The following is a 72,089-nucleotide window of genomic DNA, read 5'->3' as shown; positions in this document are numbered from 1 at the left end:
CAGTTTCAGATCAAGATTTCTGCTAGCCTACAGAGACCTTCTGTGTGTATTAGAACCATATTCCTCTCTGTGTGATCAAGGCTTGGTAAGCAGAGTAAAGAAGGATTTCCTTGAACTTCAGGTGTCCCTGTCCAGTATACAAGCTGAGAAACCATACACAGCAGCTCTGTGGTGCCAAATGCAACTACTATGTCCCCTTCCAATCTAAGACTTATTTTACTATACATAGATAAATATTCTTTGGTATGAATTGAGAGAAGCATTCAGGAAAGTGCGTCCCACCCTAAGGTTCCAGGACAGGGGGAAATATAGGCTCCATCTGAGGGTAGATATTTGGCTTCCCGGGGCGGCGGGGGCAGTGGTGGGTGTGGGGCTCGGGGGTAGGGGGTTGGGATGGGACACAGTCTTTTGGTGGTGGGAATGGTGTTTATGTACACTCCTATTAAATTGTAGTCATATAAATCACTAACTAATATGAGAAGGGAAAAATTGATTGTATGTCTCAAACTTTTTAAAGCACAGACTGAGTTTTTTTAATACATAGGCTGAGTCTTTGATATGCTGACTCTCTCAAAAGCCTAGACCAGGGAGAACAGATGCAACTAGTGGCACAGCTATATACAAATAATATCAAAGGACATAAATTATGGTGATGTTGGATATTATACAGCAAATCCTAACAAAGAGACTTTTCAAAGTTAACCCAATTACCAAATAATGTGATGATAACAATAACTATGTATTGTCTTCTTGAACCCTAAGACATCAGGAACCTCACATTTCCACTATAGAGCCTATATTTCCCCCTGTCCTGGAACCGTAGGGTGGGACTCACTTTCCTGCATGCTTCTCTCAATTCATACCAAAGAATATTGCATCCACTGATCCCAATCTAATCAATGTAACGAGAACCACCTCAGCATGCTTCACTTCAGACTGTGTCAAGAGACTTCAGGTGTGGAATGGCAACCCCTCAGCTTCATTACTTGGGTGAGACCTTTCATTTTATGGTATTCTCTAATTCCATTCCAGTCAGTCCACTTCTTAACAAAGTCTCAAAACCTAGATACAGACTAGGTCCTCCGAGATAGAGCAAATGTTCACACATATCCATAAACTAGGGAAAAATATATACCTGAAAGCAAAAGTACACAGTAGTCTGCAGTGAGTACCCCCCAACACTTCACCTGCACTATTCCAGCCTATAGGTCCATGATTGTTCAACAATTTGTTTGGCTTTGTATGTTAGCTCTCTTTTCAGGCACCAGGTTCCAGATGCCAGCATGATGCCAACCAGACTTCCCTGAACAGATGACCTCACCAATGTTTCCTGGAGCTCAGCTTCCCCAGAGCCCCACCCTACTAGGGAAAGAAAGAGGCAGGCTGGGAGTATGGATCTACCTGTCAATGCTCATGTTCAACAGGGAAGCAATTACAGAAGCCAGACCTTCCACCTTTTGCATCCCACAATGAACTTGGGACCATACTTCCAGAGGGAGAAACAATAGGAAAGCTATCAGGGGAGGGGAGGGGATATGGAGATCTGGTGGTGGGAACTGTGTGGAGCTGTACCCCTCTTATCCTATGGTTTTGTTAATGTCTCTTTTTTTAAAATAAATTTAAAAAAGAATAACAAAAAAAGAAAGAAAGGAAAAGCAAGATGGGTAGGGAGCATGGACACAGAATAGGAGGGGAAAATATATCTGACTGTCAAACATCATGAGGAAGGGGAAGGAGATGTGGGCATGTATGAGAGGTCCCCACCCTTCATAATGAGGAGTCAAAATACACTGTCTAGTGTAAGAAAATTGTGAGGATGTGGTTGATCTTTTCAAGGCTTGATCTGAGGGGCACATCCATCCTGTTAGTCTCTCTCTCTCTACTGAGAGGTCAAGTGAGGAGGGACAGGACCCCCCACCAAGATTTGCCTTGTCTTATTAGACTCCCTGGCTCACAAAGCACCCTGCATTCCTGATAATATGATCTGCTCCCTTATTATCTACATAATCATTGTTTTGCCTGAAAGATCCCCTCCATTTCCCCACCCATTCCATTCCTTTGATCTATCTTCTTTCTACCCTCAAGACCCTCCCTGCCTGCAGGGTATTATTAGTATTACCAGTTAAAACTCTCGCAAAGGTTGCTAACAAAGTTCCTACCTTTGCCAGCCCCTTTGCCTTTCTCCACCCCTTTCCTAACCATGTATGGTATTGTCAAGCCATTTCCATTTCCGTCTTACTACTTCCAGGTCCAACTTTTAAAAAGCCTTGGCTCTCTGATCAATCAATAATTGAATCAACTTGCCACCACCAGCTGGTCATCTCTTTTGCATTGCTGAGTGAGTAGCAGCCCAGGTTGGCTCTGGTCACATTCTCTCCAACCCAGAGAGTACACCCCTGAAAAGAGGCACCCCCACACTAGCCCAGCAGTCTAGGAGTGAGTGAAATAGCTCACCTAGTGGAGTGCCTGCCTTGCCATACAGAGATGCACATTGAAGTCCCCAGTACCCCAAAAGGAAGTGCTACTGTGTTGGGGAAGCTCCAGTATTGTGGTGTCTCCACCACCCTCTCCCTGTCTCTCTCTCACTGAGTCAGCTCAAAGCAGTGAAATTGCACATGAGTGAGTCCCCAGCAATTTAGGGAGAGAAAGTGAGAGGCAAACTAAACCTGACACAAGAACAAACAGAAGTGTGTGTGTGTGTGGGGGGGGGGGGTGAGCAGTAGAGCATGAGTTTAAGCACATGTGTCATGAAATACATGGACTGGGTACCAGTGTGAGCCCCTGGATCCCCACCTGCAGGGGGGTTGCTTCACAGGTAGTAAAGCAGGTCTGCAAGTGTCTGTTTTTCTCTCCCCATCTCTGTCTTCCCCTACTCTCTCAATATATCTCTGTCCTATCCAACATAAAAACAACAACAAAATAAAGAAGATGGCCTCCAGGAGCAGTGGATTTATAGTGCAGGCACTGAGCCCCAGCTATAATCCTGGAGGCAAAAAAAAAAAAAAAAAGAAAGAAAGAAAGAAAGAAAGAAATGAAGGAAGGAAGGAAGAAAGAAAGAAATAGAAGTGTGAGTGTCATATTGATTATCAATACTTCCAAGTGTCCATCACATCCCAAATTTGTTTCTAAGTTGCTGAATTTACCATAGTTTTGTAAAGTAGATGCTGTTATCATCATTCCAGCACTATAGGTGATTTAATCAATTTTTATGGACTGAAGCACAAAGATGTTAGTAACTGGTTCTGAATCACACACTGCTAATTGGTGGTACTAGATATGAAACCAGGAGGCCTAATTCCCAGAGGCCTGCTCTTAACCATCTATCAAAACTCTCAACACCTCGAACAAGAATACTGGATGCTGTGCATCAAGGTGGAGGAAGAGACCTTTTCTTTCTTTACTCTTCACTAGTAATATATTTGCAACTAGTAATATATTTGCCTTAAAGACATGTACAAGGGGGTCAGAGCCAAGCTGGCAGCTTGGAGAAAACACCTGGTGTGAGCTCTGCAAAGAAGCAGCTTTCAACCTGGGAATCTCAGGTGAGGGTAGGATTTTTTGGCCAGTGGTGGAGGAAGAGAGCAGAGGGTGGTTAGGGTGGCACTAAAGAACAGTCCTATAATCCACTCTTGGGCTGGCAAACAGAGGCCGAAAAGGACAAAGGAAATAGGGATTCAGCCAGGGGTTTTGGTTTGGCTATTTCTTTCTGCACTCCCCTCACCTCAAGACCAACCCCCACACCAACCGCTCCCAGCCGGCTTCCTGTAGAGCTAATTTCTTGTTGTTGTTATTTATTTATTTATTTATTCCCTTTGTTGCCCTTGTTGTTTTATTGTTGTAGTTATTATTGTTGTTGCTATTGATGTTGTCGTTGTTGGATAGGACAGAGAGAAATGGAAAGAGGGGGGAAGACAGAGATGGGGAGAGAAAGATAGACACCTGCAGACCTGCTTCACTGCCTGTGAGGGACTCCCATGCAAGTGGGGAGCTGGGGGCTCAACCAGGATCCTTATGCCAGTCCTTGAGTTTTAGCATCACCTGCGCTTAACTGCTACACTACCGCCTGATTCCGGAGAAAATTTCTTTATCAAGATTCCTGGCTCAGCAGGGGTGCCATCCAAAGGATGACAAAAGCAAAACCTTTCATTTATTTATTTTTTCTCTTTTTGAAGGAGGCTGGAGCTCTATCTGAGTGAAAGAATATCTGGCCAAATCAGGGCCTTGTCTTTGCCTGGATTAGATTACCTGCCTTTCTTCATCAACCTCTTGAGTTTGTTTGATAGTTGCTTCATATAATTGTTTGTTTTTGCTTGGTTTAAGAAGGGTACTAGGCTGTGTGCAGCCAATCTAGAATGGTCTAATATGCAGACTGACTGTTAAGGTTTTTAATTTTATTTTACATTATTATTATTACTATTATTATTATTATTATTTACACTTGTCTATATTCCTTTCTCTCCAAGTTGACCAAAATTAACTGTTGTTAATTTTTTACTTTGATAGGTGACTGGGAGAAACTTGCTTTATTCTCTCTCTCTCTTCTCCACTTTCCTTTTTCTTTCCTCCTAGCTGATTAAAATTTTTTCTTTCCTTTTACTACTTTTTTTTTCTTTTTCTTTATGGCACTCATTTTTGAATGATATTGTGGAATAATTCTGAATCAGAGTGGAATCTTTCTCTCTGTGTATGTCTCTCTTTTCTCCTTTCCTTTCACCTCCCACTATCTCTACAATTTATAGTTGACAGTTGATTTATGTAATTGTCTATTCTTTCTTTTTATATTTTCTTTTCTTTTGTTTTGTTTGTTTTTGTTCTTGGAGTGGAGGTTTTGCTTGGCGAACTGGTTTCGGTTGAACTGCATCAATATTTGATTCACTTGCTTTTGTTGTACTTTCTGAGGTTTGTGAATTCATTTGGGAAAATACTTTAGTGTGGCTTGTACTCACACAACACAGTAACTGAAGAAAGTCAAGACAGAAAAATACAAACCACATCAATAGAAAAAAATGGTTAAACTGAGAGCAAATAAAACTGCTACCACAATAAATTAGGACAGGATTCCAGAAGAAACTCCAAATAAGTCAGAAGCAACTATAAATACAAAATTATCCAAAAAATAATTGACCTATTAATCACAGACAAAAGGACAGATATTGAGGAAAAGATTATCAGAAATAGGGAAACAACAGATGATACTCTCAAGGAAAATAATAGCTAACTCGATGTAATTAGAGAACTAAAAGTCAAAATAGCTGAGCTAAGAGGCCAGCTAGCACAACAAGCCAGTACTGTAACTGAGCAAGGTAAAAAAAAAAAAAGCTGAACTGAAGAAGGAAGCTGGGGGAAGGGAAAACATATTAACAGAAGCAGAAAACAGAATTAGCCAGATGATGAGTGAGAGAAAAATAAGAAGGAGGTAAAAGAGCTAAAAAAGAGATTGAGATACAATGAAAACAACAATAGAGACATATAAGATGATCTCAAAAGAAATAACATTCACATAATTGGCCTATGAGATGAAGAAAGAGAGGAAGGGGAAATAAACATCCTAGAGGAAATAATAGAAGAAAACTTCCAGTCTTAAACAACAGGAAAGACAATAAGATTCAATATGCTCAGAGAGACGCAAGCAGAATCAACCCAGACCTGAAGACACCAAGAAACATGATACTTACAATGAAAAAAGTAAGGATACAGAAAGGATTCTAAAGGCGGCAAGAGAAAAACAAAAAGTCACATGCAGGGGAAAACATAAGACTATCAGCAGACTTCTCCACTCAAACTCTAAAAGCCAGAAAGAATGGCAAGATGTATATCAATCCCTCAGTGAGAAAGGCTTTCAACCAAGGATAATATATCCTGAAAGGCTTTCATTCAGACTAGATGGAGGGATTAAAATAACTTCTCAGAGAGGCAACAGTTAGAGGCAACCATCACTAGGCCTGCCCTGAAGCCAGACCTCCCACCTTCTGCAACCCACAAGGACCCTGGGTCCATGCTCCCAGAGGGATAGAGAATGGGAAAGCTATTGGGGAGGGGATGGGATATGGAGATTGGGTGGTGGGAATTGTGTGGAATTGTACCCCCACATCCTGTGATTTTGTTAATGTCTCCTTTCTTACATAAATAAATAAAAAAGACCTATAAACAAGAACATCACCAAAATACTTGCCATACATCAGAGCACATAAAAAATTGTTGAATAATGACACTGCACTACCTTAAATCCATAATATCAATAAATGTCAATGGCTTAAATTCACCCATTAAAAGGAAAAGAGTAGGAGGATGGATCAGAAAAAAACAACCCAATCATATGCTGCTTGCAAGAATCCCATCTGACCCAACAAGACAAAGACTTAAAGTGAAAGAATGGAAAACTATCATACAGGCTAATGGACCACAAAAAAGGCAGGAAGAGCCATTTTCATCTCTGACACAATAGAATTTAAATTAAATAAAGTAATAAAAGATAGGCAAGACCATTAAATAATGATCATATGAGCAATCAATCAAGAAGAGTTAACAGTTATTAATATCTATTCACTGAGGGCCCATCTTAATACATCAAAAATGTACTGAAAGAACCACAAAAACATCAATAGTAAAACAATAATAGTAGGAGACTTCAACACCCCACTTGCACACATACACACATCAACTAAGTAGAGAATCTACAAAGAAACAATAGAATTATTTGAATAAATGGATATACTAGACCTTCTGGACATTTTCAGAGTTCTTCACCCCAAGAAACTGGAATACACATTCTTTTCAAATCCACACAGCACATCCTCAAGGATAGACCATATGTTACACAAAGACAGTATCAACAAGCTCAAGAGCATTGAAATCATCCCAAGCATCTTCTAAGACCACAGTAGAATTAAACTAATACTTAGAAATTGACAAAAGATTAGTAATAGTTCCAAATTGTGGAAGCTCAATACTACACTACTTAATAATTACTGGATCAGAGAGGAATAAAGGAAGAATTCAAAATGTTTGAGAGTTCAATGAAAATACAGACACAAGCTATCAAAATATTTGGGACACAGCTAAGGCAGTACTGAGAGGAAAGTTCATAGCCATACAAGCACACATTAGGAAACAAGAAAAATCACAAATAAACAGTTTCACTGCACATTTAAAGACAAAGAAGAAGAAGAAGAAGAAGAAGAAGAAGAAGAAGAAGAAGAAGAAGAAGAAGAAGAAGAAGAAGAAGAAGAAGGAAGGAGAAGGAGAAGAAGGAGAAGAAGAAGTGGAAGAAGAAGAAGAACAAAGGAACCCTAAAGCAACCAGAAGGACAGAATCACTAAAGTTAGGGTAGAAATCAATAACACTGAAAATAATAAAACCATACAAAAGATCAATGAAAGTAAATGCTGGTTCTTTGAAAGAGTGAACAAAATTGACAGACCTTTAGCCAGACTACAAAATAAAAAATGGAGAAGACTCAAATAAATTGGATTATAAATGAAAGAGGAGTTATCACAACAGACATCACAGCAATTCAACATATCATGCGGGGCTTCTATGAACAACTATGTGACACCAAGCTAGAGAACCTGGAAAAATGGACGATTTCCTCGATACCTATGAACTTCCAAAATTAAATAAAGAAGAACTAGATAATATGAACAGGTCCTTCACAGCCCACTAAATTGAAACAGTTATCCAAAACCTCCCAAAGAGTAAAAGTCCTGGACCAGAATTCACAAATGAATTCCACAAAACCTTCAAGATAGAGTAAATACCTCTACTTTTAAAAGTCTCCCAGAAGATGAAAGACGCAGGAATACTTCCTTCCAACTTCCATGAAGCCAACATTATTCTGATACCAAAAGCAGACAGGGACACAACAAAAAAAAAAAAGAAGAAGAAAGAAAGAAAGAAAGAAAGAAAGAAAGAAAGAAAGAAAGAAAGAAAGGAAGAAAGAAAAAGGAAGAAAGAAAGAAAAAGAAAAGAAAGAAAGAAACTACAGATCAATATCTCTGATGAACATAGATGCTAAAATATTCAACAGAAATCTATCCAACCGGTTACAGCAGTATATTATAAAGATTGTTCATCATGACCAAGTGGGGCTTATCCCAGGGATGCAAGGTTGGTTTGATATACACAAATCAATCAACATGATTGACAAAATCCAAAATCCCTTTATGATAAAAATGCTACAAAAATGGGAATAGATTGAAAATTCCTCAAGATAGTGGAGTCTGTATATAGCAAACCTACAGCCAACATCATATTCAATGGTGAAAGATTGGAAGCATTTCCTCTCAGGACAGGTACTAGACATGGCTGCCCACTATCACCATTACTATTCAACATAGTGTTGGAAGTTCTTGCCATAGCAATCAGGTATGGGCAAGTAATTAAAGGGATACAGATTGGAAGAGAAGAAGTCTATTTGCAGATGGCATGATAGTATACATAAAAAAAACCTAAGGAATCCAGCAAGAAGCTTTCCGAAATCATCAGGCAAGACAGTAAGGTGTCCAGCTACAAAATTAACATTCAAAAGTCTGTGACATTACTCTATGCAAACACTATGTTAGAAGAAGTGGAAATCCAGAAATCAATCCATTTTACTATAGTAACGAAAACAATAAAATATCTAGGAATAAACCTAATCAAAGAAGTGAAAGACTTGTATACCTGAGTCCCTACTCAAGGAAATTGAAAAAGACACAAAAGAATGGAAAGATATTCCATGTTCATGGATTGGAAAAATTAACATCATCAAAATGAATACACTACCCAGAGCCATATACAGATTTAATGCTATCCCCATCAAGATCCCAAACACATTTTTAGAAGAATAGAAAAAATGTTACAAATGTTTGTCTGGAACCAGAAAAGACCTAGAATTGCTAAAACAATCTTAAAAAGAAAAAACAGAACTGGAGGCATTACACTCCCAGATCTCAAATTATATTATAAGGCCACTGTCAACAAAACTGCTTGGTACTGGAACATGAATAGACACACTGACCAGTGGAATAGAATTGAGAACCCAGAAGTAGGCCCCCACACCTATGGACATCTAATCTTTGACAAAGGTGCCCAGACTATAAAATGAGGAAAGCAGAGTCTCTTCAACAAATGGTGTTGGAAAAAATGAGTTTTAACATGCAGAAGACAGAAATTGAACCACTATATTTCACCAAATACAAAAGTTAATTCCACATGGATCAAGGACTTGAAAGTTAGACCAGACACTATCAGATACTTAGAGGAAAATATTGGCAGAACTCTTTTCTGCATAAATTTTAAAGACATCTTCAATGAAACAAATCCAATTACAAAGAAGACTAAGGCAAGCATAAACCTATGGGAATACATAAAATTAAAAAGCTTCTGCACAGCAAAAGAAACCACTATCCAAACCAAGAGACCCCTCATAGAATGGAAGAAGATCTTTGCATGCCATACATCAGACAAGAGGCTAATGACCAAAATATATAAAGAACTTGCCAAAGTCAACAACAAGAAAACAAATAGCCCCATCCAAAAATGGAGAGAGGACATGAACAGAATATTCACCACAGAAGAGATCCAAAAGGCTTAGAAACACATGAAAAAATGTTTTAAGTCTCTGATTGTCAGAGAAATGCAAATAAAGACAACAATGAGATACCACTTCACTCCTATGAGAATGACATACATCAGAAAAGGTAACAGCAGCAAATACTGGAGAGGTTGTGGGGTCAAAGGAACCCTCCTACACTGCTGGTGGGAATGTAAATTGGTACAACCTCTATGGAGAACAGTCTGGAGAACTCTCAGAAGGCTAGAAATGGACCTACCCTATGATCCTTGATTTCTCTCCTGGGGAATATATCCTAAGGAAACCAACACACCCATAAAAAAAGATCTGTGTACACATATGTTCTTAGCAGCACAATTTGTAATAGCCAAAACCTGGAAGCAACCCAGGTGTCCAACAACATATGAGTGGCTGAGCAAGTTGTGGTATATATACACAAGGGAATATTACTCGGCTATTAAAAATAGTGACTTCAAAATCTCCTGGAGGCAGGGGGAGTGAGACCAAGCCAATGTAACAGAATGACCATGTAAATAGACCACAATGTCAAGCAATGTAACAGAAGGGATCCCAGAAGCAGAACTGGAAGCATACCAACAAGAGCCTAAACTGGAGTTGGTGTATTGCACCAAAGTAAAAGACTCTGGGGGTAATGGGGGGGGGGAGTACAGGTTCAAAAAGGATGACAGAGGAGCTAGTGGGTGTTCTATTGTTATGTGGAAAACTGAGAAATGTTATGCATGTACAAACTATTGTATTTTTGCCAACTCTAAAATATTAATCCCCCAATAAAGAAATTTAATAAAAAAGAAAAGAAAGACACAGGTTATCAAAATATTTGGTACACAGCTAAATCAGTACTCAGAGGGAAACTCCTAGTCATACAAGCATATATTAGAGAACAAGAAAAAGCTCAAACAAAAAACCTTACCACATGCCTCAAGGACTGAAAAAAAAAAAGGGACAAAGGAACCCCAAGGCAACCAGAAGGACTGAAATCACTAAAATCATAGTTTTAGAGTGGAAATAAGAAAAATAGAAAATAAGAGAACCATATAAAAGATCGATGAATCCAAGTGTTTGTTCTTTGAAAAATTAAACAAAATTGACGAACCCTTAGCCAAACTTACTAAAAACTGAAGGGTGGGGGGAGAGTCCCAAATAAACAGAATTGTAAATTATAGAGAATATATCACACAGACACCACAGAAATGAACAACTATATGCCAGCAAGCTAGAGAATCTGGAAGAAATGAAAGAATTCCTAGAAATATATACCCTTCCAAAACTGAACCAGGGAGAACTAAAAACCTAAATGGACCAATCACAAACAGAGAAATTAAGAATTAAGTTATTAAGAATCTTACCAAGAACAAAAGTCCAGGACTAGATGGATTTACAAATTAATTATACAAAACTTTCAGCAAACAGTTAATACATATACTGTCAAAGCTCCTCAAAAAGATAGAAGAAAGAGGAATACTTCTTTCTACCTTCTATGAAGCCAACATCACCCTGATACCAAAAGCAGACAGAGAAACAGCAAAAAATGAAAACTATAGACCAATATCTCTGATGAACATAGATGCTAAAATATTGAACAAGGTCCTAGCCAACCAGATACAGTAGTATATCAAAAATATTGTTCATGATGCCAAGTTTGATTTATCCCAAGAATGTAAGGCTGGTTCAATATAGGTAAGTCAATTAATGTCATTCACCACACCTAAAACCAAAAACCACATGATTATGTCAATAGATGCAGAGAAAGCCTTTGACAAAATCCAACACCCATTCATGCTCAAAACACTACAAAAATGAGAATAGATCAGAAATTCCTCAAGATAGTGGAGTCCATATACAGAAAACCTATAGCCAACATCGTACTCAGTGGACAGAAGCTGAAAGTATTCCCCCTCAGATCAGGGATTAGAAAGGGCTGTCCATTATCACCAATATGCTTCAACATAGTATTAGAAATTCTCACCATAGCAGTCACACAAGAGAAAGGAATCAAAGGAATACAGATTCGAAGGGAAGAATTCAAACACTCAACATTTGCAGATGATATGATAGTATACATAGAAAAACCTAAAGAATCCAGCAGAAAGCTACAGGAAGTCATTAGGTAATATAGCAAGGTGTCAGGCTACAAAATCAATGTACAAAAATCAGTGACATTTCTTTATGCAAACACTAAGTCCCAAGAAGAGGATATCCAAAAATTAATCCAATTCACTGCTGTAGCAAAATAAATAAAATGTTTAGGAATAAACCTAAATAAAGAATTGGAAGACTTCTATTGCTGGTCCCTGTTTGGGCGCCAGATGCCAGGCTAGCTTCGCAGGTGGGTGAGATGACCAGGTACTCATGGCTGATCTGGACACAGTTCAGTCTTTATTGATGAACGAGAATGCAGTGTAATCAATCTAATCTCTTTTCATTAGAAAATCCTGTCCTTTATATCTCCTGAGGTGGAAGTGTCAGGAAGATGAAGTATGTAGGATAGGGAGTGGAGTGGAAAAAGTGCACGAACCAGTGGGGATTAAATGGTGGAAAACAGGGTGTGACTAGGAGAAGGGGCGGAGCAAAAAGACAGTGCAAACCAGTGGGATTAAACGGTGGAAAACAGGGTATGGCCAGGAGAGGGGGCAGAGCGAAAAGAGTGTGAAATAGTGGGATTAAACCAGTGCCCTACAGGCAGGGCGGGTCTCAGGTAAACCAGTGCCCTACAGGCAGGTCGGGTCTCAGGTAAAGATTTATTATGTAAATCTTTACATAATAAAGATTATGTAAATAGACCACAGAGTTAACCTAACATGATGATCAAAACAGAAGGGGTCTTAGAAGCAGAATTAGAAGCAGACCAACATTCTATATTGAAAACTATGAGTCACTATTCAAAGAAATAGAAAATGATGCAAAGAAATGGAAAGGTACTCCATGTTCATGGATTAGGAGAATTAATATAATCAAAATGAATATTTTACCCAGCACCACATGCAAGTTCAATACAATACCCATCAAGGTCCCACCAATTTTCTTTAAAAGAATAGAACAAAAATTACAATTGTGGTGACCCCAGCAGGAGTTTGGGACTATTAGCATACAAATGACATCACCCTGAGGAGGTGCTTCAGAGAAGGGAATGTAAAAAAGCAAGGGACTTTGAGCACTTGAGCCTCTTTGGCTGGCTGCTGCTGCTGCTTCTGGTCAGAAGCTTCTTCTGGTCAGGTGCACCATGGCTGCTTCTCCTGGGAACTGAACACATATGACTCTGCTAGCTGGTAAACTTTTAGACCCCTCTACAACCATGAGCAACCTTTTCCAGAGCTTATAATTGTTTATCTTATGGGACTAAACTTTGATAACCATATTTAGACTTTATAGACCTAGCGTATGCTTAACCCTTGATGATAATTGCTTATTTTGCCTTTTACCTGTTTCACCCTAATAAACCATGTATTGATTAAACTAGTTCCCAGCTCCCACTGTGAATTCTTCTATACATGCCACAAGCAGCCCCAACCCTCAAACCTCTTTTTAGGTTAATTTACAACACACAGTCATTTATCTGGAACCAGAGAACACCAAGAATCACCAAAACAATCTTGAGGAAAAGAAACAGAAATGGTGGTGTCACATTCCCAGATCTCAAACTATACTATAAGGCCATGATAATCAAAACAGCCTGGTACTGGAACCAAAATAGGTGTACATACCAGTGGAACAGAACTGAAAGCCCAGAACTAACCCCCCACACATATGAACATCTAATTTTTGATAAAGGGGCCCAAATTATTACATGGAGGAAAAGGCTCTCTTTAATAAATAGTGCTGAACTGATTTGAAACATGAAGAAGAATGAAACTGAAACAGTTTATCTCACCAGAAACAAAAGTCAACTCCAAATGGGTCAAGGACCTGAATGTTAGACCAGAAACTATAAAATACTTAGAGGAAAACATTGGTGGAACACTTTCCCACCTAAATCTCAAGGACATCTTTGATGATTCAAACCCAATTGCAATTAAGACTAAAGCAGAAACAAATCAATGGGACTACATTAAATTTTAAAGTCTCTGCACAGCAAAAGAAATCATTACCCAAACAAAGAGACCCCTCATAAAATGGGAGATGATCTGCACATCATACAAGAGGCTAATAACCAAAATATATAAAGAACTCACCAAACTTAGCAACAGAAAAGCAAATTACCCCATCCAAAAATGGGCAGAGGATTTGAACAGAATATTTACTACAGGAGAGATTCAAAAGGCTAACAAACATATGGAAAATTGTTCCAGGTCACTGAATGTCAGAGAAATGAAAATAAAGACAACATTGAGGGCTCTGGTGGTGGCACACCTGGTTGAGTGCACATTTTACAATGCACAAGGACCCAGGTTCAAGCCCCAATCCCCACATGCATGGGGAAAGCTTTGCAAGTGGTGAATCAGGACTGCAGGCATCTCTCTGTCTCTCTCACTCCCTATCTCCCCCTTCCTCTCGACTTCTGGCTGTCTCTATCCAATACATATATAAAGATAATAAAAATTTTTAAAAAGGACCACATTGAGATAACACCTAACCCCTGTGAGAATGTCACACATCAAAAATGACAGCAGCAACAAATGCTGGAGAGGTTGTGGTGACAAAGGAATGCTCCTGAACTGCTGAATGTAAATTGGGAATGTAAATTGGCCCAGCCTCTGTGGAGAGCAGTCTGGGGAACCCTCACTAGGCTAGAAATAGACGTCCTATATGAACCAGTAATTCCTCTCCTAGGGATATACCCCATGGACTCCAGAAAGATATGTGTATATCTATATTCAAAGTAGCACAATTCATAATAGCTAAAACCTGGAAGCAACTCAGGTGCCCAACAACACATGAATGGCTGAGAAAGCTGTGGTATATTTACACAATGGAATACTAAACAGCTATTAAAAACAATAAACCCACCTTCTCTGACTCATCTTGGGTGGAGCTAGAAGGAATATGTTTAAGTGAGCTAAGTCAGAAAGACAAAGAACAGTAAAGAAAAGTTGATAAATAGATAAATAAGAACAGAAAGGGAAACTCAAAGCAGAATCTGACTGAATTTGGAGTAGGGTACCAAAGTACGGACCCATTCGTGGAGGGTGAGGGTACATGTTCAGCTTCACTGGGTGACACAGACCTTTGGTCATGGTAATGGTGTCAATATACATTCTTATTAACTCACAGTCTCACAAATAACTAATTAAACTGAGAGGGGAAAAAATAGATTGAATGTCTCAAACTTCTTGATACATTGATGTTTCTCATAGCCTGAGTATATATCCCTTCAATCTAAGCTTTTAAGACTTCAAATTGGTAATCAGATTGAATTTTAACATTGGGCTCAAACTGTTAATACATTTATAATAATGACATGTTCTTTGAAATATTAAATCTCCCAAAAGCTTAGACCAGGGAGAACAGTAGCAACCAGTGGCATTACTTTATAAGACACAGCTATATATAAATATCTTAAAAGGACATGAATTATAGTTAGGTCTTGTTAGCAAATCCTAACAATAGGATTTTCAAAGTTAATCCAATTGTCAAATAATTTGGTTACAGCAGTAACTATTGCCTTCTTAAACCTTAGACAGTAGGAACCTTTCCCTTTTTCTATAAAGCCCATACATCTCCCAGTCCTGGAACCTCTAGGAGAGGGGTCACTTTTCTGCATTCTTCACTCAAGTCATACCAACTGATATTGCATATGCTGATCCCAACCAAATCAATGCAACCAGTACCACCTCAGCATGCTTCACTTCAGTTCGTGGCCACAGACTTCAGGTGCAGAATATCATCCCTTCAGCTTCATTACTCTGGTGAGATCTTTCCTAACTAATAGGACTCTTAATTCCATTTCAGGTCATACACGTCTTAATAAAACTTCAAAACCTAGATATAAATCAGTGCCCATGAGTTAGGACATATGTACATGTATCCATAAGTTAGGGGAAAATATATACCTTAAAGCAAAAGTGCACAATAATTTGCAGTGAGTCAATAAATGCAACAAGTAGAAAGACCTAAAAAGACAACTCAAAGTAACTAATGAAACAGTTTCTACTTAGACCTAGATACCATCCTCACTTGAATCATTCCAAAGCTAACCTTGTCAGACAAAGTAAGGACTACAAAAGCTGAATAAGGGCAAGAGACTGGCATACTTTAATGATAACTTTTTAGTCACTAATAGGATACTTCATCATCTGGGGCCCTGGTTAGTGAGTTCCGGGATTCCCACACAGAAATGGTGAGCCTAGGCCTCTAGCAGATCCCTTTCACCACTGTCATCAGGAAGAACATAATGGAGCCCTTCGTGGGCCCCTATATGATCTTGCTCCATTCCTCAAATGCTCCATTCCTCAAAGGAGGTTGGATAACATACTATCTACCTATCATCCAAGGATGATAGGTCTTGAAATTAATGCAGCCTGGAATGTTCCTAGCCATGACCACAGAATTTAAGCTCATACCTACAGGGATGCAGAGGTTACATAGGCTCCTGTGCTGAATATGGGCCCCAGATCAAATCAATAGGGTTTACAGTTAACAATATTTGTATATCTTCCCCATATTTGGGAGCAACTCACTTCTCTGATCAAGCTTTCTGGTCCTTTTTCCAACTATGACACCATCTCCCCAGACAATAACTTGGGTCCACTTGCATGTTAGCTGTCAGATTCGGGCAAAAACTAGTAGAGTCATGGGCCCCTTGGAATATACCTAAAATAGACCTACTAGCTTTTTCCAAAATAGAGACCCCAAATCTTCATCTAGAATATTCTTGCCTTTAGGTTCATGATTATTCAACAATTTATTCTGCTTTATATCTTAACTCTTCTTCAGCCACCAGGTTCCAGATGATACCATGATGCCAGCCGGACTTCCTTAGACAGACGACCCCACCATGTGTCCTGTAGCCCCACCTCCCCAGATTCCTGCCACACTAGGGAAAGCAAGAGACCAGCTGGGAGTATAGATAAACTGCCAATGCCCATGTTCAGTGGAGAAGTAATTACAGAAGTCAAACCTTCCACCTTCTGCACCCCACAATGATCTTGAGTCCATACTCCCAGAGCGATAAAGAATTGGGTAGCTATTAAGGGAGGGATTGTATATGGAGTTCTGCGGGTGGCCATTGCGTGGAAATGTACTCCTCTTATCCTATAGTCTTGTAAATATTTCCACTATATAAATACATTTTTTTAAAAAAAGCAACAAGCTGCTTGTATGGATCAACCTGTCAATGCCCATGTCCAGCAGAGAAGCAATTACAGAAGCCAGACCTCCCTCCTACCTTCTGCTCCTCATAAAGATCTTTGGTTCATACTTCCAGTGGGATAAAGAAGAGAGAAACGTCCAGTGGAGGGGAGGGGATATGAAACTCTGGTGGTTGGAATTGTAACCCTCTTATACCACAATTTTTTCAATCATTATTAAATAACTAATAAAAATTAAAAAAAAAACATGTGTAAGTAAACAAGAGCACTGATCCAAACAAGAGCATACTTTTACTAAAAGGTGTATATTTTCCCCTAATTTATGGATACATGTGCACATGTCCCCTATCTCATGGTCCCTGGTCTATATCTAGCTTCTATAACTTTGTTTGAGGTGTGCCACCCAAAATGGAGCTTATAAATCACCTTGGAGGCTTAGCAGTGGGGCTGTGTGGTGGGAGCCTTTCCACATTGGTCTCCTAATTAGAACACGGTGACTAATTGCCTCAGAACCTACAGACAATAAATGGGACTTGTTTAGAAACTCACAGGGCCCAGCAGTACTGCCTGGCTTGGCAGAGAAGCTAAACTGAGCCTGGAGCTTTGGATCCTTGGGGTATGAGAGTCTGTTTGCATAACCACTGTATTATCTCTTCCCCACCCTGCTCTATCTCTTGGTCAGGAGTGAGTGATTAAGCAAAGTAGCCTACTTATTTAAAAGCCCTCAGGCTCCCATAGCCTATAGGGAAGAAAAAGAACAAAAGAAGCTTTAACAGCCACTGTGCTCAGACTCAGGGAAGGGATTGAAATAATACTGAAACAACGGTTAGTTTTCACTACTGTGACCTCTTTAAGTACCTTACTTAGACACAAATAAATGCAGGCAAGAGTGATTAATAGTAGGGGAGTTCAACACCCCAATCTCTCAACTGGACAGATCATCTAGGCAGAAAGTAAATAAAGAAATGAGAGAACTAAATGAAGATATAGATAAACTAGAAATATTGTACACTTTCAGAGTCATTCACCCCAAGAAACTTGAATACACATTCTATTCAAATCCATATGGGTCATTCTCAAGGACAGACAAATTCAAGAGCATTGAAATCATCCTAAGCCTATTCTCAGACCACAGTGGAATTAAATTAACAGTTAACAACAAACAAAAAATTAGTAAAAGTCTCAAAATGGAAGTTCAACAGCATACTACTTAACTACTGGGTCAAAGAGGAAATTTAAGAAGAAATCAAAATGATTGTGAAATGATGATACAAGCTATCAAAATATTTGGGACACAATGAAGGCAGTACTGAGTGGGAAATTCATAGCCATATAAGCACACGTTAGGAAACAAGAAAAAGCTCAAATAAACAACCTGAATGAACACCTTAAAGACTTAGAAGAAGAAGAACAAAGGAACCCCAAAGCATCCTGAAGGACTGAAATAACTAAAGTTAGTTAAAACTAAATAAATAATATCAAAAATAAGAAAACCATACAAAATATCAACAAAGGTAAATGTTTGTTTTTTGACAGGGTAAACAAAATAGACAAACGCAGACTCCCAAAACAAAAAAGGGAAAAGAGTCTAATAAATAGGATTGTAAATGGAAGAGGAGATATCACAACAGACACCACAGAAATCCAAAGTATCATGCAATGCCTCTATGAACAACTATATGCCACTAAGCTAGAGAACCTGGAAGAAATGGACAAGTTCCTAGATACCCACAAACTTCCAAAATTAAACAAAAATAATCTAGAATATATGAACAGACCAGTCACAGACAAAAAAAATTGAATCAGTTATCAAAAATCTTCTCAAGAATAAAAGTCCTGGACCTGATGGTTTTACTAATGAATTCTACAAAATCTTCAGGAAACAGTTAATACCAATACTTTTAAAGCTCTTCCAAAAGACTGAAGAAACAGGAACACTCCCTTCCATATTCTATGAAACCAACATCACCCTGATAGCAAAAGAAGACAGGGATACAACAAAAACAGAAAACTACAAACAGATATTTCTGATGAACATTGATGCTAAAATATGAACAAAATTCTAGCCAACAGATGTGGCTTATTAAAAAGATTGTTCATCATGACCAAGTGGGATTAAATCCCAGGGATACAAGCTTATAATCTTATCAATCAATGTGATCCACCACATCAATAAAAACAAGACCAAAAACCACATGGTCATATCAATAGATGCAGAGAAAGCCTTTGACAAAATACAACATTCTTTTATGATAAAAACACTACAAAAATGAGAATAGATAGAAAATTCCTCAAGACTGTGGAGTCCATATATAGCAAACCTACAGACAACATCATACTCAATGGTGAAAGACTGGAAGCATTTCCCCTCAGATCAGGTGCTAGACAGGGCTGCACACTATCACCATTATTATTCAACAAGGTTGTAGAAGTTCTTGCCATAGTAATCAGGCAGGAGCAAGGAATTAAATGGGTCAAGATTGGAAGAGTAGAAGTCAAACTCTCCCTATTTGCAGATGTTATGATAATATACAAAGAAGAACCTAAAGAATCCAGCAAAAAGCTTTTAGAAATTATCAATATAGTAAAATGTCAGGCTACAAAATTAACATACAAAAGTCAGTGGCATTCCTTTATGCAAACACTAAGTTAGAGGAAGAAATCTGCAAATCAATCCATTTTACTATAGCAACAAAAAACAATAAAATATCTAGGAGTAAATCTAACAAAACAAGAAAGACTTATATACTGAAAATTATAAGTCACTATTCATGGAAATAGAAAAAGACACAAAGAAGTGGAAAGATATCTGATGTGCATGGGTTGGAAGAATTAACATCATCAAAATGAATATACTACCCAGAAACATAATACAAATTTAATGTAGTACGCAGCAAGATATCAACCAGTTTTTTCTGGAGAAATGAACAAAAGATACAAATGTTTTTCTGGAACCATAAAAGACCTATAATCGCCAAAACAATCTTGAGAAGAAAGAACCAAACTGGAGGCATCACACTTCCAGATCTCAAATTGTATTATTGGGCCACTGTAATAAAAACTGCTTGGAACTAGAACACGAATAGACACATAGTGGAATAGAATTGAGAGTCCAGAAGTAAGCCCCTCACCTATAGACATCTCATCTTTGACAAAGTTGCCCAGACTATTAAATGGGGGAAGGGAAGTCTCTTCAACAAATGGTGTTGGAAAAAATGAGTTGGAACATGTAGAAGAATGAAGCTGAATCAGTATACTTCACCAAACATAAAAGTAAATTCCAAGTGGGTCAATGAGTTGGATGTTAGACCAGGAACTATTAAATACTTAGAGAAAAGTATTGGCAGAACTCTTTTCCATCTAAATTTTAAAGGCATCCTCACAGATATGAATCCAATTACAAAGAAGACTAAAACAAAACACTGGGACTACATCAAATCAAAAAGCTTTTGTACAACAAAAGAAACCACCACCCAAAGAACTTCCACAGAGTAGGAGATCTTTACATGCAGACAAGAGGCTAAAAACAAATATATATAAAGAGCTCACCAAATTCAACAACAGGAAAACAAATGACCCCATCCAAAACTGAGGAGAAGATATGAACAGAATATTCACTATACAAGAGTCCAAAAGGCCAACAAACATGAAAAAATGCTCCAAGTCATTCATTGTCAGAGAAATGCAAATAAAAACAACAATTAGATACCACTTCATTCCTGTGAGAATGTCATACATCAGAAAAGATAGCAGCAACAAGTGCTGGAGAGGTTGAAGGGTCAAAGGAGCCTTTCTGCACTGCTGGTGGGAATGTAAATTGGTCCAACCCTTGTGGAGAGCAGTCTGAAGAACTCTCAGAAGGCTAGAAATGGACCTACCCTATGACCCTGCAATTCCTCTTCTGGGCATATATCCTAAAGGAACCAAACACACCAGTCCAAAAAGATTTGTGTATATCTATGTTCATAGCAGCACATTTTATAGAAGTCAAAACCTGGAAGCAACCCAGGTATCTAACAACATATGAGTGGCTGAGAAAGTTGTGGTATATATACACAATGGAATACTACTCAGCTATTAAAAATGGTGATTTCACCTTCTTCACCCCATGTTGTATGAAGCCTGAAGGAATCAATGTTAAGTAAGTCAGAAACAGAAGGATGAATATGGGATGATCTCACTCATAGGTAAATGTTGAAAAACAAGATCAGAAGGGAAGATACAAAACAGAACTTGGACTGGAGTTGGTGTATTACACCAAAGTAAAAGACTCTGGGGTGGAGAGTGGGGCTTTAGGTCTTGGAAGGAGAACCTAATGGGGGTTGAATTGTTATGAAGGAAACTTGGAAATGTTATGCATATACAAACTATTGTATTTTACTGTCAATTATAAACCATTAATTCCCTAATGAAGAAAATTTAAAAGTACTTAATCAAATATTCTCTACTTAAACCTAGATACTTTCCTCACCTACTTCCTATTTCACTTCCCTCATCACTCTAAGCCTAACCATGTCAGATAAAGACAAAAGATGATAAAGGTCAAGAGATAAGAACACTCTAATGATGGCCCTTTTGGTCACTACTAGGCCAACCCACCATCTGGGGCTCTAATCAAGGAATCCTAGGATTCCCACGTAGATATGATGGGTCTAGACCTCTAACAGACCCCTCTCTACACCATAACTTGTCATCTCCAACAGGAACAACATCATAAACTCTCTTGTGGGCCTCTACAGGACCTTGCCCTCAGTTTAGAATAGCAGTGACAGAAATTGTCCCGTTCTCCAAAGGGAGACTGAATCAACATACTCTGACACTCAAAGAAGACTGGTCTTGAAATGAATGAAGCTTAGAATGTTCCTAGCTATAACCATAGAATGCAAGTTCAGATCAACAGGAATGCAGAGTTTACACAGGCTCCTTTGCTAAATACAAATAGACATGGGCCCTGGGTCAGATCGATGGGGTTTACAGTTAATAATATTTATATAGTTTACCTATATTTGGGAGCTATTCTCTTCCCTGATCCAGTTTTCTACTCCTATTCCCAACTCTGACACTATCTTCCCAGACATACCTTTAGCCCACCTGCATGTTAGTTGTCTGGCCCAGGTAAAAATTACTAAAGTCATGGGCCCATCTGAATATAGCTAAAATAGACTTCCTAGCTTCTTCCAACATGAAGACCAAATCTCATCTGCTATACTCTTACTTTTAGGTTCCTGATTATTAAACAATTTGTTTTCTTAATTCTTTTTCAGCCACCAAGTTTCAGATGCTACCATGATGTCAACCTGACTTCCCTAGTCAGATGACCTCACCAGTGTGTCCTGGAACCCCACCTCCCCACTTCCCCACTAAGGAAAGACAGAAGCAGACTGGGAGTCTTGATCAACCTGTCAACAACCATGTCCAGTGGAGAAACAATAACAGAAGCCAGACCTCTCACCTTCTGCATCACATAAAGATTTTTAGTCCATACACCTAAAGGGAAAAAGAAGATGGAAGCTTCCTACGGAGAGGACAAGATACAGAATTCTGGAGGTGGGAATTATATGGACTTGTACCCCTGTTATCCCAGTCTTGTCGATCATTATTAAATCACTTTAAAAAAAGGGAAAAAAAGAACTGATCCTGGAGTCAGAGGGAGGTGGTTTCTGCCCTGACTGTTGCTGGCTGTGCCTTAGAATAAAGTACATATTCCTTCTGTCCTATTTCTTCATTTGGAGATGCAGTGTGGTATAAAGCTGATTAAAGTGGGGAGGTCTTTGTGAGCTCATGCATGTGAAGCTTTGCAAACAGAAGCCTGTGTTTAGTGAGTGTTCATAGCTTCTATCAGGCTTCTATTCAGCATGGCCCAGAAGAGGGGAAGCAACTTCACCTGAAGCAGGCTTGTCAGAGGAGGTGGTGTTTGAACTGTCTTTCAAGGAGAGCTCTAAACAAGAGGGGTGGGTAAGGCAGAGAGAGCACAGACACCTGGAATTGTGTGGTGTGATGGTGACAACATATTGTTTAGGAAGCCTGAAGAGTGATAGGGTGGAGCTGAGCTAGAGAAAAGCATCTGGAAAGAAGAGCTGGAGGAGAGAGGAAAGGCCACATTATGTTGGACCTTGCGACTGAATCAAATTTATTGTGAGAGCAGTAGGGAGCCATAGAAGGACCTGAAGGGGGAGTGACCTGGTTGACTTTCTGCTATAGGAACACAATTCAGCTGCCACATGGGGAGTTGGCAGGAGGAGATAGCCTGAAGCTAACTGCAATCATGAAAGTGATGAAGCCCAGAGAGGGAGATAGGACATCAGCAGTGCCCTCTGCCCTGGTCCCATCTGGTCATGGTGGCTGAGCTGACCTCCACCCCACAGCTCAAGGTCATTGCTCCGAAGGCCTGCAGAGCTGGCTGGAGAAGCCTCCAACCTACAGAACAGAAATATTTGCTCAGCTGCAAAGACAAATGCACAAGTCTTCCCTTCCACACAGAGGAGAAAGATACTGACCTGGGATAGGAATTCAGAATCCGCACCACCCCCACCCCACCCCACCCCCACTGCAGCTCTCCAGAATCTGTCCTTCCTCACTAATGCTTTTGAGTCATCCACAAAAAAAGTGTCCTTCCTCCCTGAGACTATTCCTCTGAGATCTGAAGGCAGTGACCTTGACCTTTCTTTTCCTCTCTATTCAAACATATCCAGTTCTTTCATCTTCCCTTGTGTGGCAGGGGCTGACTTTTATTTTTAGAAAAATGTCCAGAATCAGCAGTTCAGTTTTTTTTTTAAGCTCACTGACATGGGCAAACCCCTAAAGGAATGTAGAGCTAAAGGTTTTGATGTGAGGTTACCTGAGCTGGAGTCTCAGTTCTACTTCAATTCTGTAGTGTGACCTTAGGACAGTCACTTCATCTTAGAATCTCTGAGCCTCAGTAGATGCTCAGATGCAAAGGGTTGCTATAAACAGCAAATGAACATATGTTTATAAAGCACACAGGACAGTTGCCTGGTGCATAGTGAATAATAAATGGTAGCTAGGGCTACAGAAACAGCATAGTAGTTGTGCACAAGGACAATCATGTCTGAGGCACTAAAGGTCCCAGGTTGAATTCCTAACACCATCACAAACAAGAGCTGAGTAGTGTTTTGTTAATATATATATATTTTACCATGTCTCTGGGAATCTCAGTATTGCTTTAGTGTATTCTGAAGTCATGGCACCTTGTAGCTGGCCCCAGCCTATGTCCAGAGTTGACTATTTGATCATGCTCTTCAGTATCTCTTTGTCTCAGTGGATCTTTTTCTTCAAAGGTGTGATGGCTGTGACAATGCCCTGATAATGTGTTTCTTTGCTGCCAGATACTTTCTCATTATTATTCATTTGGGGATTATCTTGGAAGTAGCCTTCTCAGATCAACCGAGCTTGGTATGTGGGTGGAAGAATTAATTTATTTAATTCTTTATTTTTGTGGAAAGAGACAGAAATAGAAAGAGAGGACCACAGCACCTAAACTTTCTGCAATGTAGTGAAAGTTGGGCTCAAACCTGGCAAAACAGCACACTATCCAAGTGAGTTATGAGGATTTCACTAGTCCCAGGTGGAGGGATTTAAGCAACATTGAGTTGTCTGGACATTACTCCAAACTTATATAGAAGCAACATTCTCAGCACAGGAAGAAGGAGTGAGTAAGATCCTACAGATAAATTTTTAGGGCTGCTTCATGTGGGTGGGTGCTTCTCCTCCCCAGGTCTCTCCATTTCTCTAAACCCATTAACCTTCTCAAAGCCCTCTCTTTAAGTTCACCCCACTCACTGTGCTCTAAGCATAATACAACACCCAACCTCCATCCCCTACACTATAAACTACGGAAAATATCTGTGGGACTTCGGATGTGGGAGAGAAATTGTGGTCACTTGAAGGTAGGAGGTGGATTCAGATATTAATTTTGGTATCCTTAGTGGCAAGGGATCCATTCCCCAAAATCCCAAAGCACACCTCATCATTGTGAATGCTGATTGCTGTTCAGTGCAATGTTAGCTGTTTGGAAAAGTTACAAAGATAGTACAGAGAGTTCCTGTGTGTTGTTCATCCCATTTCCTCTAATGTGACCATGTTACATTAGCATGGAACATTTCCTCAACCAGAGGCATTAACATCAGTGCATTATTGTTAACTACAGGCTATTCAGGACCCACCAGTTTTCCCACTGATGCTTTGTGTTTATTGCATTTAGAGAGCACCGAATTTTCTTTTTTAAATTATTTTAATTATTGATTCAATATTGATTTACAAAATTACAAAATAACAAGGATACAACTCTGCACCATTCCTACCAACAGAGTGCTGAAACAGCAATTCCTGCATTGTAAGCTACAGCAGTTCTCTTAATGTTGTAGATGTGGATTACCTATTATTTCTATAACTATCTGACTATATCTGTATATATTTGCCCATTTTTTTCCTATGGTCCCATCTTCTCTTCCTTTCCAAGTCACACATACACCTACTACTACTCCCAAATGCCCTTCGCTTGTTCCTCCTCTTTCTAAGTCCTGATGGAGCTGGAATCATCTTCCCCCTATCATTTCTCGCCCACTGAAAGTATATATCAAAATTATTTTGGGGAGCAGAAGGTGGGATTTCTGACTTCTTTTTTAAATTTTACTAGTTATTTAATATTGATTCACAAAATTACATGTCAACATTCCATACTGTTTCTACCACCAGAGTTCTGAATCACCAGTCCCTCCATTGCAAGCCACAGCAGTTCTCCTAAGACTGTAGAGATGATAGTTAACCCATGTTAACTATCATCTCTACACCTATCTGTCTACATTCATACATAATTGCTCTTTTTCTTCCAGGCCCAGTCCTTTCTTCCCCTCCAAGCCATACATAACCCTATTACTACATCCAAATGTCCCTCCCTTTTTCCTCTTCTCTCTCCAGGTCCAGATAAACTTGGAATTCAGAGCCCGCTTATTCTCTTCCTTTTATCTCTTCTCCCCCATTGGGAATATGGATCAAGGTTGTTTTGGGGGTATAGAAAGTAGGAGTTCTGGCTTCTGAAATTGCTTCTCCATTGGACATGGGCATTGACAGTTGGATCCATAATCCCAGCCTGTTTCTATCTTTCCCTAGTTGAGTGGGGCTCTGGAGAGGTGAGGTTCCAGGACACATTGCTGAGGTCATCTGCCCAGAGAAGTCAGGATGGAAGCATCTTGGTGGCTTCACCTCCTTTCAATGAGGCAAGATATAAAAGTGGAGCAAAATAATTAATAAACAGGAGCCAAAAAGTAGGAACAGAGAAAATAAGAATAGGGTTTTTAGGGTGGAAAGAAGCTATGAAGTCCGTTTAGGTATGTTCTTAGTGGCCCACGACTATCATAGTTTTTGCCTGAGTTTGATAGTTACATGAAGCTAGATAAAAGTATTATCTGAGAAGATGGTGTCATGATCGAAAAAAGAGCTAGAAAGTTGGATTAGGGCAGGCTCTAATCTTGAAAAGAATCTATTAATAAAATTAACTATTTGCTGCACCCACCTGACCCAGGAGCCTGTGTAACCTCTGAGTTCTTGTCAGCAGCAGCTTGCAATTTATGGCCATAATTTGGAACATTCCAGGCTGCACTCACTTCAGGACCAGTCTTCCTCAAGTGGCAGGGCACGATGATCCAGGTTGCTTTATCTTTTTACTCACTTAGACCTGGTACTCAGGAGAAACATCCTTCTGGGCAGGATAAGGTGACTCTCAGCATAGAAAGGAAGCCAGTTTTGTAGCATTGGCCAAACCCTCTAAATAGAGGGTTTGAGTCTGTTTTATTTTAGGCTATTTTGAAACCCCCCAAAGGCACTCATACATAGGGACACATTTAAATGCATGAGGAAGCGCCTCCAGAGTGGAGACAAGTGGGAGACGCATCAGGGCATTGCCTGTTCTGGTCCCCCACCCCCCAAACAACCACCAATTCAGCCCATTCAATGTCCAAGTCAGAGCCTCTCTGGCCAGAAGGGCTCTGAAAGTTCATCTTTTGTCAACCTGCCCTCCAAACATATACTGAGTATCTCAGCATCTGTGTTGTGTCCATCATAAGATTCCTTGAACACATGGAATAAGAAGCATCACCTAGAGTACTCTACATAAAAAAAATGCATTGCTCAAGATTGTTAGGAGAAGAAGAAATCACAAAGCAACTATCTTGTTTGAAGAGTTGGTGTCACAGGTACACATGCATATGCAGGTAAGAGTATAAAACCGTACACTTCAAATCTGTGCAACTTAATGTACTTCTATAAAGCTTGCTTTATTTTTACAGTATCAGAACTAATGCATTTATTATTTCACCATTCCCAGAATGACTGTTTTCATTTTTTATTTCATATGCAAGAGAGACACACAAAGAAGGGAGACGCCAGAGCATCAGAGCTTCTCCATGGTGCCATGACTCTTCTATGGAGTTTCAGGTCTCAAACCTCAACCATGTGTATGACTAGATATGGTCGTATTGGTGAACTACCTTTTGACTCCATTATTAATGTTGCTGTTTGCCACCAGGGTTATCTCTAGGGTTCAGTGTCTGCATGACAACTCCACCATTCCTAATGGCCATTTTTTCCTTTTTGCCTATTTTTGATAGAGAGTAAAAGACAGAGAGAGGGAGAGACAGAGAGGAGAGGAAACTGCAGCACTGCTCTGTCACTTGTGAAGCTTCCACCTTCCACCTTCCACCAAAAGGTGGATACCAGAGGCTTGAACCTGCATCATATCATCTGGAATGATAATGTGTGTCTTTTACCAGGTGAGCTGGCACTTGGCTTCAAACTGTTTTAAAAGTCACATTAACTGTTTTAAAAGTAATAAATAAGTAAATAAATAAATAAATAAATAAATATGAGAAAAGTAACATAAATTTATGGCTACCTACACTTTACAAACTATAACCTGATATTTATAAAGTATTATTGAAATTTATAAGTATTATTTAATAAAGCATTATTATTTATAAAGTATAAAGTATTCTTGAAATTTGTAAAGTATTATTGCAAATAATTATAAATTATTATTGAAAGTATTATTATAAAGGGATACATTCACTTATGCTTTAGCAAGCATTTTCTGAGCATCAGTTGATTTGTCATATATTATTGATAGATTAATTAATTAATTATTGCTACCAGGGCTATCACTAGGTTTGGTGTCAGCACAATGAATCCACTACTCCCAGTGGCCAATTTTGGGGGGGATAGAGACAGAGAGAAAATGAGAGGGAAGGAGGAGATAGAGAGGGAGAGATAAAGAGACCTGCTTCAGGGGCTGGATGGTGCTGCACCTGGCTGAGTACACATATTACAGTGCGTAAGGACCTGGGTTCGAGCCCCCCCAGTCCCCACCTTCAGGGGGGAAAGCTTCACTAGTGGTGAAGCAGGGCTGTAGGTGTCTCTCTGTCTCTCTTCCTTTCTACCTCCCCCTACCTTCTTGATTTCTGGCTGTCTCTATCCAATAAAGATATATAATAAATAAAATTTTTTTTAAAAAAAAGAGACCTGCTTCACCATTCATGAAGCTTCCTACCTGCAGGTGGAGACCAGAGGCTTGGACCCCTTGCCACTGTGCATTGTAACATGTATGTGCTCTAATGAGTGTGTTGCCACCCAACCCTTACTATCATATATTCTTTTTTTTTCTACTATTATCATTGAGCCTTGGTACCTGCACTACAAACCCACTTCTCCAAAACCATTTTCCTTCCTTCCTTCCTTCCTTCCTTCCTTCCTTCCTCCCTCCCTCCCTCCCTCCCTCCCTCCCTCTCTCTTTCTTTTTTCTTTCTTTCTTTCTTTCTATTTTGATAAGACAGAGAGAAATTGAGGGGGGAATAGAAGAAGAGAGAAAGAGGCACCTGCCACACTGCATTACCACATGTGAAGTCCCATTCCTACCTAATGTGGGAGCCAGAGACTTGAACCTAGGTCCTTGCATATGGTAACGTGCATTTAACTAGTGTACCCCCCACTGGTACCCTATATATTCTAAATATAATATATTCTTGTAAGGTCTTAGAATACTTTATTCAATAAAATAGACCAAAAATGTTCTGGTCTCTTAGAGTTCACATTATTAATGGAGGAATTAAAGGTAAGGAAACAAATGTAGTAAATGATTTAAATCTTTAATCTGTCACAAAATGATAAGTGTCATGGAAGGGAAAGAACAAAGACTAAGTTATCTAGTGTAGAGCTACAGTTCTAGATCAAGACTCTGTTGTCTGTCCTGCCCAAAATCAGAGTCCAGAGGCTGCCAGAGGGAGAAGTCTTGCGGGGCCATCGCAGACAGGATCCAGGCTCTTGTAGACCTCCACAGGGCCTGACACAGCATTTGACATGCAATGGCCACTCCATGAATATGTCCTACATGAAACAACAAATCAAGGGAAGGACAAGTGAATACAGCACCAGGCCCTATTCAGACCCCTGAAAAGCCAATAGTCCTGAAATAAAAGAAATCGGGGTTTAAACAACAGCTTCACTCCCTGTCCTGGGAGAAGGCGAGGAGACTCCTTGCTTAAGGTCTCAGTTTTGTCCTCAGCAAAACATAGACAATAGTAATATTTATTTATTTCTATATTACTATTATTTTTTTAGACAGAAATGCAGAGAGAGAGAGAGTGGAGGCCAGGCTCGATACTGGGTCGTACACATGGCAAAGCAACACACTATCCAAAGGAGCTATTTCACAATATTATTATGACAATAATAATATCTATAGGGCTGGAGGCATAGCTCAGCAGTAATGCACTGGGCTTACATTCTAGAGTTCTTGGGTACCATCAATAACCAAACCATAGTACAGCTCTGGTCAAGCAAAAACAGTCCATACGATGAAGTGTTTATGAGAACAGATAACTCACTTAAGTGCTGTGTACAGTGCCAGCCACCACAGAGTACTCACTTGGAATTGAACTTGGCACTGTCAAGCGGCAGGGCTTTTTCTATATAGGTAAACACTATTTTTTTTTTAATTGCTGAAGCTTCACTGCTCTGGACTGACTTTTTCAGTTAGAAAGGGAGGCAGAGAACCAGAAGGAGAAAGGATGAGACCACAGTACCAAGGTTTCCTCCAGTACAAAGGGAGCTGGGCTTAAACTTGGGCCACACACATGAGAAAGTAGGTGAGCTATTTTGTTTGCACTGTTAACTCTAAATTTAAGTGCTACAATAACCTACAAAGTATATGCTATTATTATCAATCAGTCTAACAGATGAGGATATAGAAATCCAGAGAGCTTCACCAACTTGCTATAGAGAGCAGAACCTGGGATTTTTTTTTTTTTTAATCACTGGGGTTCGGTGCCTGCACTATGAATCCACTGCTCCTGGAAGCCATTCTCCATTTTGCTGCTCTTGTCATTGTTGTTGTTGTTATTGTTATTGCTATTTTTGTTATTGTTGCTGTTGTTGTTGTTGGATAGGATAGAAAGAAACTGAGAGAAGAGGGAAGACAGAGAGGGACAGAGAAAGATAGACACCTACAGACTTGCTTCACCATTTGTGAAGCAACCCCCTTGCAGGTGGGGAGCTGGGGGTTTGAACCATGATCTTTATGCTGGTCCTTTCACTTCATGTCATGTGTGCTTAACCCACTGCACTACCACCAGGCCCTCAGAAGCTGGGATTTGAACCACAGTTTGTGCTTATAACCCTGTACAGTTAGCCTTTTCTCTTCACCCTCCCCCTTCAGTCAGGATGAAGACTGGTGCTTTGCTCACTGAGCAAAAAGAAGCTATTACAGCTCTTGGGGGGGGGGACTTGAGGGCTTGGTATCTAATGCTGGAGACATATAAGGAACTTAGGAGGCTGAGGAGTGAGACTTGTGCAAAAAAGCTGACTTACGATGGTCCCTCCTCTGTGTTCCTCCCTCAGTTGGCTCTGATAATCTTGAAAGAAGTCAGAGAACAAGTGTCCAATAGCCAGGTTGCCCTGAATTTGAGCAAGAGTCAATCAGATATAATACTACTTTCCTGAGTGAACCTCAGGATCCACATATTGCCCTTCAAGGGGGATTCCTGCTGATAGTGACTTGCCAGGGCAGGGAGGAGACCAAGAGGTGCCCAGGGCAGCCTGTCTGGGTGGGGCTTCCACACATCAGCTATAATTGCTGGGCACCAGAACCCAGACTGGGCCCTTTTATGGAGACATTTATAGTCAGCCTGTCTGGGGGACCATTCAAGTGGTTTTCTCTCTTTGTGTCCCTTTAATAAACGAAAAGAAGAGACATCAAATTAAAGCTGATTCTGGAGTAACTTGGCTCTGCTGTAGGGCTCTGGGGAGGTCAGGGGAAGGTTATTCTACTCTCTGACCTTGAAGCCTGAATTTCTTACCACATGATTTCAAAATGTACAGACTCAGATGTTGGGACTAGTCAGGCCTTTGAGGTCAAACTTGTGCAGTGATTCCCATTGGCACATTTGTAGCCTTCCAGAGATGAAACACTTACTACCTTTCAGAGCAATCATATTGTTCATAAACTGCATCTTTTCCTGGGTTTAGTGAAGCAGAGAAAAACGTCATTAAATTCCCATCATTAACACTAGTTCCTGGAGCAAGGGTTCACCTCAGTTTCCTTCTCTGTCAAATATTGATTCATTGATCCATTCAATGAGTATGCTCTCTGAGGTTGAGTTTTCCCAGAAGTTGATTCAAGACAAGGATTTCAGTGTGGTTATTTGGGAGGTGAGCTTAGGCAGAACCATGGGGAGGGGAGACTGAGACAGGAAAAGTGTTGTGGATTGAATTGTGTTGCCTCACAAAAGATGCTCAAATCTTCAATCTAGATAGCTGTAAATGTGACCGTATCTGCAAATAGGGCTTTTGCAGAAGTGGTGAGGTTAGTCTGGTCTGCTATTCAGTGGCTGGAATCCTCACAGGGGGAGGGGATGCTGTCACATGAATAGATATGGAGGAAGAAAGGCTGTGTGAAGACATAGAGAATGCCACATGGCAGAGGCACAGGCTGGAGTAATGCTGCTAGCACTGAAGAAACATCAGGAACTGCCAGCGACTCAGAATCTAGAGGAGAAGCACAGAACAGATTCTCTTTCTGAGCCACTGGGAAGGAACCAACCCTGACACTATCTTGATTTCTGACTTCTTACCACCTTAGCTATGAAGACTATACTTCTCTTGTTTTAAGCTTTCCTACTTGTGATAGTTTGCTAGAGCAGACCAAGAAAACTAATAGAGCAAAGAAGGAAATAAAAAGGCAGTGTGGGTGTTCAGGAGATTGATTACCTGTGGGAAACCAAAATTGGGCCCCTCTGGACACTCAGGGAGAATGCCTCAGATTTTTCCAAGGAGGTAGAACATTCCATGTAGTCATCTTAGCCCATCTCTGTCTGTGGGTGCTCCTAGGACCACTGACCCATGACATACTGACCTGGTCAGTGTGTACAGGCAAGCACAGGGGGCCATACGAAGCCCAGTAAGAACTGTGGTGCTGGCAGTTAGCAGTGGCGGCTGAGGTACTAGTAAAGAGGTGCTTAGGGGTGCACAGACTGACCACCAGCAGTACCGGCCAGATCTCTATTGAATGCCACCTTTCCAAACACCTTTCCAATACACCATTCCAAACACAAGAACTGGTGCTCCCTTGTGGCTAGACCAGGGGAGGCCTTCATAGGACTGATACTCCAGGAGGGAGCAATGACAGCCTAGTGAACCAAAGGGAGCAGGAAGGGCAAAAAGAGACAAGCAGAGGACACATGGGTGGGTCACAGAGGGAGCTTGAGATGAACATCAATTATCAGAGCAAGCCTCTCTAAAGAGACCTGAATGTTGAGAAAATCCAAAATTCAGACTTCTGGAAGAACAACACTGCAAGAAGAACACCCAGTCTGGAGGCCTTGAGGAGACAGAGAGCTATTGTAAACTGAGCTAGAACATCCAGCCTCAAACCTATAGCTGAGCTGAGCAATATCCTGCGCTTTGAGAAAATCCCAGGTTCAATCCCCAGCACCACCATAAACCAGAACTGAACAGTACTCTGGTCTTTCTTTCTGTGTATTGCTCTCATTATAAAGTAAATAATAATTAACAATAATAATAATAAACAGGGGACCATATTTTCCCTTTTATTTATTTTTTAAATGGAATGATGGAATGAATTCAGGGCCTTGAGCATGTGTACTATATTTTTACTTTTTGAGAGAAAGGTAGAGAGGAGAGCAGGAGGAACAGACAGAGAGAAGAAACCCCACAGCACTGCTTAAGCACCCATGGAGCTCTTCTAGTGCTATACATCGTGTTCTTGTGTAGTTCATGGGTTCCCACCTGAGGACTAAGGCATCATAAAGCATGTAATCTGCCTGGTGAGCCATTCCCCTGTCCCATTTGCCCTTTTAAATTAAGGCTATGTGGACATCTTCCCTCGTCAGTATTCCCAAGCTAGAAAGCATTGCCCTCCCTGGCTGACTGATAGAAGAACTAGACTAGCAAGGTAACACATTCCACCCAAGTTCATGTGCTGGTGTGAGACAGAGCCCAGAAGAGGCAGAGAGCCAGGTGCCTCTGAAGCTGGAATCCTCACCTGTCTGCTGTACAGAAGTACTGTCATAAGTGTACTTTACATCTCAGCTGGACCTAAGAGAGGCCACCGAGAAGAATAGATAGTGTAGGGCAAGAGGGAGAAGGCAAGGTGATTCAGGGATGACCACCAGCAGCCTCATTCAGATCTGGGAAGAGAGGTACAAAAATATCAAGAGTGGGGTACTGGCTGCTAGACCTGTCTGGTTGGTCCTGCTGCCTCTATCAGGTTCTCCCAGGCACCCCTGGACTCCTGATGGCATCCCCACTCCCTTCCTCATTAGACTAAACTAGCCTGAAGCTCTGAGCCTTCCCCACCTGGCACAGACTGGCATGTAGGTGCTGTCCTATTCTGTCCATGGCTGTTCTTCACTTGGGTATAGTGGTCACTATTAACCTGTCTGCATCCTGTGTGAGCCCAGAGACATCTAGTCTGCCCCCTCTCTGGGAGTACCCCAAAGCACCCCTACAGGTAGGTATATAACATTTGTTTAAATGAGTCCAGAGATGGGCAGCTCATTATCTTCCTACAAGGCTGCTTTTGTCTAGGATAGTTGGTTAAATGGTGAAATAAGCTTGAATCTTAGAGGCAGATGCTGAGATTTGTGGGGAGTCTAGAAGAATTGATGAATGTGATGTTTGTTCTGATGGTGTGTGGTGACTTGTTGTGAATCCAGTGTCCCCATTCAGTTTCCTCTGTTCTAAGTGTGAGCAGGTCTCAAGCTATTAGGAAATTAAGGCATTGATTTTAAGGGTTGTGATCAGCATATTAGAAAAGAAAGAAAATATCAGCACACTACAACCATTGAAGACATTTCTTGAGATATTTGCTGTCAGTATGGCGGCAGCTTTTGGGTGTGGTGGGCACAGAGAGATTGGTGCAGGCCCAGGGGACTGGGGCCTCTAGCAGCTTGAAGGGTGGCCTGGGGTAGGGGGTGGTTCTCCCAGGCTCAGGGACCTCTTCCTGCCCCTTCTTGCCCCACCCACATCAAGCAAGGCCCCAGGGGTGGTGGGAACAGGGAGATCCTCTCTGCTTCCCCAAGCAAGCAGTGGGCTCTGAGAAGTCCCATAAATCGTCTGCCCAGAGTCAGGGGCATAGAAGTCCCTGATTTATGCCCCGCCAAGCCCGCCCCCTCCCGCCTCCCTCCAGGGATTTGTGGGGCCCAGGCCTGGCAGGCTGTAGGCTCCAGACAGCCCCTGCGGTTGCCGTGGCAACTGGCTCAGGCTGGGCCATTATGGAGCCCTCTCCACCCTCCCTTCTTCATGTTCCCATCACTGCTGGCTTTTAACAGCACCCTGAAGGCACTTCTCCCCAGCCTCCCCCTCCCCTATGTCCTGTGGGGCCCTTGGATATGTGTCACAATGAAATGCAGACATAGAACATGTTAAAACAAGACAGAGTGGGGCGCTGGGTAGCTACCTGGCCATACATTAGCTCATCAGGGTCTGAATCCTGCTCCTGCATCTCAAGGCTGGACATCACAGGACCCACCCTCTGCTGTGCTGATAAGAATCAGTGACAGTATAGTGGTTATGCAGAAGATTTTCATGCTTGAGGCTCCAAGGCTTCAGGTTCAATCCTCAGCTCCATCATAAGCCAGAGCTGAGCAGTGCTATGGTCTCACTCTCTCTGTATCTTTCTCACTGCATCTCTCATTATTATTTTTTAATATAAAAAAAAAGAATCAGAGTCCACAGGAAAATGATGAACTCTTGGTGACACTCAAACCTCTGTCTGTCTCCATTACCTCATTTAGAAGGTGGTCATAACAGCTCCAGGCACTGCACTCTCTGAGCTCCTCCAGAGGTGGGAGGGTAAATGATGGTAAAGAAGGAATCTTGGGTTGTTGTAAAGATTCCTTAATGACAGCCCCAAGGTAGGGGATAAAAGATGACTACAAATCCTTTGCTTCGCCTCCTGTTGAAGTGTGGGGGACCCTTCCTCTTGACTCTGAATGGGTCTAGTGCTGGCTTGTAAACCCTCCCACCCCCCACGGTGTGGCAGGAATGGTGCTTCCAGCTTCCCTTAGGATGGGCCAGAGTCTTCCTGTTTCGGTTTGTTAGTGGGAACCCCAACCACCCTGTAAGATGCTGTGCTGGGGAGACAGAGTACATGTGTTGATGAGGGGAGATGCCTGGCTGGCCGTCATACTTCCTGTTCCAAGTTCTAGGATCACCCCCTCCCCCACTTAGATCAGCTGCCCCCCAGCCTTACCCAAATCACAGGTTCCTGAACAAAGTAAATAGCTGCCATTGCTTTAAACCACTAGGTTTAGGGTTCATTTATTTTGCAGCACAAAATATTTAGACTGGAAATGTGAAGCTCAGCCCCATGCCTAGAACATAGTAAGTGCTCAGTGAAGAAACAACAGTAGTTGATGCCCAGGAGCTAAGTAGAATTGAGGCTCTGAAGGCAGACTGTCTGAATTCAAATTGCTAATCAGAAACTCCAGGCAATTCCTTTCTCTCTTCAGTCCTGTTTCTTCATATGTGAAAAAGCATTAGTGATGGTTGACCACATTGCAGGGTTCTTGTAAGAGTGAAACAGGCGGTGGGTATGAAGCACTAAGCTCAAGGAGTGCTGGTATGGGTTGGCACTTGCGTGACCTTTAAAGGGTCAGAGGTAGAAGCATCTAAGGAGTGGTGCATCTGGTAAAGTGCACCATTGCCATGCTCAAAGATCCAGGTTCAAGGCCCCAGACTCCCATCTGAAGAGGGGGAAAATTCATGAATGGTAGAACAGGAATCCAGGTGTCTCTCCTCCCCAGTCCCCTGTCTCCTACTCTCCATCAAGAATAAATAAGAGGGGAAAAAATGGCCACCAGGGATGGTGAAATCATCATGCAGGTGCTGATACTTGGAGATAACTCTGGTGGTAAAAATAAATAAGTTAACAATTAAATAAATAGGATCAGAGATGGAAGTAATAAAGCTATTGTGTGCAAATCCCTATCACACAGATGGGATCAACTTGCTGCTAGAACCTTTAGTTATGATCTTTATCTTCCAAAAGAATTCTGGGTAGCCCATATGAAAATCAAATAAATAATAATATGACAGAGGATGATGAGGAGAATTTTGGGGAAGAGCTCATCTACATCATGCTTCTAGAAACAACCCAAGATATTGATTCCTTTCCAAATGCAAAATTCTATGATCTTCCAGAGGACAGAATGTGGCAGATCCTCACAATTGGGTGGGGTGGCCATCTTGCCTGTTGGACACCACTAAGACCAGTTAGATCAGCTGGCCCACCATCTAGTAGGATCTAGAGAGGGACATCAGTCTACTCCAGGTTACAAAGAGGGGTAAGGACAGGGGCAGGGCAAAACCAAGGGCTCCAAATTCTAGGCATGGAGATTTCCAGGCTTTTTTAAGTCTTGAGAGCAGTATGTTTTGGAAAGGACTATGATTCCAAAGCTTTCAGGGATGAGTTTTGCCCTCCCTCTCCCTGCCTGCCTACCAGGAACTTCCCTGAATTAAAATTCTCAGGGTGGGAGTTTCAGCTATTATTCATTTCTTTCTAAATGGAATGTTATCATCTGACAAAGAATTTCTTCACAAGAAGTATCTCAACTATATGCTTATCTCCAGCCCCGGTGTAGGTAGAACAGGAGTGGTTTTCTATCCCCCTTTAGCAGATGGAGAAAAAGAGGCCCAGAATAGGCAGCTGAGTCTTTGCTTGCACCCCTCAGAAAGACACAAGGGACTCTCTTTACAAAAAACATATAGCAAAGTGGTATACTTTGCAATTCTCTAAGGCTGCAGGGAGCTTCCTTGCTCATAGTCAGTCTCCTCCATTGTTCCATCCCATGCTTAGGAATCTACTTTCTGAATGCTTTATTATTGTTGTTGGTGGTGGTGGTATTGGTGGTAGTGGTATGAACTGAATGAGCTTTATTTGAGATTTGTTTCATCATATGACCTTAGAGTAAAATGAGACTATTCACTTAAAAAGACTTAGTTTTAGATCTATTTTATCTATTTAGTGATATGGATAGATGATAGATAGATAGATAGATAGATAGATACACAGATAAGGTTTATACAACCTGTGGGTAGGACCAGGCACCCCAGGCACATGAGTCTTGTGGTCTACCAGCAGAGCTATGTCCCTGTACACTAAAAAAAAATATGTACAGGGGCTGGGCAGTGGTGCACCTGGTTAAGCACACATAGTACTATGCATAAAGATCAGCACAAGAACCCTGAAATGGGGAAATTTCACAAGTGCTGAAGCAGGTCTGCAGGTATCTCTCTCCCTCTCTATCTACCCCTCCCCTTTCAATTTCTTTCTGTCCTATCAAATAAAATGAAAAAGGGGGGGATGGCTGCTGGGAGTGGTGGCTTCATGGTGCCAGCATCGAGCCCCAGTGATAACCCTGAAGGGAAAAAAAAATTACTGAAAGAGGACTAACTAGCTGAATATCTCACTTGGACAATGCACTGCTTTGCTGTGTGTGTTACCCAGGTTCAGGTATGCCCCCACCACATTAAAGGAAATTTTGGTGGTTTGGTCCTCTTTGTTCACTAATCCTTTCTTAAATTAAAAATTTAAATAAAAAAAAATTATTAAAGACTGTCAAAATAATTCAGTGCCCTGCTTTTTCATGTGTATGACCCAAGTTGAAATCTGTTCCATATTACACTGGAGGAAGCTTCAGTCTCCCTGTCTCTCAATTTGGAATGTATTGCTTTTGAGTCAGGAAAATGTTAGCAGAAATGTCTTTGGTTGCTATGCTATTGATCTGACAGTGATGTGGTAGAGAGAGAAAACAAAAAACAAAAAAACAGGCTTTGAAATCCTTGAATCTGTCTCTGACATTCATGACCCATGTAACTTTGAGCAAGTCATTTTATCTTTCCAAAATTTAGTTCCTTCATCTGTAAGAAAGGGTCATAATTGGATCTGCCACATTCCCTAACAGTGAAATCTGATATTTTATTTGCCTATTGCTGCATGAAAGAAAGGAAAGGAAGGAAGAAAGGAAGGGAGGGAGGGAGGAAGGGAGGAAGGAAGGAAGGGAGGGAAGAAGGGAGGGAGAAAGAAAGAAAGAAAGAAAGAAAGAAAGAAAGAAAGAAAGAAAGAAAGAAAGAAAGAAAGGAAGGAAGGAAGGAAGGAAGGAAGGAAGAAGAGGGAGAAGACCACCCTATGCACAATGACTTGAAATGTACCAATCCTTTCTTTTGTTCCTGAATTTGCAATTTGGAACTGAGCTCTTGGTCGGACCAGCTGGTCTCTGCTGCAGTTCCAGCTGACAGTTCCAGCTGAGCCTGATTAGTGGGGCTGAAAGACCCCTTATCAAGATGGCACACTGGACTGGTGGTTGATTCCTCCCTGTGTGTCCCTCCCTACTGGGCAGCTTTGGCTTCCCCATACCGTAGTGCCTGGGTTCCAAGAGATAGAGGGGTGGGGGGGGGGTGTCTTTGGGTCTAGAGAGTGAGTATCACAGTGATACTTCCCTTGCATTCTATTGTACAATCTGCTACAAATTCAAAGATAGGGATGCAGGGCATGGCATTCACTAAAGTGGCAATGAAATTGTCACTGATGTTATTACTTAGTGATAAATGCTTTACCACTCCTGCTCCCACCAGAGTATCTTTTTCATTGCTGTGTCCCTGAAACATGGAATAGTGCCTGGAACATAGAAGTCTTTAATCAATATTGTTAACTATAGGGGTGAATGAATGAACGGATGTCCTTGCCCTGACACTCCAATCCTGGACTGAGGTTGCTCAGGCAGGGGCAAAGGACAGGAGTTATGGAGGGAACACTGGATGCTGCATCTGAGGCCTGGGTTTGGGCCCTGACTCTGGCCCCAGGGTGCTAGCTGACCTTGGGCCAGTCACAAATTTCTCTGTGGGTGTCAGCAAAAGCTAATAAAACCAGACCCTTGCTTTTCAACTTGTGTCATCAAAGCCCCTGCATAGGACTTGCTTTCAATTAAGATAAGAGCCCAGTGAAATGTTTGGACTTTCTGTTGGTTCTTTGATGTTCAGCCTTTTTTGCTGTTGTTTTTAATGTCCAGGGGCTTGGAGAATTGGACTTGGGTTCTCGGCCTTTGCTGGCAGCCTGCCTGCTGTCTGCTGTTTGCCTTGTTAAAAGCTCTTACGATCTAATAAAGTGAGATGGATGTGGCCTCCCTGGGGAGAAGACACTTTCCATTCCCCATGTTCACTGTGCTTCTCAGCCACATCCATGGCCGGAATCCACTGAACGCCAACTAAATACTGAGCCCAGGGACAAGCTTGCTGCATCCTCAGTGGAATTCAGAGTGTGGCACTGCCATGGTGCCCAGCCTAGCCAGGACAAATAGAAGCAATAAGAGGTACAGGGACTTGCATAAGGTTGTTGGGAGGAACACTTCAGTGGGAATCTGCATGGCTGCTGATGGCCCTAGCCTGGATTGGAGTCTGGCGGTGCCTCTGGCCTCACATGGCAGGGAAGCAGGCCTCAGAGCTGGCTCAGTGCCTGGGATAGACACTACAGTGAGACAACAAACTTATGGGATTTGTCCTTCCTTCCTTCTTTCCTTCTTTTACTTCCAAGCCATTTTGTTTGTGATTAATTGTAGTCTACAATCTTATAAGATTACAGGGTTCTGTGCCCCTACCCTTCCAATTATAACCATCATAATTCTCGTAGTCTTTAATACAGTTTAAGGAGTCGGGCACAAAGTGCAAGGACCAACTAAGGATCCCGGTTTGAGCCCCCAGCTCCCCACCTGCAGGGGAGTCACTTCTCAGGTGGTGAAGCAGGTCTGCAAGTGTCTATCTTTCTCTCCCCTCTCTGTCTTCTCCTCCTCTCTCCATTTCTCTCTGTCCTATTCAACAACGAACAACATCAACTACAACAATAATAACCACAACAAGGCTACAACAACAAGGCCAACAAAAGGGGGGGAAATGGCCTCCAGGAGCAGTGGATTCATGGTGCAGGCACTGAGCCCCAGCAATAACCCTGGAGGGAAAAAAAAAGACAGTTTACTTCTGTTCTTTCTTTGTTTTGAAAGTTCATGTATTTCAGTTCTCTAGATTCCACTTATGAGTGAAACCATCCAGAAGTTGTCTTTACCTCTTTTCTTTACTTGATAAGCTTAATCACTCCAGCTCCATCCATTTGGTCCCAAAGGACACATATCATCTTTTTGACTGCAGAATACTATTCCACGGAACATATCCCATATTTCTTATCTGGTCATTTGTCAATGGGCAGTTAGGCTGCTTCAATTCAACTCTTTGACTATTGTGAGTAATGCAGCTATGAGCATAGGATTACATGTGTCCCTTCAAGTTAGTGTCTGCATGTCCTTTGAGTAAATGCATAAGAGTGGTGTTGTGATCATAATGTACTTTTTATTTGCTTAAGGTCTCTCCATACATGTGGAGTTTCTTCCTCTTTTTTATTATTTATTTTCCCTTTTGTTGCCTTTGTTGTTTTTCATTGTTATTGTAGTTATTGTTGTTGTTATTGATGTCATCGTTGTTAGATGGGACAGAGAGAAATGGAAAGAGGAGGGGAAGACAGAGAAGGGCAGAGAAAGACAGACACCTGCAGCCCTGCTTCACCACCTGTGAAGCAACTTCCCTGCAGGTGGGGAGCCGGGGGCTCAAACCGGGATCCTTATGCTGGTCCTTGCACTTTGTGCCACATGAGCTTAACCTACTGAGCTACCACCTGACTCCCTGGAGTTTATTTCTATCACCCCCTCCTTTTTGCAGGTAGGAACATTAAGGAGCGGAAAGGCTAAACAAAGGTATTGACTGCAGAAAAGGGCGATGGTTCCTCTCCCCCACTTCTTTGCTAATGGTCTTTGCTGGTTTCCTATGTGAGATCTTGGATGAACTAATCCAGTTCAGTTCCTTGCAGGGCAACCAGTACTGCATGAAGAGTCCTCATGGAGATGTTCTAATGTGGAGAGACAGCCCACACTCCTGTTATCACAGCAGGGCTAGCAGATTTGTTGGAGACCAAGAGGGCTGCTAGAAAGGTAATATTCTTCCCTGGTGCCTCCCTGTAGCTAAGAGTGAAAGTGGCCCAACAGTGCCCCTCTTTTTCAATATATGCATTTATGTATTGGATAGAGACAGAGAGAAATCAAGAGGGAAGGGAGACAGAGAGACACCTACAAACCTGCTTTACTACACATAAGGCTTCCTCCCTGCAGTGTGTGTGTCAGGGAGGACTGGGGGATTGAAACTGGGTATTTGTGCAAGGTAATATGTATGCTCAGCAGGGTGTGCCACCACCAGACTTGGTTTATCCATTTTTTAAATTTATATTTATTATTGGATAGAGACAGATTTTCACTGCAGGTGGGGAGATCAGGGGCTTGAACCTAGGTCCTTGTGCACTGTAATGTGTGCACATGACCAGGTGTGCTGCTGCTTGGCCTCCTGGTTTATTCATTTTTAACAAATGAGGGATACAAAGAGAAAGAGATATAGAGACAAAGAGACCAGAACCAGTTTTCTGACTTATAGTGGTATGGGAACTGAGCCTGGGACCTCAAAGCCTCAGACATTAAAAGCACTTGCATAACCATTATGCTACCTCCCCAAACCCTCTAATAGTATTTATTAGTAGTAATTTAACAGTGATTTACAAAATCAAAAGATCATGGAGGCATATTTTCACATATGTGTGTAATTCACCACACCCATTGTCAAAGTCTTGTGCTTACCCTTTCTTCTGATAATCACCATAGTTCTTTTAAAGTTTAAGAGATAGCTTGGTTATTCTTTATTTTGCACTGTTTTGCTTCACTAATTTATATTCCACAAGTGAGCAAAAGTATCCAGTAGTTATCTTTTGCCTCTCCACTTATTTCATTTCAAATAATCACCTCCATTCCTGAACAATGTAATCTTTTTAAGCTAAAAAGCAGTATTCCACTGGATATGTATCCTATAACTTCTTTCTAGTCACCTTCTAGTCAACTTCTTAGTGTTGCTAAGGTGAGGACCACAGCTTCAACCACAGTTGTTCTTGCCAGAAAACCTTACTACATGTACCTGCCTTAGCCACCCTGAGATTCTGGGGGCCACAACTTCCCTGGGGTTCCATAAAATGGGTGTGGGGTGGGTTTAGGCCAAGTATAGTTTGGGGTTTATCACTCAGGTCACACAGCTTGCATCTTTCATGGCAGCTGGGACAATAGCTTGGGCCATGTCTTCTCAAGGCTTAAAACCAAGCTGGAGTGGAAGATGCCGCTTCCTCATTGCATCCAACACCACCATTTTATAACCCTAGGCACCCAAATTCTCCCCTTTCCCATGGGCATGACCCTAAATCCAAGAGTGGACTCAGTCAACAAAAGAGGGTGTCAACAACCTCCCCAGCTAGAGTGGAGGGGCACATGCCTATGGGTGAGGTCCTTTCCTGCTGGGTCTCTTTTCCCCTCTGTGGCTTAGGTGATGTCAAGACCCCATCAAGCTCAGCTCTCCACAAACCTGTGTTCTTCATGCCTCTGGCATCCAGTGGGTGGTGGCCCTACCTGACCTGCCAGCAGCTCTCTCCCACTGGGGCCAGACCATCACAATTGCCCAGAGGCCCTTATCACATGGCTATCTTCATTGTTTGCATAGCACTCATTTCCCTTTGGCTAAGAAAACATGTTTGCAAAATCAGATTTCCCTGGAAAGCCGGCAGGTTAAAAGGAAAGGAAACAATTTGAATTCTATGAAGTGTTGATCTGAAGGAAGGGGGGGGGGCTCTGGAATCACCTCTACTTTCTGATTTGAAGATATAGACCCAATCCCAAATTCCAGTCCTGGAGTAGTCGCCAAACCTCCTCCAAGACTGTTCCAGCACCGGCAGGCATCTGAGACCTAAAGAAGCTCACGATCACAGAGAGTGAAGACTCCCCTTCTTTAGAACCCTTGACCACCCAGTGCCAGAAGTACAAGCCCAGTGCAGATTGGTCTTCAAGATATTCCTTTTTCAAAGGTCCCATGACCATACTAGTTTTTTTTTTTTCACTGAGTCTGACATCTGATATGCAGGTGAATCCAAGTTATTGTCTGGGAAGATGCTGATGTCATGGCTGGAAAAAGGACCAGAAAGCTGGATCAGGGAAGAGAGTAGCTCCCAAATATGAAAAAGGTGTGTAAATACTGTTGACTGTAAACCCCATTGATTTGATCTGCTTATTCAGCTTAGGAGCCTATGTGACCTCTGCATCCCTATAGGTCTGAGCTCACATTCTGTGGTGATGAGTAGGAACGTTCCAAACTGCCCCAATTTCAGGACCCATCTTCCTCAGGTGGAACAGAGAGTATGTGGTCCAGCCTCCCTTTGGAGGATGGAACATTCTCTACTATTGTTGATCCACATTGTACCCCTCTTCTCCTATGGTTTTTGTCAGTGTTTCCTTTTCATAAATAAAAATTTTTTTAAAAGATTTTCCTTTTCTCCTACATGCATTTTATTTCTAGTTTCTAAATTTCTCACCATTCTAAGTAGACTTTGGGCATGGCAGGTATAGCTATGGCAACATGAAGATCCCAGAACCCCTCAGCAAATGTGGTTTCTTGCAATGACAAAACCTATCAATGTCATGGGCAGGATCCAAAGGCAGAAAAGGGAAGCAGGCTGTGGTGCCTTGGGTGCATGCAACTGCCCAATCCCATCTCTATCTAACTCCTTAAGACTACACTCCAATCCTGCCTCCTCCAGGAATCATGTACCAATCACATGCCACTCTGCAGTCACTAAGAGGAGTCAAACCCTGTGTCCATGATAGAAAAAGTCAAGTTTCAGAAGCAGAGGGACATGCTTGATCTTCATTTCAAAAGCCAAGCAACTGTGATGATTCAAGAATATATGGCTGCTGTGTTTTCAATATCTTGAGCCCATAAACTCATTCAGTCCTCAGAGGGAGCCTGAGCTGTGGGTGCCAAATTGCCCCAGCTGAAGGGTGAGCAGACTGAAACTTAAAGGTAGGCTTCCAGGGAAGATACAGGCAGAGTCTGCCCTCCATGGTCCAGTCTTCCCTGGGTCATGCTCCTGTACAGACACAACCAGACATGCAGAAATGCTGGGGTGGAGCTTCTTCTGGACCTTGAATTGAGTGAGCTCTGCAGCTTCCAACTCCTCTTCTGATATCCCACATTGTTTGGTTTTTACAAACAATATAATTGACAATGGGACTGGAAAATAGAAGAGATGCAACATATGTTCACTAGCAATAACTCAGAAATGAGGTTAGAAAGACCCTAGAAACCAGAGTCAGCTTGGCCTGTTGGGGAAGCATACTAAAGGGTCATGGAGACCAGGCGGCCCAGCATAGTAGTGGGGGAGCAACTGGGTGTTATTCCAGTGGCATCAACATCTGGAGAAAAGACTCTATCTCTTTTAATGCAGAAGGGACATTGTAACCAACCAGAGAACCATGGAACACGGTGGACTCATTTGCCTATGGAATCTTGCAAGGGGATTCCAGGTGCTGGATTAGCCTGACCTATTTACTAAATATCTCCCATGAGTGAATCTGGTTTCCATTTTTGTGTCTTTAATCCAAACTAGACAGTAGAAAACTGTCCCTGAAAGGAAGGACAAGGTACTGTGTCTAGCTAAAAAAACAATACTTGGAAACAGGTTAAGATGTCACAGGCATAGCCATAGTAGCAGCTCCAAGAATTTCTCAGCATTTTACTGTCTTATTTAAATTTTGTGAACTTGAATGTTTTTTACACTAGCTTTTCCCAATAAAGTCCACTCTGAAACCAAAAAAAAAAAAAGAATTCCTCAGCAAACATGAGTTCTTGCATTGGTAGAACTTTCCACTGTCACAGACAGGAGCTGTAGGTAGAAGAGAGAAGAGGCTACTTGGGTTTCTTGGTTTCCTTAACTTGTTTCCCTACAAAGCAGGCCCCCAAGGAGTTCTCAGTGTTAGACACTCTGACGCTTGGACCCATCCTGTATTTAATGTTTAATAATAAATATCTACTCTTATGAATACTGAAGGGGAACTTAACAAATAGGGACAGAGAGGGAGAATACAAAATGAAACTTAGATTGGACATGGTGTATTGCACCAAAAGGGAAGGACTCTGGGGAAGGAGGTGTGGAAGAGAACTTTGGGGGTTTGGTGGATAATGAACTGGTTCCCATGTTTTAACCCCCTCAATAAGAAAGAAAGATACTGACCCTTTTAAGTATTTTATTTACTTTCAATGAGAGACATTTAGAGCTACAGAGAGAGAAAGAGAGAGGGAGAGAAAGAAAGAGGGAAAGAAAGAACCCAGAGCACTGCTCAGCTCTGGCTTATGGACTGCTGAGTTGGACCTATTCTTTTTTCTACAAAGATTTATAGGGGTGCGTTCCTGAACTTTGGTTCACTGTCCACAGCCTAGCACATGGTCTAAAAACAACAGCTCCGATGAAAGAGATCTCACCCACAGATGAAAGCACAAGGGAAACTGGCCTCCCACAGCTTGAGCCTGGCCCCAGTCCCACAGCACACTTTACTCAAGGCCAAGTCAGGGCTGCAGTGTCTGGAGGGGCCCTGAGAAGGCTTGCTTTCCCATCCAGGTTTTGAGGGACCTAGGTCTTTGAGTGCCCTGGGTATTAAGCCCTGGATGAAATGCAGTGAGAGGCACAAACAGGAGCTCAGGCTTTGCCAAAAGGTAAGTGAAATCACATACTGGGAAGAGGGATTTGGCAGAGCCCAAAGATAGGATGGGGATGAATAGCCGTTGGATGCCACCACCAGGTCTGGTAGCCACCCTGATTGCTTGCTCTCCACTGGACATTCTAGCTTTCCTTCTTCTGCTCCGTAGTGCTCAGCAAGCTCACTCTATTCCTCAGGGCCTTTGTACATAGGACTCCCCACCCTTCACAAGGCCTTTTCAGGGAGTACTCAGTCATGTAACCTAATCTGTCCTTTAGGCCAGTACTCTGTTTTCCTAGCACTTGACATAATTTACAGTCATTTGCTGAGTGTTTTATTTGTAAGCTCTGTATGGATATGGCCTCCATGTTATTCCTCTGGGTAGAAAGATCACCTTTGCCACCACTCAGTGCCTTGGGCTCTGGCATTCGGTCCTTCGTTAATAACAGGAAACAACATTTAGTCCTTATTGTGTGTAAAGCACTTTCCACAGATGACCTAGTTTTGCCTTCACAGCAACCAATGAGGCAGGAGCAGTAGCACCCTCATTTCACAGATAAGGAGCCCCAGGATGGGAGAGATGAAAGAGGCTGGGAGAGGTGAATATATCAGTTGTAGGTCCCAACATGGTCCACTCTGTACAAAGTGTCTTCTGCTGAGCACAGAGGTGAAAGAAATCAAACAGGCCACCAGGTAGTAATGACTTCGGGTCACAATGGAGCAAATTTTCCTCTCAGGCTAGGAAAGAATAATTCCTAAGGGAAGAATGTTGGACAAGTTTGCAGGGACAAGTCTGTGTAAAGGGTAAGAGCTAAACTTATCTGCAAGGCTCTAAGCCCAGAGACCTTGCCTGCAGAATAGGGCTTCCTCTCTGTCCAAGTAGCAGGAATCTAGTCCTACCCTGTGTTGTAGGAAGGAGAGTATCCTCTGAAGACCTCAGAAGAGAAGAGACTGTCCTGGGGAGTAGTACCAGAGAAAACAATCGAAGTCGAGGAATTGTCTTCTAGACAAGATGCACAGATTCACCACTCGAAACCCTGCATTCAGTCCTTGACAACACGCAGGAGGTCAGAATAAGTGTCTAAACCCAGCTGTGAGTCTGGGGCCTGGGGATTTGGAAAGGGAGTAACAGAGACCCCCACAAGTGGACAAGCAACAAGCCAGGTCTCTGCTCAAGTGCTTGTCTGTTTCAAGTTAGTAAGTGGCTAACAAAGGGGAAAAATCAATGTGAAGTCTTTTTCTTGACATGAATGAGAAGACAGCAAATTATTTTTAAAAGGTATGTGGATGATTTTTGTGTGATTATTCTTTTTTTTTTCCTCCAGGGTTATTGTTGGGGCTCGGTGCTTGCACCACGAATCCACTGCTCCTGGAAGCATTTTTTTTTTCCTTTTGTTGCCCTGTTTTTTGTTATTTTTTTTAATCATTGTTGTGGTTATTATTGTTGTTGTTATTGATGTCTTTGTTGTTGGACAGGACAGAGAGAAATGGAGAGAGATGGGGAAGATAGAGAGGGGGAGAGAAAGATAGACACCTGCAGACCTGCTTCACCTCTTGTGAAGCGACTCCCCCCTGCCACAGGTGGGGAACTGGGGGCTCAAATCAGGATCCTTACATCGGTCCTTGCGCTTTTGCTGCCATGTGTGCTTAACCCGCTGCACTACTGCCCGACCCCCTGATTATTCTTTTGTATGTGCTGACTTTTTATTTTTTTAATTATTTATTTATTCCCTTTTGTTGTCCTTGTTGTTTTATTGTTGTAGCTATTATTGTTGTTATTGATGTTGTCTTTATTGGATAGTACAGAAATGGAGAGAGGAGGGGAAGACAGAGAGGGGGAGGGAAAGATAGACACCTGCAGACCTGCTTCACCGCCTGTAAAGCGACTCTTCTGCAGGTGGGGAGCTGGGGGCTTGAACCGGGATCCTTACGCCAGTCCTTGGGCTTCGCACCATGTGCACTTAACTGCTGGGCTACTGCCCAACTCCTATGTTGACTTTTTCTATGATAAAATGGAAAGGAAGGCAGAAAGATGTGAGGAAGGAAGGTGCTATACAAGTTACACACTGAAGCCTAGAGTATGAAGAAAGTCTGTGAGGATGTATATAAACATGTTGACAATGGTTTTCTGATGAGGTTATAAAATATTTTTCTTCACTTTAAATTTTTTAAAAAAGGATTTAATTTATTGCATGTGAGAGAGTTTCACAGAAAACAGAAAGAAAATGACATGAGCCCAAGCACCACTCTTGTACATGAGGTGTCAGGGGCTGAACCAGTACCTCAGGCATACAATTCTAATATGAATTGTTGAGTCATTTCCCTAGATCTTCACTATACTTTCTTTTTTAAAAAAAATTATCTTTATTTTGGATAGAGACAGTCAGAAATCAAGAGGAAGGGGGAGACAGAAGGGAAGAGACAGACACCTGCAGCCCTGCTTCACCACTTGCAAAGCTTCCCCCTCTGCAGCTAGGGACCAGGGTCTTGAATCTGGGTCCTGTGCATTGTAACATGTGCACTCAATCAGATGCACCACTACCCAGCCCCTCATTATACTTTCTATGTGTCTAATGAGGAAGGGGAACACAGGTATCAAGGAAAGGAAAATATGGAAAGGAATGACTGGGTTCTAGACTCCCCTTTATGCACCATGACTTGGATGGGTCATTTCACCTCTCCTGGGAACATGGAAGTATTATAGGATGTAGTGGGGCCATAGAGCTGGTGCTCAGGCTACAGCTGGTGGTGCTTAGCACCTTCTGTGCCCACCCACACTGGGCACCTAGACATCAGTTTAGCCCACACACACCTATAGACCTGCTCAAGACACACACAGACCACACAAGTACAGCCAGTCTTCCTGGTCCCTACACACACACACACAAACACACACACACACACACACACACACACACTACTATGTGGGGCCTCCATACCCACATGTGTTTAACCTGTGTGGAGCTGCCCTGTCAGCTGATGGGTGGGTGAGAGGAGAGAATCCCATCCCTCTCCAAGATAAACACAGGAAGTGAGGATTTCACAGTGTCAGGGTGAGGTTGGGAGCCATCCATAACTCTAGGCAGTGGTGGGGGGCTGGAGAGAGGAGGGACAGGAGCCCAGAGGAGAGAGGGAGGGTGTGGGAGTCTGGGCAGGGGCCTGAGTTTGACATCTGCTGTCTTGAGTTCAAATGTGAAAAGTTGAACTGGTGACTAAGCTCAGGGGCAGTCTAGTCCCTGTCTGTCTGTCTGTCTGTCTGTCTGGAACAATACCTCCCACCTTCACTCCACCTCTCTCTCCAACTTGGGCTCAGTGAACCAGATGAGCCCCCACCCCCACACACAGGGCAGCCAGAACCTATGCTCAGCAGAAATTGGCGAAATGAATGAGAGCATGGAAAGAAATGGTCAGTCTAGATTCCGGGATGCTCCCAACCAAGCACGGCCCAGCCTGTACCTCTGAAAAATTACCCCAGGGGGCAACAGCCTGGGCCAATGTACCCCCTCCTCAAACCATCCTCTCCCACACACTCTCCCTGCCTGTTTCCCTGGGCCTACTGCTCCTGCTTTCCCTGAAGTTCACCCAGTCTCAGGAGAGGTGTGTGTGTTGGGAGGGGGAGGAAGATGCACGATGCATGTATGTGTGGGGGGTGCATGTGTATGTGGGGGGGTGGTTGTCTAGCTGGACCAGGTACCCATGGTTGTGGGTGGGGGGAGGAGGAAGTACAGAGCTGGCTGTTGAGGCTCCCCAAGAATATTTTTGGATGAATGATCACTCACTGTCTGCCAGGTACTTGACATCAGCCTTAAATGCTTTTCTGGAACAAAGTACTGAGAGGGGAAGGAAGAACGGTTTTTAATTTGTTCCCAGATAGATATTCAGTCATTCTCCATTTGTCATGAGGTTACCAGCTCATTCAAAGTCACAGAGGATAGTGCTCTTCCCTCTTGGTGTCCTGTCTTCACCCACCCATCCCCCAGGAGTGGGCACAGGAGAGAGCACCTATCTCTTGGAAGTCTCCTATCCTGAAACTGGGCAAGTGGGACTGAATAAAGCCCTTCAGAATATAATTGCCCCCCACAAGTTTTCCTCAGTCTCCAAGAACCACCCCCTCCCCAGTAGCCCAAAGGCCTAAACCCACTTATTCTATCAGCTTGCACAAGTCTGTAACAATCTCTGCCCCCTCCTAGCTCCAGTTGTGTTTAGTTCACATAGTTTTCTTTACCTTCTAATGCCTCACTGCCTCTATCTGCAGATGATAGAGAAATGATGTCCTTTTAATGACAGATAGATAGGAAGATGATGCCAGTGAGGAAACTGAATCCCTGGGAGTTGACAAAGACAGTGAAAATCAGAAGCCAACCCAGATGTAAGCCCAAGGCTTCCAGAGCCACTTCTCAACTCCTAGTGCCAGTCTTGCCTCTGCCAGGGCTCCTGGGCTACTAGTGACAGCGTTGTGGATTCACAAAGGGACCACAGGTTCTGGGGATCTTGAGGGCCTTCCTTGTTGCTCTACCTTATTACCATCTCAGCCTTGGACCCCGAACTTACATCCAGTCATGGTCCACAAGGGCCAGTGTAGTCCTGCTCAGCCTGGCTCCTCACCTGTCTCTTTTTCAACAATTTTTACCCACCACCTGCAGCCTCAGGTTCTCTGTTCTTCCTACCCCAGAGATCTTACTGTTACTTTTATTTTTCTCTTTTTTAAAAAAATATATTCATTGGGTAGTTAAAGAGGTATTAAGTATGAACAGTTGGATGGAAACATGAATGAATGGATGGAAAAAGATGGAGGGATTAAAGGATGGCCATGTAGGTGGGTGTGTGGATAGTGGACTAAATGGATGAATGGGTGGGTGGGTGGATAGCTGACTGAGTGAGGGGGTGGATAGTTGGACAGGTTGAGTGAATGGAAAGTTGGAGGTGTGAATGAATCTGATGGGTGTACAGATAAATGAATGGACGGATAGGTGGGATGGAGGGATAAGATGGATAGATGCTGCTTCACTTCCTCTGGGACTCAGCCTTCAATGTGGTACCTAAGAAATATTGACTATAGTTTTCAACCTAAATTTCAATTTGTTTCCCTCTGAGAATGGCGGAACAACTGGGAATATATAGCAACCCTTCCTTTATCCCCAGTCTACTACTACTACTACTACTACTACTACTACTACTACTATTGGATAGAGACAGAGGGAAATCTAAAGGATATGGGGGAGATAGAGAGGGAGAAAGGTAGACACCTGCAGATCTGCTTCAGCACTTGTGAAATGTCCCCACTACAGGTGAGGAGTGGGGACTTGAAGCAGGGTCCTTGTGCTGGTCTTTGCACATAGTACTATGTGTGCTTAACCAGGTACATCACTGCCCAGGCCTCTGTAAATTTTCCTTGTTTCTTTCTTTCTCTTTTCTTTTTCTTTTCTTTCTCTCTTTTTTTTTTTTTTTTAGTGCACAGGGACATAGCTAGACTGGTAAACCACAGGATTCATGTGCCTGGGGTGTCTGGTCCAACCCCTAGGTTGGATAGAATATATATATCCAGCCAGCCAGCCCACTAAATAGATAAAATATATCTTAAAATAATTATTTTTGAGTGAATAGTCTCCTTTTACTCTAAGGTCATGTGATGAAACAAATCTCAAATAAAATTCATTCAGTTCATACCACTACCACCAATACCAACAACAACAACAAAAAATAAGAATAATGCATTCAGAAAGTAGATAGGGAGGGAAGGGGACAAAAACCTGTAGCTCTGCTTCACAACGTGTGAAGCTTTCCCCCTACAGGTGGGGACTAGGGGTTTGAACCTATATTCTTGTGCACATAATGTGTGTGCTTACTCAAGTGCGCCACCACCTGGCCCCAGATTCACTATTCTTAATAGCTGTGCAATGTTCCATTGTGTATATATACCACAACTTTCTCAGCCACTCATTTGTTGTTGGGTACCTGGATTGTCTCCAGATTTTGGCTATCACATATTGTGCTGTTATGAACATAGGTATACACATATCTTTTTGGATGGGTGTGTTTAACTCCTTTGGATATATGCCCAGGAGAGGAAACACTAGAAGGTCCATTTCAAGCCTTGTGAAGGTTCTCTAGTTGCTCTCCACAGGGTTGGATCAGTTTACATTCCCACCAGCAGTGCAGGAAGATTCCTTTGTCCCCACAAGCTTTCCAGCATTTGTTGTTGCTGTAGTTTCTGATGTATGAAATTCTTTTTTTTTTATATTTATTTATTTTCCCTTTTTGTTGCCCTTGTTTTTCATTGTTGTTGTAGTTGTTGTTGATGATGTCGTTGTTGTTAGATAGAACAGAGAGAAATGGAGAGAGGAGGGGAAGACAGAGAGGGGGAGAGAAAGATAAACACCTGCAGACCTGCTTCACCACTTTGTGAAGCAACTCCCCTGTAGATGGGGATCCGGGGGCTCAACCAGGATTCTTATACCGATCCTTGTGCTTTATGCCACATGCACTTAACCCGCTGTGCTACCACCCGACTCCTGATGTATGACATTCTTACAGAGGTTAGGTAGTATCTCATTTTTGTCTTTATTTGCATTTCTCTGATAATCAGTGACTTGGAGCAATTTTTCATATGTGTTTTGGCCTTCTGTATCTCTCCTATAGTGAATATTCTGTTCATATCCTCTCCCCACTTTTGAAATGGGCCATTTGCTTTTTTGTTGCTAAATTTTGAGAGAACCTTATATATTTTGGCTATTAGCCTCTTGTCTTGGCATGTAAAGATCTTCTCCCATTATATGAGGAGTCTCTTTGTTTGGGTGATGGTTTCTTTTGCTGTGAAGACCACTAGCAGATACTTCTCTATACTACTGTTGATCATTTCCACCAGGAACAACATAATGGACACTCTTGTGGACCTCTACAGTACCTTGTCCTCAATGTGGAGCAACAATGGTGGGGACTGGGTCAAAATACTCTGCCATTTGAGCAAGAGGGGTCCTGAGGTGAGTGCAGCTTAGAAAGTTCCTAGCTATGACCACAGAATGTGAGCTCAGATCTATGGGGGTACAAACTTTACACAGGCTCCTGTGTGGAATATGGGCCCCAGATCAAATCAATGGGGTTTTACCACTAATAGTATTTATATACTTTCCCCATATTTGGAAACTACTCTTTCCCTGATCTAGCTTTCTACTCCTGTTTCCAACTCTGACACCATCTCCCCAAACAATACCTTTAGCCTACCTAGGTAGTTGTTGAGCTCAGAAAAAAATAGTAAAGTTGGGGGCAGAGCAAAGATGATGACTTGGAGGTAGCTGCTGGTGTGAGCTCCGACAACAAATGCTGGAAAGGGTAGGATACCTGGCCATCAGCAGGAGGGTGGATAAGGGGTCCTAAGTGTGACACCAAGGAGGTAACTATAGCTCAATTTGGGTTAGAAAACACAGAAAAAAGAAAGGAAATTTTTTTATTATTTCTGAAGCGCACCCCTCCCCCCCACCCTATATCCAGACCCCAGGGGCTGGAGAGCTGCTACTAGCAGGCTCCCTGCTGAGCTTTTTTCATTACCAAGATTCCTGGCTCACCAGGGGTGTGATTTTTTTTTTTTTTTTAAACAACTGGCTGTCTTTGCTCAGGCTGCCAGAGTGAATCCAGAGCCTTCCAAGCTGCAGACTGACTGTTAGGGTTTTTTACTCTATTTTATTGTTACTGTTATATATACGTGTGTCCCTTTCCCCCTCTCCTTCAGGTTGACCAAATAAACTTTTAGTGTATTTTCCATTGATAGGTGACTGGGTGTTCTATCTATTGTGAGAGGAACTTGTTTCACTCTACCTACCTCCTCTATCCACTCTTCTCCCTCTCCCTCCTCCTAGCTAATTAAAAAAAAAAAAAAAAAAAAAAAAAACCTCTTTCCTCTCACTGCTTTTTTTTTCTTTTCTTTCTTCTTTTTCTCATTCTTGTCTTCTTTTCTTCCAACCTCCTTCTTCTGCTTTTTTAATTCACTGATACTCATTAGTGAATTATTTTGGGGAAGAAATCTGACTCAGAGTGGACTCTCCTTGTGTGTGTCTCATCTCTACTTCCCATTCTCCTCTTGCTACCAGTAGAATTTACAGTAGACAGTAGATCTGCATAACTTTCTATTCTTGCTATCCTTTTTTTCCTGGCTCTTTTTCATTTGGAGTGGAGGCATTGTTTGGCTAACAGGTATTGGTTAAACTGCTTCAATCATTGCTTCAGTTACAATTGTAATTTCTGAGGTGGGTGACTGCATTTGTCATAAAGGTATTTAGTATAGTGTGGCTTGTACTCAAAACACAACAACTGAAGAACGACAGAACAGAAAAATAAAAAAACACATCAATAAAAAAATGGTTAAATCAAGAGCAAATAAAACTGCTACTACAATGAATTAAGACAGGAGCCCAGAAGAAACTCCAAATCAGTCAGAAGTAACCATAGATAAGAAAACTATGCAAGCAATAGTAAAATTAATAATCACAGAAATGAAAACAACATTGGAGGAAAGGAATGGCAGTATTAGGGAAACAACAGATGAGACTCTCAAGGAAAATACAAGCTACCTCGAGGTAATTAGAGAACTGACAGCTGAAATAGCTGAACTGAAGAAAGAAGCTAAGGGAAGGGAAAGCAGACTAACAGAAGCAGAAAACAGAATTAGCCAGACAGAGGATGAGCTAGAGAAAACTAAGAAAGAGGTGAAAGAGCTGAAAAAGAGATTGAGAGACACTGAAAACAACAGCAGAGACATATGGGATGATCTCAAAAGAAGTAACATTCTTATAATTGGCCTGCCAGAGAAAGAAAGAGAGGAAAGGGAAGTAAATATTCTAGAGGAAATTATAGGAGAAAACTCCCCAGACCTGAACAACAAAAGAACATCAAGATTTAAGAGGCCCAGAGAGTCCAAAACAGAATCAACGCAGACCCGAAGACACCAAGTCACATCATAGTTACAATGAAAAGAAGCAAGGATAAAGAAAGGATCCTAAAGGCTGCAAGAGAAAAACAAAAAGTCACATACAGGGGAAAACCCATAAGATTATCAGCAGACTTCTCCACTCAAACTCTAAATGCCAGAAGAGAATGGCCAGATATCTATTGAGCCTTGAGTGAAAAAGGGTTTCAACCAAGGATAATATATCCTGCTAGACTTTCATTCAAATTAGATGGAGGGATCAAAACCTTCTCAGACAGACAACAGTTAAAGGAGGCAAGCCTGCTCTGAAAGAGGTTCTAAAAGAAGTTCTATAAACAAGAACATCTCTATAGTACTTGCAATATATCAGAGCAAATAAAAAATTGTTGAATTATGGCACTACAATACATTAAGTCCATAATATCAATAAATGTCAATGGCTTAAACTCACCCATCAAATGGCACAGAGTGGGAGGATGGATCAGAAAACATATGCTGCTTGCAAGTTACCCATCTGGCCCAACAAGATAAACACAGACTTAAAGTGAAAGGATGGAAAACTATCATAAAGGCTAATGGACCACAAAAAAAAAAAAGGTAGGAACAACCATTCTCATCTCTGACACAATAGATTTTAAATTAAATAAAGTAATAAAAGATAAGCAAGGCCATTACATAATGATTAGAAGATCAATCAGGCAAGAAGACTTAACAAATATTAACATCTATGCACCCAATGAGGGACCATCTAAATACATCAAACACATACTGAAAGAACTACAAAAATGCATCAATAGTAATACAATAATAGTGGGAGACTTTAAAACCCCACTCTCACACTTAGACAGATCAATGAAGCAGAGAATCAACAAAGTAACAAGAGAATTAAATGAAGAGATGGACAGACTAGACCTCCTGGACATATTCCGAGTTCTTCACCCAAAAAAACTGGAATACACATTCTTTTTAAAAAAATTTTTTTTAATTTTTTAATTATATTTATTTATTGGGTACAGACAGCCAGAAATCAAGAGAGAAGGGGGAGGTAGAGAGGAAGAGAGGCAGTGAGACACCTGCAGCCCTGCTTCACTACTCATGAAGCTTTCCTCCTGCAGGTGGGGACCAGGGGCTCAAACCTGGGACCTTGCACATGGTAACATATGCACACAACTAGGTGAGCAACCACCTGGCCCCCACATTCTTTTCAAATCCACACAACACATCCTCAAGGATAGAACACATGTTAGGCCACAAAGACAGCATCAACAAATTCAAGAGCATTGAAATCATCCCACGTATCTTCTCAGACCAAAGTGGAGTAAAGGTAACATTTAACAATAAACAGAAAATTACTAAAATACACAGAATTTGGAAACTAAACAACATACTACTTAAGAACCACTGGGTCAGAGAGACACTCAAGCAAAAAATTCAAATGTCCCAGGAAACAAATGAAAATAAAGACATCAGCTATCAAAATATTTGGGACACAGCTAAAGCAGTATTGAGAGGGAAACTCATAGCCATACAATCGCATATTAAAAAACAAGAAAAAGCTCAAATAAATTACCTTACTGAACACCTTAAGGGCGTAGAGGAAGAGGAACAAAGGAACCCTAAAGCAACCAGAAGGCCAGAAATCAATAAAATTAGAGCATAAATAAACAACACTGAAAATAAGAGAACCATATGGAAGATCAATGAAGCCAAATGTTGGTTTTTTGAAAAATTAAAGAAGATCAGCAAACTAAGAGAACCATACTCACTGAGAAAAAAAAAAAGGTAGAACACTCAATTTAATAGAATTGTAAAAGATAGAGGAGATATCACAACTGAAACCACAAAAATCCAGAAAATCATGCAAAACTTCTATAAAAAACTATACGCCACCAAGCTAGAGAATCTGGAAGAAATGGAAGAATTCCTAGAAACATATGCCTTCCAAAACTGAACCAAGAAGAACTACAAAACCTAAATACACCTATCACAGAGAAAGAAATCGAAACAGTTATTAAGAATCTCCCCAAAAGTCCTGGACCTGATGGCTTCACGAATGAATTCTACAAAAACTTCAGGAAACAGTTAATACCCATACTTCTAAAGCTTTTCAACAGGTCGAAGAAAAAGGAACACTACCTTGCACCTTTTATCAATCCAACATCACCCTGATACCAAAAGCAGATAGGGACACAGCAAAAAAGGAAAACTACAGACCAATATTTCTGATGAACATAGATGCCAAAATATTAAACAAGATCTTGGCCAACCGGATAGAGCAGTATATCAAAAAGATTGTTCATCACGACCAAGTGGGATTCATCCCAGGAATGCAAGGCTGGTTCAACATCCATAAGTCAATCAGTGTCATTCACCACATCAATAAAAGCAAAGCCAAAAACCACATGATTATCTCAATAGATGCAGAGAAAGCCTTTGACAAAATCCAACACCCATTCATGCTCAAAACTCTACAAAAAATGGGAATAGACAGGAAATTCCTCAAGATAGTGGAATCCATATATAGCAAACCTACAGCCAAAACCATACTCAGTGGACAGAAAGGGAAAGCATTCCCTCTCAGATAGGGGTCAGACAGGGCTGCCCACTATCACCATTACTCTTCAACATAGTATTGGAAGTTCTTGCCATAGCAATCAGCAAGAGAAAGAAACCAAAGGAATACAGATTGGAAGGGAAGAAGACAAGCTCTCACTATTTGCAGATGATATGATAGTATACATAGAAAGAATCCAGCAGAAAATGGCTGGAAGTTATTAGGCAATATAGCAAGGTGTAAGGCTATAAAATCAATGTACAAAAATCAATGTACAAAAATCAGTGGCATTTCTTTATGCAAACACTAAATCTGAAGAAGAAGAAGACATCCAGATATCACTCCCAGTCACTGCTGCAGCAAAATCAATAAAATACCTAGGAATAAAGCTGACCAAAGAAGTGAAAGACTTGTATACTGAAAACTATGAGTCACTATTCAAGGAAATCGAAAATGATATCAAGAAATGGAAAGACATCCCATGCTCATGGATTGGAAGAATTAATATCATCAAAATGAATATTCTCCCCATAGCCATACGCAAATTTAATGCAATACCCATCAAAGTTCCACCAAGCTGTTTTAGAGAATAGAACAAAACCACAATCATTTATCTGGAACCAGAAAACACCTGGAATTGCCAAAACCATCTTGAGGGAAAGAAACAGAAATGGAGGCATCACACTCCCAGATCTCAAACTATATTACAAGGCCATCATCATCAAAACAGCATGGTACTGGAACAAAAATAGGCACACAGACCAGTGGAACAGAATTGAAAGCCCAGAACTAAACCCCCACACACATGGACATCTAATCTTCAATAAAAGGGCCCAGAGCATTAAGTGGAAGAAGAAGGCTCTCTTCAATAAATGGTGCTTGGAAAACTTGGTTGAAACATGCAGAAGAATGAAACTGAACCACTTTATCTCACAAGAAACAAAAGTCAAATGGATCAAGGACCTGGATGTTAGACCAGAAACTATCAAATACTTAGAGGAAAACATTGGTGGAACACTTTCCCACCTAAACCTCACGGACATCTTTGATGAAACAAACCCAACTGCAAGAAGACTAAAGCAGAAACAAACCAATGGGACTACATCAAATTGAAAAGCTTCTTCACAGCTAAAGAAACTATCTCACTAACAAGGAGATCCCTCACAGAATGGGAGAAGATCTTCACATGCCATGCATCAGACAAGAGACTATCACCAAAATATACAAAGAGCTCAGTAAATTTACCACCAAGAAAGCAAATGACCCCATCCAAAAATAGGCAGAGTATATGAACAAAACACTGACTTCAGAGGAGATCCAAAAGGCTAACAAACACATGAATAATTGCTCCAGGTTGCTGATTGTAAGAGAAATTCAAATAAAGACAACACTGAGCTACCACCTCACACCTGTGAGAATGGCATACATCAAAAAGGATAGCAGCAACAAATGCTGGAGAGGCTGTGGGGACAGAGAAACCCTTTTGCATTGCTGGTGGGAATGTAAATTGGTCCAGCCTCTCTGGAGAGCAGTCTGGAGAACTCTCACAAGGCTAGACATTGACCTTCCATATGACCCAGTAATTCCTCTCCTGGGGATATACCCCAGGGATTCCATAATGCCCAATCAAAAAGATATGTGTACACCTATGTTCCTAGCAGCACAATTCATAATAGCTAAAACCTGGAAGGAACCCAGGTGCCCAACAACAGATAAGTGGCTGTGAAAGCACTGGTATATATATATATATATATATATATATATATATATATATATATATATATATATATATACACACACAATGCAGCTATTAAGAACAATAAACCTACCTTCGCTGACCCATCTTGGATGGAGCTAGAAGGAATTATGTTAAGTGAGCTAAGTCAGAAAGATAAAGATGAGTATGGGATGATCCCACTCATCAACAGAAGTTGAGTAAGAAGAACAGAAAGGGAAACTAAAAGCGATTTGATTATATCGAGAATAGGGGACCAAAGTAAAAACCCTGTGGTGAGGGAAAGGGTGGACATTCAGCTTCCTGGGGTGGGGGTGGATGGGTGGGATGGGACACAGTCTTTTGGTGGTGGGAATGGTGTTTATGTACACTCCTATTAAGTTTTAGTTATATAAATCACTATTTAATTAATATGAGAGGGGAAAATTGATTGTATGTCTCAAACTTTTTAAAGCACAGACTGAGTCTTTTTAATACATAGGGTGAGTCTTTGATATGCTGACTCTCTCAAAAACTTAGACCAGGGAGAACAGAAGCAACTGGTTGCACAGCTATATATAAGTTGTTGGGTATTATACAGCAAATCCTAACAAAGGAACTTTTCAACGTTAACCCAATTACCAAATAATGTGATGATAACAATAACTATCCATTGTCTTCTTGAACCCTAAGACAGTAGGAACCTCACATTTCCACTATAAAGCCTATATTTCCCCCAGTCCTACAACCTTAGCATGGGGTGCACTTTCCTGTATGCTTCTCTTAATTCATATCAAATAATATTGCATTTGCCAATCGCAACCTAATCAACGCAATGAGTGCCACCCCAGCATGCTTCACTTCAGACTGTGTCCAGAGACTTCAGGTGTGGAATGACAACCCTTCAGCTTCATTACTTGGGTCAGACCTTTCCTTTCATAGTATTCTCTAATTCCATTCCAGGTGGTTCACTTCCTAACAAAGTCCCAAAACCCAGATATAGACCAGGTCCCCTGAGATAGAGTGTATGTTCACAGGTATCCATAAAATAGGGCAAAATATATACCTGAAAGCAGAAGTACACAATAGTCTGCAGTGAATACCCCCAACACTTCATCTGCACTATTCCAGCCTTCAGGTCCATAATAGTTCAACAATTTGTTTGGCTCTGTATGTTAACTCTCTTTTCAGCCACCAGGTTCCAGATGCCAGCATGATGCCGACCAGACTTCCTTGGACAGAGGACCACACCAATGTGTTCTGGAGCTCTGCTTCCCCAGAGCCCCACCCTACTAGGGAAAGAGAGAGGCAGACTGGGAGTATGGACCGACTAGTCAACGCCCATGTTCAGCAGGGAAGCAATTACAGAAGCCAGAGCTTCTACCTTCTGCAATCCACAATGACCTTGGGTCCATACTCCCAGAGGGATAGAGAATGGGAAAGCTGTCAGGGGAGGGGATGGGATATAGAGATCTGGTGGTGGTAATTGTGTGGAGTTGTGCCCCTCCTATCCTATGGTTTTGTTAATGTCTCCTTTTTAAAATAAATAAATAAATAAATTATTAAAGTCATAAGCCCCTTGTAATATGCCTAAAATAGATTTCCTAGCTTTTCCCAAAATGGAGACCCCCATCTCACCTGCTCTATTCTTACTTTTATGTTCCTTATCATTAAACAATTTATTTTACTCTATATCTTAATGTTTTTCAGCTACCAAGTTGCAGATGTCATCTTGATGCCAGCCTGACTTCCCTGGATAGATGACTTTACCAGTGAGTCCTGGAACCCCAACTCTCCTGAACTGTGCCACACTACGGAAAGATATAGACAGTCTGGGAATATGGAATGGCCTGCCAATGCCTGTGTCCAGCAGATAAGCAATTACAGAAGCCAAACTTTTCACCTTCTATACCCCATAATTATCCTGGGTCCATACTCCCAGAGGGATGAAGAGTAGGAAAGCTTTCGAGGCAGAGGATAGGATGTGAAACTCTGGTAGTAGGAATTGTGTGGAAGTTGTGCCCCTCTTGTCCCACAGTCTTGATCATTAGTAAATCAATATTTTTAAAGAAAGAAAGAAAGAAAGAGAGAGAGAAAGAAAGAAAGAAGATGAGAAAGAAAGAAAGAGGATGAGAAAGAAAGAAAGAAAGAAAGAAAGAAAGAAAGAATACCTGAGGAGCTTACCCCCCCTCCCCTATTTTGGCAGCTCATTGTTTGGGGAGTCAACAATGGAGTGAGGTTTATATCTATTTAGTTGTCCTGAAATGAAAAATGACACTGAAAATTTTCTCATCTAGCAATACATCTTAAATTTATTTAGCAAGAATTATATTTTGGTAAGTAGTTAATAAACTTAAAAAAATTAGAATCACTGTCTCAAAGAGATTTGAAGTCATTGAAAGAATTTTACAAGGACATCTCTTCCCTGTCAAAACACTATATTGTGAAGATATATGGTTTTTGTTATTTATTTACTTTTTATTAGTGATTTAATATTGACTTACAAAATTATAAGATAACAGGGTTATAGTTCCACACCATTCCCACCACCAGAGTTGCGTGTCCCCATTCCCTCCATTGGAAACTATAGTGGTTCTCCCAAGGTCATAGATATGAGTTGACTATTGTTTCTAAAACTATAATCGTATACATATATTTGTCCTTTTTTTTTTTCTATGGTCCTGCCTTCTCTTCCTTTCTAAGTCACACCTACACTTATTACTACTTCCAAATGTCCTTCCTTTTTTATCTCTTCTCTTTCTGGGTCCTGATGGAGTTGGAATTCAGAGCCCTCTGGTCATGTTCCCCTAATACTTCTCCCTCTCTGGAAGTGTGGCCCAGAATTCTCTATGGGATGTAGAAAGTGGGAGTTATGGCCTCTGTAATTGCTTCTCCACTGGATATGGTAATTGGCAGGCTGATCCATACCCCTAGTCTATTTCTGTCTTTCCCTAGTGGGGTAGGACTCTGGAAAGGTGAGGCTTTGTGACAAATTTTTGAGGGCATCTGCCCAGGGAAGTCATAGAATCACTGATGGAATCTGCAACTTGGTGGCTGAAAGGCAGTTAGATAAAAAGCAGGACAAAATGTTGAATAAACAGGAACCAGAAAGTAGGAATAAGGCAGATGAAATTAGGAGTCTTTGGGTGGGAAAAAGTTAGGAATTCTATTTTAGCTATGTCCCAACGGGCCTGTGACTGTAGTAATTTTGCCTGAGCCTTATAGCTAACATGCAGGTGGGCCAAAAATGTCTGGGAAGATGGTATCAGATTTGAGAATAGGGATAAAAAGCTGGATTAGGGCTTATTTTTTCTCCAAACAGGAGAAAAAATAGATAAATACCATTAACGGTTTACCCTATCGATCAGACCCAGTGCCTATATATATTCACATTTAGTACAGGACCTTGTGAAACCTTTGAATCCCTGTCATTCTGAGCTCACAGTCCATGATCACAGCAGGGAACATTCTAGGCTGTACTCATTTCACGACCAGTCTTCCTCGAGTGGCAGAGTAGGACGATCCAACGTCCATTCAGAGAGTGAAGCAGTCCCTACAATTGTTACTTTATAGTAAGGGCAAGGTCTTGTAGAGGCCCACAAGAGGGCTTATAACAATGTTTTTGATGGAAGTGACCAGTGATGATGGAGAGTGGGATCACTTAAGGGTCTAGGCCCATACTGTCTATGGGGGGTTCTAAGGATTCTGAGTAGGAACACAAACTATGGGGTGGCCTGGTATTGACCAAAATTAATCACACCCAAATCCAGTCAGAAATTCTTTATACTGATTAGCTGACCATACATCACTATACAAGAATAAAATGGGACAAAGTAAATAAGATATACTGGAGGGGGGTAGGAAAAGAGGCTAGTAGGTCATTATTAGGTGAATAAGACTTTAGAGGACTATTCTAGACCATGTAGTCCCTCTTCCCAAATCCTTCAGCCTGATTCAGAGAGGAGAAATAATACCCCAGCGCCTAATTCCTCTGAGAGCCACACTGGGGGCCACCTCTTCGAGATCCTCTACCTACCTGTCCATGATTATGTCATTTCCTTTGATCTGCCCTGGACCAATCCCTCCATGCATCACCTCATCATAGTGAGTACTATGGTTACCCCTATTTCCCAGATGTGAAAACTAAGGTTCAGATCCAGGAAGTGGCAGATCCAGGATCAGGATCTGCCTTAAAGAATATTTATGTCCCTGTTCTAGAAAGTAGAAAAAAAATAGCTAAAGCTCATAGCAGCTTAGGCCACAGCCAGCAAGGGCAGAGTTGGACTTCAGTTGCACAAATACTAGTGTTAAGTATAAAGAGAATGAGACAAATAGTTAAGACAAGAACCCTTATAGAGGCGTCAGTTTTCCATACAGCATGGGTGATAGTTACTGGAGACTGCTTCAGAGGGCTTCCTGGAGTGGAGTGGGGGTGGGGAATTGACCATCACAGAGGGTCTGGCAGGACCAGCATGCTTGTAAATTTCCATGAAGGTGGGGAGAAAGCAAGGGCCCCTGTTTGCTCTCATCCTGAGCTCTCTTCTGAAGCTGAGTCATGAATAGATCCCACCTCCTCACTCCCCTACCGCCTCCTCCCCCCATCTTTGGGAAAAACTCCCACCCTCTAGCAGGGCCAAGGGGGCAGAAGCAGCCAGCAGCCTCTCATCAAGCCTTGACAGGAGTTGTCACCAGCACAAAGCCAGCAGGAGTGTGTGGGGAGCTGCGGGGCAGCTGTCTGGCCCCAGCCCCACTGTTTACCTGTCTGGGCTGTTGCTGGAATCATCCATCTGTGTGAAGGATCACACAGTCTTCCTCCGGCTGCCTCCCCCCTCTGCTCACCACCAGGCATCTGTGTCTGCGGTTTTCACACCACTCCAAGTGCCTGGCAGCCACCTCTGCCATATCTGCTCCTTCCTGCTCAGCACCTGAGCAGGCTTCTGGTCAACTAGTCCTTGTCCATTCACCCAGCAAACACCCAACACCACCAACAACAATATGTGTTTCCTCCTTTTTGCTGGCAATTGAACCTGAGACCTTGAAGCTTCAGGCATAGAAGAGGGGTTGAATTGTTATGTGGAAAACTTAGAAATGTTATGCATGCACAAACCACTGTATTTTACTGTTAACTTTAAACTATTAATCCCCCAATAAAGAAAAAAAAAGTATTTTGAATAACCATTATGCTATCTCCCCAGACCCCTCCTCTTTTTTTAAAATAATCAATTTGTGCCATTTTTTGCTTTCATTTTTTAAATTTATTTTTTTAGGTATTAGTAGATTGTAAGGTTACAAGGTATATAGTTCAATACCGCACTTACCACCGAAGTTCTGTACCCTCACCCTCCCAGCAATAATCATCATCGTTCTTACAAAGTCTCAGAGACAGTTTATTTCTGGGAGTGTGTGTGTGTGTGTGTGTGTGTGTGTACGCACTGTGGCAAGTTCATGTGTTTCTTATGCACCCATATGTTCATAGCTGTATTATTCACTGTAACCAAGAAGTGGAAGCAGCCTAATGCACATTGACAGATGACAAGATATACACTCCATGGAATACTACTCTGCAGTCAAATCACTTTTGAGACAAAATGGATGGAATGGAGGTGATTATGCTTACTGAAATAAGTAAAGAGATAACTACTGATGGTTTCACTCATAATGGAATCTAAAGAACTGAAACACATAATAATTGTGAAAGCATAGTAGACACTTGATAAAGAGTTACTGACTGGGTGGCTGGTGAGAGGACAGGTGCTGTCTCTGTAGATATGAGGGCACCAGGCATGGTGAGTGTTCGCTCAGGACACAGCAGGTGCCCATAAAGTGGTAATTAGACACCCACCCCCCACCCCCGCCCGCTCTAATCTACGTGAATTCTCAGGACAAGCCTGTCCCCAGAGTTCACAAAGCACAGAACTGAGGGAGGGAGGGCAAGTTCTAGTTCCAGTAGCCTTGGAGTCTTATATCCCCCAAACTGCTCCTTAGACTTGGAGTATCCCTCTGTAACATGAGTTTAAGAGTGTTGACTCTGAGACCAATGAGCCTGGCTTTAGATCCCAGTTCTGACCTTCATCTGTATGAATAGGTTTCCACATCCTCATGTGTGACCATGAACAAAAGAATACTTACCTTATGAACTTGTTATGTCGATAAGTAAGACACAGTATGCCCTGAGATAGTCTCTCTTTCCAAATATTACTTATAGCATTTTAAAAATTATCTTGAAAAAAATCTCCTCCTTCAGGAAGTCTCCTCTGACTGACCCTAAGGGAGGGAAGACTGTCCCTGTTTTCTAACTCAGCTCAGCAGGTCCTAACTCAGGATCTTGAGCCCTCAGTTCAGGGCAGAACAGCAACACTTCCCTGCCCTCAGCCCAGCCTTGCCTCTGGTTCCCAGTTGGAGAATCATTTCGGGGCCTCAGTAGACTCCATTCAGATGGGGCCCCCATAGAAGACTGGGACTGTGTTGGGTGAATTCCTCCATGGGGGCTCCAGAAGTCCTCTTGAGGTATGAGGTGATCTGGTGGCTGACCACCCCACACCAGGAGTCCCCAGTTGTGCCTGATGCCCACACCCAGGGCAACAGGCTGCTGTGCCATATTCACTGACCCAGACACCCACTGCCTTCAGAGCTGAGGTGATTCTACTCTCCACTTTGTCTACTCCATGACCTCTCTCCACATTAAATCCACCCCCTCCCACAATGTCACCTTCTTAAGGATAAGCACTTGCTCTAATTTGCCACACTGTGTAATGTGGTTAGAATGTAGCCTGGCATGTAGTAGGCGTTCAATAAATACCACTGGGCTACTAGCCACATTATGGCACCATCTCCTATAATCCCCACAAGCACCTTCCATGGAAGAATGACCAGTCTTATTTTGGAGACAGGAAAGTATGACACTGAGAAATGACAGACTCAGCTATAATAAAGCTAGGTTCAAAGCTGGGTGTCTCAGCTCTTGATGACAGGCCCAGCTGAGTATGTACAGCACCAACTAATGAGTTGGCTATTATGAAAGAAATGGATTCACTTTCTGGCTCTATGACTCCCACTGCTACTGCCTCCTCTCCCAGGCAGGTGTTATTACCTTTTGTTGGAGATGGGGAAGATACATAGCTGGTCAATAAAGAGAGAGAATGAGAGAGGATTGGGATTTTATTCCCCAAGTTGCCAATCTGTCAATAGCTAAATCAACCCTTAAATCACAGCTTTGGCCTCTGACAATGTCTCTTAAAGAAATGGTGTTAAGTTGACAACCAGAGACAAGTTGACCCACGTGGGGCCCTGAAAGCACAGAGGGGCAGGACGTAGGGGTTGATCTAGGAAACGAACACTCAGTGACTTAATCATGACCCAAGTGCATTTTACTTGGACCTTGAACCATCCCAGGAGGTGACCTGGTGGATGGAATAGAAAACTAAAGCCAACAGAAGAAGAGTCATGTGTTTGGCCCCAGCAACCACCCACTCACTCTCCCACTCCTCAATTTCATCACATACCTGCTTTGTGATATGGGGCAGCTGCTTAATCCCTCTGAACTTCAGTCTCCTCTGCAGTTCAATGGGGGTATAATATCTGCTGTAAGGACTGCTAAGGCCACTCAAGGAAGCAAGAATCAGAGAGAACCTGGCCCTTGCCAGCACCCAATGGGGCTTGATAAATGATGGGTCCAGTGTCCAGCTTACAGCAAGTACACCTTGAATGTTGTTTCTGCTCCAGTTTTCCTTTCAGGAAAGCACAGGGTCAGTTATACCCCCTGACACCAGTCCCATCTAGTCCTTTCTGCATTTCCTTGATGATGTACTATTTCACTATAGAGAAACAATCTTTCTGCTGAGAGCTTTGCTTCTGGGGGAAATACAGATTCCCAGTGGAGTTGGGGTGGGGATGGGGACCCAATACTATCTCAGCTATTAATAATCTCTTCCACTCAATGCAAATGAAAATCCTAGGCTTGAGAGAAGGGCAAGAGAGGCAGACAAGAGAAGGGCAGCTTTGCCAAATTTATGGTTTTCTGCCCACCCAAAGGCAACCTTGGCCGAGTTTAGAATTCTAGGCCCTTTCTCTATCATTCATGATAATAGGGATGCTATTTTTAGTTAATGTTGATATCAACTCTTATTTGTGTGACACTCTGAAGTTTATATGAACATCTCACCTCATTTATTCTATGTCAGCTTTACAGTCCATTTCACAGATGAGGAAACTGAGGCCCAGAGGGAAGGAACAGCTGGCCCCGGGGATTTCGCCAAACCCCAGGCTGAAAGCCATGCATTGGGTATTTCTCTGGGAGCTGGGCCTAGTGGATCTCCCCAGGGACCTCGCCTTACCCCCACCTCCATCCCACCTCTCCACTCCAGAGTCCCAGACCTGGGCTTGGCTGAGAATGCTGTGGGGGAAGGCCCACCCGCCAGCCCATGTCAAGGCCGTGTGTAAGTGTTTTATTGTTTGCCCGAAGAGGTGTGAATGAAGTAATGGGCCTTCTCCAGCACTCCATCCGTCTAGGGCTGACAGCCAAGCTGCGAGTTGGGGACTGCTCTGTGTAAACGCTGTCACCCTGAGCTGGCAGCTTCCTCCGGGAAACTGTAATCAGGGCCTCCTGCACCCGCAGCTGGCCCTGTCCACAGCTCGTAAATCACACAGCCTTCCCGGAAGGCAGAGGGAGATACAGACAGGGTGCTGGGGAGACATACTGAGGCCGGCAAGGAAGAGCTAGTGGGGATGGGGCAGGCAGAGGCAGGAGGTTACCAGGGCAGGCAGGGCAAAGGGACAACAAGCAGAGAAGGGAACAGACAGCCCAGGGTAAAAGACCACAAGAAGGAAGAAGAAAAGTAAGAAGCAGAAAAAAAGACTAGCAGGTGTGTGGGAGGAAAAAGACTCACAGACGCAGGAGGAAGGAAGACAGATGGAGAGAGACGGATGCAGAGAGAAAGGCAGCAATGGAGTGAAACAAAGAAATAGTGGGAGAAAAGCATAGTGAAAAGGATAAGAGAGCAGAAAGGCAATGAATGAAGGAGTGGAGAGAGAGAAAAAAAGGAGTATATCAGACTAAGGGCCTCAACTAGGTATGAGGGCAGGGATTCCAGCACTGGGCAGCTGGTCCAGACCATTGACTAGAGGGGGATCCTGGAGGTGCCAGGCTCAACTCTGCTGGAGCTACTTCTTCAGCCTGCCCCACAAGGTTCTACAGTTTCCCCAGTCTGGAACCCTTCTCCCACAACACTGAATAAAGCTGATGTTGGCCACCCAGGGGTAACCAGGATCCTTACAGCCTCCAGTGTAAGGATCCTAGTTTCAGCCTCCAGCTCCCCACCTGCAGGGGGGTTCACTGCACAAGCGGTGAAGCAGATCTGCAAGTGTCTACTTTCTCTCCCCCTTTCTGTCATCCCCTTCTCTCTTCATTTCTCTCTGTCTTATCCAACAATGACGACAGCAATAACAACATTAATAATAACAACAATAAACAATAAGGGCAATAAAGGGGGGAAATAGCCTCCAGGAGCAGTAGATTCATAGTGCAGGCACTGAGCCCCAACAATAACCCTAGAGGCAAGAAGAAGAAGAAGAAGAAGAAGAAGAAGAAGAAGAAGAAGAAGAAGAAGAAGAAGAAGGAGAAGGAGAAGGAGAAGGAGAAGGAGAAGGAGAAGGAGAAGGAGAAGGGGAAGGGGAAGGGGAAGGGGAAGGGGAAGGGGAAGGGGAAGGGGAAGGGGAAGGGGAAGGGGAAGGGGAAGGAGAAGAAGAGGAAGTAAAAGAAGAAGAAGGAGAAGAAGAAGGAGAAGAAGAAGAAGAAGAAGAAGAAGAAGAAGAAGAAGAAGAAGAAGAAGAAGAAGAAGAAGAAGAAGAAGAAGAAGAAGAACAACAACAACAACAACAACAACAAGAACAAGAAGAAGAATAAGGGAGGAGCCTCCCAGGCACCCTGCCAAGGACCTCCATCCCAGACCTGTTCTCACTCTGGGAGTTCACTGGGTTCCTGAGGGTCCCCCAGCAGCCAAGCCTCCCAGTCTTGTCATCAGCAACGAGCCTCACACTCCCCTCCACCCAGTGTGTGCACAGGCACTGTCTTCTTTTTTAACAATCATTTTCATGAGAGATATCAGAGTACTGCTCAGCTCTAGCATATGGTGATGCCAGGAACCTGGGGCCTCCATGTCTCAGGCAGAAAAATAAGTTTCATAAACTGCTATGTTCTTGGATTATTGGAAAAGTCACGACTTTTTTTCTATGGTTTTCTTTTTATTATCTTTATTTATTGGATAGAGATAGCCAGAAATTGAGAGGGAGGGGGAGATAGAAAGGGAGAAAAAGAAACACCTGCACTTCACAACTTGCAAAGCTTTCCCCATGCAGGTGTGGACCAGGGGCTCAAACCCAGATCCTTGAGCATTGTAACACATGTGCTCAACCAGGTGCACTACCATCCAGCCCCTTTCCTATGTTTTTCTGTGTAAAAATTCATTGTGACTTTTCCAACAAGCATTTTCCCAGACCAGGACTTTGACTCTTACAGGGTTTAGACCAAGGGCCACCTGATGTGGCATATTTTTGATGGACCCTATGGCTACTGCTTGAGGAGGATAAGAACAGAGTGGGTTTTGGGGGGGTGTATACCGCATAGAGTACACATGTTACCATGCATAGAGACCCAGGTTAAAACTCCTGTTCACCAGCAGGGGCAAAGCTTCATGAGCAGTGAAGCAGTGCTGCAGATGTCTTTCTCCATCTCTATCTGCTTCTTCCCTCTCAATTTCTCTCCATCTCTATTCAAAATAATTAAATTAATAATCTTTAATTTAAAAAAGGCTACGAGGACTTCCGGAGGTGGGGCTACTGAGCAGCAGCAGCTGTGTTTCTCTCCTCTCCTCTCCTGGGTCAACTAGGAAAACCAAAAAAGACCACCTGGGATTGCAGCAAGACAGGACTAGAATGACTTCAGGAACCCACCAAATCACCAGTGAGTGCAAACATGTGTGACTTGTAGACAGAGAGGAGCATAGGGGGAGATTAAATGGCTGGTAATAGTAAGCAGTTTACTAGTTGAGAAACCACCTCCAGCCTGTTTCTCCAACAAAAAGACTGCTGAAGGGAAGAGAAGACTCCCCTAAGACTCACGAAATGCAACTGTAAATCTCTATTGCTACTGCCCTCAGAGTCTGGAGCAGCAGGGGGAGTCCCTGTGCTGACACCAGGGGACAGAGAACTAACCAGGAAACTCAGGAGAAGATCTATACCTCAGTGGCCTAGTGGTGGGGCTGTGAGAGTCTCTTTGCATAACCATTGGATTACCTTTGCCCTACCCTGCTTTATCTCTTGGGCAGGAATCAGTGATTAAGCTAAGAAGCCTACTTATAGCTTAAAAGCCCTCGGGCTGTGATAGCCTACAGGGAAGAAAAAGAACAAAAGAGACTTTTAAGCCACTGTGCTCCAACTAAAGGATTAAAATAATATTGAAACAACTGTTAATTTCCAAAACTGTGAACCCTTTAGTTACCTTACTTAAACACAAGTTAATCCAGGCAAGAGTGATCAGTAATTTGAAAAGTCCTGAGAGTGGGACCTCATAACATACTATATAAAATGGTTAAACCAACAAGAAGAAATATTGGAGAAATGAACCAGGACAAGAATCCAGCTAAAAGCCCCCCAAAGGTTGAAGCACAAAATAATGAGGTCAACATCCAAACACTAGTTAAGGAAATAATCACAGGAGTGAGTAAACAGTTTGAATAGGATCTTTGTGACTTTCCTACACATCTAGAATGATCTCAAAATTTAAAAGTTCATTCTTGAAAAAGCTCTCTTAAGTGGGCCTACCCTATGACCCTGCAGTTCAATGGCCCTATAAAACAATTTGAGATCTGGGAGTGTGATGCCTCCAGTTCTGTTCTTTCTTCTCAAGATTGTTTTGGCAATTCTAGGTCATTTCTTGTTCCAGATAAACATTTGTAGCATTTGTTCTATTCTCCTAAAAATTGTGGTTGGAATCCTGATGGGGATAACATTAAATTTGTATATGGCTCTGAGTAGTATATTCATTTTGATGATGTTAATTCTTCCAACCCATGAACATGGAATATCTTTCCACTTCTTTGTGTCTTTTTCAATTTCCTTGAGTAGTGACTCATAGTTTTCAGTATACAAGTCTTTCACGTCTTTTTTTTTTTTTTTTTTGACACCTGCAGACCTGCTTCACCGCCTGTGAAGAGACTCCCATTGTAATCAAAACTGCTTGGTACTGGAACATGAATAGACACACTGACCAGTAAAATAGAACTGAGAGCCTGGAAGTAAGCCCTCATACCTATGGACATCTAATCCTTGACAAAGTTACCCAGACTATTACATGAGAAAAGCAGAGTCTCTTCAACAAATGGTGTTGGAAAAAATGGGTTGAAACATGTAGAAGAATGAAATTGAACCATTATATTTCACGAAACAAAAAATTAAAACCAAGTGGATCAAGGACTTGAATGTTAGACCAGAAACTATCAGATACTTAGAGGAAAATATTGGCAGAACTCTTTTCCGCATAAATTTTAAAGACATCTTCAATGAAATGAATCCAGTTACAAAGACTAAGGCAAGCATAAACCTATGGGAATACATCAAATTAAAAAGCCTCTGCACAGCAAAAGAAACCACTGTCCAAACTAAGATACCCCTCACTGCATGGGAGAAGATCTTTACATGCCATATATCAGACAAGAGGCTAATAACCAAAATATATAAAGAGCTTGCCAAACCCAACAACAAAAAAACAAATAACTCCATCCAAAAATGTGGAGACAACATGGGCAGAATATTCACCACATAAGAGATCCAAAAGGCCAAGAAACACATGAAAAAAATGCTCTAAGTCTTTAATTGTCAGAGAAATGCAAATAAAAACAACAATGAGAT

General features: G+C 42.0%; 1 long non-coding RNA gene across 2 annotated transcripts; it reads left to right on the top strand.

The window, feature by feature from the left end:
- Positions 1–33,725: 33,725 nt before the first annotated feature.
- Positions 33,726–64,340, top strand: LOC132542504 (uncharacterized). 2 transcript variants are annotated; one of them, XR_009553514.1, is made up of 3 exons: positions 33,726–33,853; positions 46,911–47,065; positions 60,897–64,340. It is a non-coding gene; the product is annotated as an uncharacterized LOC132542504 (long non-coding RNA). The 2 variants fall into 2 exon arrangements; XR_009553513.1 differs by lacking the exon at positions 33,726–33,853 and adding an exon at positions 45,947–46,014.
- Positions 64,341–72,089: the final 7,749 nt, after the last annotated feature.

This window comes from Erinaceus europaeus, chromosome 13, assembly GCF_950295315.1.
Source record: "Erinaceus europaeus chromosome 13, mEriEur2.1, whole genome shotgun sequence".
Lineage (NCBI taxonomy): Eukaryota > Metazoa > Chordata > Mammalia > Eulipotyphla > Erinaceidae > Erinaceus > Erinaceus europaeus.
This window is presented reverse-complemented; position numbering and strand designations above follow the sequence as displayed.